The sequence below is a fragment of the Catharus ustulatus genome, chromosome 1 (genome assembly GCF_009819885.2).
Source record: "Catharus ustulatus isolate bCatUst1 chromosome 1, bCatUst1.pri.v2, whole genome shotgun sequence".
Classification (NCBI taxonomy): domain Eukaryota; kingdom Metazoa; phylum Chordata; class Aves; order Passeriformes; family Turdidae; genus Catharus; species Catharus ustulatus.
The window spans coordinates 70,427,521-70,488,336 of NC_046221.1; the positions used below are offsets into that span (position 1 = coordinate 70,427,521).

The window sequence follows — 60,816 nt, forward strand, 5'->3', positions numbered from 1 at the left end:
ACTTTACCTTCCCTATGTCTTTTGGGACAAAAACTTGATTTCAGTTGGAATAACACCAAATAGATGTTCCTGCTCCCCCTACTCTCTTTTCTCATGCTGAAGAACACCATCAAAATAACAGAATGCAACCACACTGGGATTATTTTAGGGCTGTGCTGGAGAGTGTAGGAGATGGTATATGAGAAATTTTAGCAATGGATCTTTATGGAAAGAGTAGCATCTTTCAACATAATAGAAGTAACAATATAAAGACATTTCCAATTCAGGCAATCTTGCCAGCAAGGGCTGTGAATCTGGCCCAGAATCTGACCATAGGGTTCACTTGTGCCTCATACCCCTCACTTCAAGGAGATCTGTGTAGAAATGTGCAGATCTTTGTTTTAGCAAAACCCCACCACCTTCTTGCTCAGACTACACATGCCTGGAGGATATTGCTCTCACCTGTGCACAGCTGAGCTGTGTTCAGAGCCTGGTTGTTGCCAGAGAGCCCTTACTAAGCTTTTTGAGGCTCCTTCAGAAAGATAAGTGCAGTAGCTACCACATGTACTAGAATTCAGGTGTGCTAGCATGACTATACCACAGATCTTCTGGGACAGAAAGGGATTCTTTCGCTGTGCTGGGATCAGTGAAGATGAACTCTGGTTTTGTTGCTTGACCATGCCAAAATGATGCCTGATTAGAAACAGGAATTCAAGGAAGAAACCAAGGCAATTCTTAGCTGAAGGAGTAAAGGAGTTTTTAATTTTGAGGACAGCAGAGATCTTGAGCTGTAAACCCCTGAATGATATTTAGACAGTAAATCTCCCTCTCTCTGTGGTAAGACAAACATACCTTTCTCCTGCTATGGAGAAAGGTCCAGGTTAAGAAGTGGAATGTGGTTTTAAAATGTAGTCTTGCTTTTTCAGTTTAATTCCCGTAGAAAAAGGGCAAGCAGTTTTTGTGGTAGGAAACCAAATGCTGTTCAGCTGGTGCTGGGAGTGAGGGTCTGCAATGTTCGTGTGTGAGGTGGACAGTGAAGGGTCAGAAGATCTCAAGGGCCAGAAGTCTAATTCTTTAGAGGTTGAATTCCTATTTTTTGGTCAGCTGAGTCCTTTTACAGCAGATTCTGCTACAGATTCTCTGAGGGAGCCTCTGTACTATGTGTACTATGTGGAGGCAAAGGCTGGCTTGTTTGCTATGGTGGGCCTGGGGGGGACCTTCAGATGTGCCCAAGGCTATAGGGAGCCTGGTGAATTTGGTTAAGATGATCTTGGTTATTATGGGATCAGTTTCAATACAAGTGCTTGAACTAGCACTGTGTCTGTTTTTAATCTGCTGAGTCTTTCATCAGATAACAGACCAGGAAGCTTGGTGGCAGGAATTTGGGTTTTAGTCATGCTTTTGTTGTGTGATTGCAGTGAAACAGAGCTGAGCAAGTGGATTTTTTTCTGAATGCTGCTGCTAAATGGAGTTTTGTTAGCTTCTCCTCAAGGTATGGCTCTTCTGCTATTGCATGGGAATCATGGGGGTCAGATGAATTTGAAGGGCTGCTGGTATGAGCAGAAAAAAAGTTCCCGTGTCTGTATGGCGATGCTATTTTATTGTTTGTGTGGACCTAAAATGCAGCAATGATGGTGTCTTGGATGAATTGTTTCTAAAACAGCATAATTTGAAATGTGATTTGGGGAGTGGCAGTCAAAGCTATGATGAATACCTTGACCTTCTCTCTTTTCTTCTTTTTTCCCATCTCCAAACCAGGGTGCAATAGAAATGGGCTGAAAGTGCAGTGTATTTAATGTGTTCTATCCCATCTTGTGTGCTTGCTGGTTCATGTTCAACTGTGGTAAGCCTCCCTGTGTGAGCAGGTCTCAGACTTGCTCTCTGCTGCTGGGATAGCAGGTGAGAGTTTTGCTGCATAAGAAGAAAACAAGAGACTCTCCCTTGCTGCTAGCTCTTGGCCGCTCTAAGGTGTTGGTCATCTGTGCACCAGGGATTCTCTGGCTGCTCAGGAATTTGTTTGAGCTGCAGAATGTGGGTGTGTAGGATGGAGGCCATATGTCAGAGCTCCTGGGTGGCCAGATGTGAGCCACAGCTGCCCTAGCGGTATATACTGAACCTCTCCAACATGAGGAATGCAGCCCAGGGCTTGTGACCAGCCTTTGTAAACTTACGCTCAGCTCCAGGAGCCTCCTGTGCGTCTGATTCCTGCCCATACTTTTTCAAATTGTAACTCAACCCTACCCCAGGGCAGGATCCCAAGTGGGCCTCTATTCTCTACAACCCAGGATCCTAATCCCATGTGCTGCTCTATGCTTGGTTATCTATCTACCCATCAGCTATGCCAGCTACAAAGGTTCCTGGAACAAGATGGTTTGGGGATGTGCTGCACTTGGAATATAATTTGTGTTACTTCTCCTGGGACTTCAAAGCAAGGAACAGTTTGTCTTCTGAATATAAAATGTGTAAACATGACTGATACTTCATATTTAAAATGTGCTCTTTGAGCTTGTTTCCCTCATCCACCCCTTCCCCCTCAAACTTTGGAGAGATCCTAGAATAATGACAAAAAAAAGAGAAAAAACAGATTTTCATTATGAATTTATTGAGAAGCAAGAAGAGCACATAGCCTAGGTACAGAATGATTCACACATCACTTAAAAGACATTACAGAACAAAAAATTCCAGGTAGACTCTAGAAGACTAGAATGATACGAGTCCAGTGACAGGACATCGATCACTGGAAAAAAGACATGTTCATCCTATTTGCTTTTGTTCTGCGGTTGTAACAAAAGCTGTGCTAGTGGAATCTCCAGACAGACTCCAGAGAAGATTTAAGATGTTGAGTTCTGTAACTGCATAATATGTGATATACGTGAAAGTCATCTTCTAGCCTGTGTTAGAAATGGATACCTCCATAACTTACTGCAAAAAAGTGTTTAGGCTCTCGCCTGTTCTGCCTCATGCTATTTTCATCCTAAGATGAGAGTGTTGGTATTGGATACTTTCTCCTTGCAGCTGTATCTATTAGAAGAAAAAAGTAGGCTACAGTGTGCATTTAGAGATAAAATTACCACCAGAGGATCTAGTAACTTCTTGAAAATAGCAAGTCGTAAAGAGGAACAGCATAAGAATCACCATGTGAGGACTATTTTCTTCAGAATCGTTGTAGCATGCAAGCAGCCTACTTGACTTGAATAGTTTTGGTAGTCTGTAGCTTTCATGAAATTGGTTTGTTGCTAATAATAATAATCTAAATTATTTTTCACAGTAAACTCGGCACAAGCGACAATGACGTGATCTTGATTAGTCAGCTTTGCTGAAAGTGTGTAATCTCCCTGTATGAGACAAATGCAAAGCAAGAGATTAGCCCATCAGTACTGTATAACGGCCTAAGTTTCTGACTCCTCTTTCTAGAAACAGAACAATGCTTTTCCCATCAAGTTCCTCCAAAACCTTCCTGGTCCAAATGTTTCAGAGGTGGTAAAGGACATGCCCGTATTTTCTGCCAAAATACTCTCCTCAGGGATATCAATGTGACAGCACAAATTGAAAATTAAACAGTGCAAGGGGAATGGAATCTTTTACTGCATAAAAAAAATCCCTTCATATCTTTGTAAATTCTCACGATTCTTATAAGCATGCACAATATGGCCTGTGCTGTTTAGTAACAGGAAAAAGAGGCTCTTAGTTCTCTGACACTTCTCTTACATGAAACTTGTTGTTCAGTGTTACTGATATGAATTTTTATAACAGAGCACGCTGGGGGAAGTGTGTGTATAGATGATTCACTCTATAATGAATTCCTATGTAATAAAACCAGAAGTAGTCTAATTGTGTAGTTGAACTTATGAATTCAGGCTTTAGGGAGAACTTATATCATTACAGCGCAAAAAAAATCTAAGTGTTAAAGAAGCCATGGCTATCTTGTATTGGTCAAAATGGCTCTCTCCAGACAGTGCTTGGAGAAGCACTGTACAGGGAGATGACCAAGGTGGCTTTAACAGATTTGGAAGAAGAGGTGAACTAGAGTCTATTAATTGTGTGTTGCTGGCACTGCAGTAATTATTTCTGGGTTTTTTGCTGGAGCATGGAGGGGAGCAAAATGTGGGGTAGGAGAAGTTGGCAGCAGTGACCTCCTCGCTTTGAACTGAATGCTCTTGCCCTGTTTAGAGCCCTTCTGATTGTGGAGTAGAAGGAGGCTTGACTAGAATGAGTCAGGCTTCTTGGCATTTGCCTTTTACAATATGATTTTTAAAGCAATATCTGGCTTGTGTCCTCACAGAGAGGTTCAAGTTAAGAGTAAAATCTAAATTTAGAGAGAGGCCCAATGGCAGCATGCTCTTGAGAATAGAGCCTGGTTGTAATTCCTGTGTGGAGCATGCAAACATCCCTCAGGCTTCTCAGATGAGGCTGTTCTTTGCAATGAGCAGAAGATGATTGCTGTATGGAGTCATTCCTTTTTGTCAGCATGGGAGGATGGTTTTATTTGCCTGATTGATTAATTAACAAAAGAGGCTTCCCATTCCTTTTCTTACAAGCATATTAACTCTCTAAAAGCTTATAGTTTAATTCATGGAGGAGACTTCTTAATAACTAATTTCCATTGCTTATTAGTGATTAGATTTCTTTTTTCTCCTTCAGAATAATTTTTTGCTTGTCATGCAAAATGTTATTAAAAGAGTCTTGTGATCAATCTTGGAGTTTCTGGCTCCAGAAACTAGCTGAAAATTCAGCTCATTTGCCTAGAACTGGAGTTTTACTGGTCTGTGTGCATGTTTCTATGGCTTCTTCTTGGTTTAAAGACCTGTTCTTCAGTTTGAGGCTTTACTATGTAAGTATGTTAGTAAAGCTGCTCCTGGAGCAGGATGCTGATTGATGAGAGCACAGGCATGCCTGTGTGAGATATCAAAAAGCAATGCTCAACATGGCTTCTGTAGGTATAGCCTTCAGGGAAGTAGGCTGGTTGGGGTGGGATAACAGCCTGCATAAAGGAGGTCCAGCTACCTGCATGAAAACCTTGGGAAAACAGAGGTCCTGGTTGCTGCTATGACCAAATGAAGATCAAGACATATGAGATGGTAGCGCTTACGGAGGCTCAAATCTCCCAGAAACCAGCTATCCTTGTTATCACCTCTGCAGGTCTTGGCAAGCCTGGTTCTTTCAGACTCATGTCTTTGTTCTGTATCCCTGTTCTGATCCTGTTTTCTTTTCCTGCCTGGAGCAATCCAGTGCTGAGCAGATCCCAGACCTCATCTTTGAGCCCCTGACATACGTTTTATATCTGCTGCTGAAGAACTGAGAGCTCATGCTGTGCCTCTCTGAGTCAATCTAGGGAGTATTTGACTGACCACCTGAACTCTATGCTTTTGCAGTGGTGACTGTGATCCTTTCTTTGCCAAATTCTCAACAAGATGCCTTGATAATCAAAGACTTTGCTTTCTTCCCTTCAATACAATCTCTTAGTTGTATGTCTCTAAAAAATCCTTTGTGATGTACTGATCAAATGTATCTTCATGCTGTGCTCAGTGAAGAGACTGTTGCATTCAACATTTGAGATCTATCTTTTCTTGCAGTGTGACTCAGTTGAACTTCTAGGAGGAGACTTAGCTGTGTGTGGAGAAGGCTGCCGGTAAAAAGCATCTGTAATGGATGACCAGGAAATTCAGAGCAGTGCCTAGAGTATTGCCTGTTTTCTCACCTTCCTAAGAAATTATTTTCTTATTTTAAGGCTCCATAAATCCAGAGAAAGTGTTCTTGGCCTAATAACTTCTTGGCCTAGAAGACCTTGGTCTCTACCTGACACCATGTATGTGGCGTGTTCAGTGGAACACGTTCAACTGCAATAGCTATCTAAATTGCCTTTATGGCAATGAGCTTCTCCAAATTGTTCAGTTCACTAAGGACTGAACAAAATTGCAGCCCTGGTCTCTTGGGAGTCCCCTGTAACTGCTTCTTTTCTTGCTATTTTAAGAGTAAGAGAGAGGGAGCCTACTAAAGAACTCCATGGCTCTCTGACTTAATGCTACTGGTACAGAGATCTGCTATCCTGAAAAATAACTTTGTCTCTAGTGCCTCTAACTCTTAATTTCATATTGAAAAGCATTATTCATATAAAACACTGTCAGATCCAGTGTGCCAGCTAGGGAAGCCTGGAATGTGCCGATGTGATTGCTGGTAGTCCTCTGACCACACCTCATCCAGAAAGCCCTTCTGCTTGGGAACACAGCTGTGACCAACTTACCTGAGGGATTTCTTTGAGTCCCAGTGTGACTGGTCCTTCATAATAGAGATGTTCTGGAAAGCAACAATGGTGATGGATGGTTAGGCATGCAGCAAATGAGGGAAAAAGTCAGCTGATCATAGATGCTTTTTTTGTAATGTCATTTCAAAGCCTCCAGTGACAAGTATAATGGAACTGCAAAATGCTCTATACACAGTCCTGCAGCAGGCCCTCTTGAGGAAAATATCAGGATGTGTACTGCCTTATGTGGAGAGCAAGGCAGAGCTTGGGCTCATGGAGCATCTGCAGCCCTTGTGAATGGAAAAGGGGGGCACAACCAGGTGGGCGTTCCTATGCCATCACACACCCTGAAAATGAAAGGGGAGGTGGGGACTGCCAGACCCAAGTCCTTTAGCACGGACTATTAAACACCTGTAGCTGCAATAGTCAAACTGTACTGTTTTGGTAACTTTCATAAAAACCAGTCTCAGCTGAGTGTTTGTGTAGGTGTGGACTTCTGACTGCTTACTGAATATGACTTTAAAGTAATAAGAACATGTCTGTCTCTCTGCTGAGGGAGCGTTCGTCAAGAAGTTACATGAGGTATTAAAATCACCACAACTATGTTGGTGACTGGAATAGAGACTGGGAGTTCCACCTTCCTATCCTCATCTCCCTAACGGTACGAGCATGCCTGCTCTTGGCTGTTGAAGAAAGGGCAACTTTGGCATTAATGGAGAGAATTAGCAAGCTGTTCTACAGTTCCTCCTACTTTTTCATAGCTTGCTGGGCCAAACTGTGCAGACTTGACTGAAAATAAAACTTGTAGATGTTTCAGTATTTCAGAATTTCTTGCACAACTTGCCCCACACAAGTCATGGAAAAGTCTAAGAACTCTTTAAGGATTCTTTTTGGTAGGTGTCATGAAATAGTCCTTACTTTGGCAGTGACAGAAGAGTAAGTGTTTCATCATGTTTATATGAGTATGTGCTGGCATTTTGATGCTTGTCACTTCTAGAGAGTTGTTTTAGTCTAGTCTCACTGTTGGTTTAAACTGTTTCTTGTGAAAGGTTGGATAAATCTTTGTAACATCTTTAGATTGTACGGTCCATCTCACCATACATGAACCTTGAAAACAGTCCACAAAAGCTCTTCCCACACATTATATGAAATGTTAGTCATACAACAAAATTATATGAAAGAATCCTGACAATAAGATAAACTTGGAAAAGGAGAAACCTGAGACATCACCCATGTTCTACACCTTTGCATTTATGAGAAGTTTGTATAATGTAGTGCTCTGATGATCCTGGGAGGTGGAGAAGATGCAAAACAACTCAGCGTTGCCCTGAAAAACCTAATCCCAAAATAGAGAATAGAATAAGTATGTCTTGACTTGTCGATCTCAAGCTGATCAACTATGCTACAGCAATTGTACTGTCCCTCTGCATCCCTGGCTAATTTATGTGGACAGCAAGAAGTCTTGTTGTTTTCAGGCAACAGTCACCATTGCTGCTTGCTTCTGTGCACGAAGCAAGAGCCCAGAGTCTGACACATCTCCACTGTAGAGAGCGGTGACTCAAAAATTTTAAAATACAGTACAGCCCACCTCTCGGTTCACAGCTTTAATAGACTCTACATGGGAATTAAAGGCACTGAAGCCTGCATAACTTGGGTGATGAGTGACTCCTGAGACTTGAGCTGTGTGTGTCGGTGTGATCCTAAGGCATATTGGGAGCTGCCCCCTTGGGGTAGCGTGTACCATGCAGTGGTGGGGCTCGTGCTTTGTGTGTCCTTTTGTTCAGTAGAGAGCCTTGTAGGACTACCTTCATTCAACTCACAGCCTAGCAAATCCTCGAGGACAGCAGAGGAGAGTGGAGAGGAAACTGGGCTGCAAGCAATCACACAAAGTCCTTCTGCACAGGGACATAGAAGCTTCTCTTGGATCATGTGGCTTGTTAGGATCTCATCTAGGCTCTCAGAAAGCTATCCAGAATCTAAAAACATAGATGCAGCATTCAGGCTCTGCAAAGCCTGTATTTTAAAATGAAGTAGGTGTCATCAGGCCATAAATTTGCTTCTGAAATGATGGCAATGCTAATCTCTCATCTAGTGTAGGTAGAAGCTATTTTCCCCCACACACTTCACTGTGGTAAAGTAACTAGATGAATGCAGTCTCAGGGCTCTGCCTCAGCCCACTCTGAGAAGTTCTCCCTGATTGCTCTGATGTGTTGTAGCTATGCCTTTGCTCAGTTATCAAAGAAATGACTGTCATGGGCTGTATTATCTTTTAGGGAGCCTTAAAATGTGGAGAAGCAGGTGTGTTTCATTTAAGGTCTACATTTACTGCTTTATGCTTCAGCTTTACCCTTATTTTGCCCTTCACAGCTGAATCATATGGAGCTAGTGGTAAAGGCCACTGATATAATTAAGGGACTATAGCATCTCTCCAGTGAGGAGACTGAAGGAGCTGGGACTGTTCAGCCCAGAGAACAAAAACAGCCTGTATTTACTGGTGCCTAGTGGCAGGGCAAAGAGGCAGTGGGCACAAACTCAAACACAGGAACATCAGAGAAGAATTTTTTTTACTGTGAGGGTGACTGAGCACTGGCAGGGGTTGCCCAGTGAGCATCCATCCTTGAATATGTCAAAAAACCTTACCCTGGACACAGTCCTGGGCAACTGGCTGTCAGATGGCCCTGTTTGAAGTAGGTGGAACTGGATTAAATGACCTTTAAATGCCCTTTCCAACTTCATCAATTCTATGGTTCTGTAACCAGTCCTTTGGAAAACTGTGACCTTCCTTGCTTCAATGGGGAGGGGAAAACTATGTTGCTTTGAAAGTATATCCTTATAGGAAAGCAAGGGCAGCTTTCATTTTCAGCTAGTTGAGACCTGTCAAAATACTATGGATTCATAAATCTGCTGAATTTTATCATTCATATTTGCTCTGGACCATTGAAACCTCCTCAATGGATCAGGCTTTTCAAAGACCATTCAGTGTTCCAGTTGCATGGGGATTTCTGCTATAATTCCAGAAGTGTAAACATCCTCCAAGGCTCGAAGGACTGTAGTTGATCACAGCATCCTTAATATGCATTTTTTCTCCACATATTCATACATTTTTACATTCCCCCACTGAAAGAGGATGAACACATCTGCTGCAGTAAGTGTAACTGTCACAAACACTGAGCCTCATCTCATTGAAAGAATTCTGTGGTCTTCCTAGAGAAAAGCTCAATTGTGCTTGCAAAAAATGCTCACATATTTGGAAGACCATAAACCACAAGTGCATTTTTCCAATTAAATATTTCTTCTTTTTTTTTTTTGGTCTGCTGGCAATTCATGGTACCTGTCAAGCATGCTGTCATCAGTGATGTGCTTTCAGCCCTTTTTCTTACAGATTTATCTGAAAACTATTTCTGTAGAGCTACTTAGAAAATATTTCTAATGTACCACTGCATCAAGGTGATACTACTGTATTTTTGTAGCAGCTTTTCACTGTTGTTTCTACCAAAAGTGACTTAGTCCTTTTCATTGCTAGTGAGCATGCCTTTAGTAGCTTCCAGTCTGAGGCAGAGCTTTCAAATGTGTAAGAACTTCCTGAGGATTACTTCAAATTACTAGTTATCATTTGTCATGAAGATGCCTCTCCTTCCTGACTAAACACCTATAATGAAGTTCTCACTCCTCTTTCTCAAATCTTCCTTTCACTGAAAATCTTTATGCGTTCTCACACTCTTGTACTATATAAAGGCCCTGTACTTCTGCACCCACCTCTTCCTTTTTCTATGTTTTAAATATTTTTAGAACTTCAATGCTCCATGTTGGAGTTCTTCTAGGACACAATCTTGCACCCGTGCAACTGACACATAGCTTCTGTGGGTGCTGTGGATGTAGGAACGATGTGAATAACTGCCAGCTATAGATGTAGAGTCGAGTGGGAAAAACCACATGTAAATACATGGCCAGATGAGAAAGATTCATGCTTTTTACCTTTTCCTACAAGGTGAGATGAAGGGGGTGAGCAAGAATGCACTGTGTGTCAGCCCAAAGACCTAGCTATGTGGTATAGCTGCTTTCTCAGAAACAGCTACCTACATTCTCAATGTGGTAGCCAGTCTTTTAATTCATGTTTTGTTCTCTACTTTTATTCACAAATACTATTTTAGAAACTTGCTCACTGTAACACCTACTGAAAGGCACAATAACAAAAAAGAATGGAGGTCTGAAGCAAGGTGAGGATTTCTTTGTGGTTTGGGGAGCGTGCACAAGGAATTGTGCAAGTGCTCTGATGGTGCCTCTGACAGTTGAACCTGAAAGAAAACTTGCAGAGGATGCAGCTCTCTTTTTGTCAGGTAGCTTTGCTTAAGCCTGCAAGCTGTGGTTGGCACATTGCTTAATATTACCCTCTTCCACTCTGATTTTAGTGATTGCATTGGGAAATCTGTTAAAGCTTATGTAACTGTTTTGTTGGGAGGAAATGGGGAATAACCATCACTTTCTACTGAAAAAGAGGAAGGCCTGAGATCATGTTATGCCACAAAGAATTTAGCAATTTTATTGCTATTGTTCTTAAGTAGAAAATGGAAAATTTATGTGCACACTATGAGCTAACAACTTCACAACATTCATATAGCTCAAAGAAAAAGATCTTGGAATGCTGTTTACAAGTCTGAGTGAGCAGTGCCAGACATGACCTTTGGTTAAAAAAAATAGTAAATACTATGTGATTATGATGAACATGAAATCTGCAGCTATACTGAGTCTTTCAACACAGAGAGTATGTCCAGTCATGAAAAAATTGTAGCATTATAGGAGAGCAAATATAAATAAAGAAAAAAAGAAGACTTCCTTCAAATAACTAAGACTTTGCCACATCCGGCTCTTAAAAGTCTCTTTTTCTTGTAACTTCAGCTCTGCTTTTCCCCACACGTAAGTGGATCAACAAAACCTGTAGAGGTTCTGTCTAATTTTGGGAGAGGGAGGAGCAAGCAATTTTTGGCCTGCTTATGAAAGACAAGCAAATTCTGTGTGAAACTATATTTAAACTCAGGTCAGGTCTGGCCAGATGTTGGAAATGTTGCCCATGCAACAGGGAAAAAGAGGCTCTCCATGAAAAGCCTTAGCTGAAAGGGTCTTCGTACTTGGCTATCCACAAGTTGTCCTTCCTGCCCAGGCATTAGGACAGATTTACAGCTGTGCTAATATGGTAAATTATGCCTGAACTGCCTTAAACTGGTCTTCAGCTCAATTCTCTGTCCTAAAACATGGGGTAGATTCAACTGTCAACGAATTAAGAAATACCCCATTTTCAGTTTGAACCTGTCTGAGAAAGTTCACTTCTTTCCCACTTTAACTTAATTACTATGTAAAAACAGCTATTGAATGAGAGAGTGTGAATTAAAAAGTGCATGGCAGATGTCTTTGCACTAAAGTAGGGATACTTCTAAATGAAGATATCTAGCATTATTTAAACAACCAACTATGTGTTTTTATCATAATGTACTTCAATTAGCAGAAACAATCACCTGTCAGTTTAAGATTAAGACCCCAGGAGGTTTTGGCTTTGTAGCTTAATGTATGAATAGCAGTTTATGCTCAGCTCATAGCTGACTCTACTTCTCCTTAATGTATTCACTAAAGGATGGTATTGAGTACTTCATCAGAATAAGATAGTTTTTCAGTAGGTCTGTGGGTGGGTTTTCTACTCTTGTAATTCAATACACAATTGAAGAAACTTCTGAATTTAATTTTTTTGTCTATCTGGCTTACAGGATTTACATAATTGGTTGCTCATGCAGCATTTCTCTATTATTCTTTGTGATAGTTTTGTGCAGTGTGAAATGTCTTAGTAATTTTCCAGGGGCTGTCTTAGCAGTAGTGCTGTGAATGGTCTTTAAACTCATGGCCCTTGCACATGAGTTATTGCAGCGTTATCAGCTTGCAGACACGAGTGAATGAAAGGAAAGCAGAGCTTCTGTAACTAACTGGTGTTCTGACAACTCAAACTTCTCTGTGGCTCTACCTGTTTTTTGCAAAATCAGCCTAAATAGATAATGATGATGTAAGAGGGATTTAAAAATTACTGGATGAGTGGCTACTGCAGTCCAGAAGCATGACCATAGCTCTTCCAGACATGGCACAGCTAACTTGGCACTACCTGGCCTGGGTTGTGGCAGAAGGGGCCTTGAGGTGCTCAGGCTCACCTGGGCCCAAGATGCCTATTTTCTGGGGGCAAGTAATAGCACTCTAAACTAGAGCAAGTCTTCACCAGTTGGCAGTGTGACTGCCATGAGCTGAATTCATCTGACTGCTGCATAGGTACATGTTGAACAGAAACAAAATGCAAATCATAGATGGTAGCAAATAGTATCTTGTTCCAAACAACCCTATTCAAGCATATTTCCTCATAAAGTGATTAAAGAATTGCCTTTAAGGACAGGAGGTGTGACTTGCATAATAGTGAAGAACATTTTCAGAATTGTTTGTTTGCTCAGCCATTTCTTTTGCAGAAGTAGCCTTTATATTTGTCATACTTCTTGCTCACATGACAAGCACGTGCCTCTAAATAGGGCTTATGAGCCTCTCTGCTCATGGATGGGGTCCCAAAACCACAGTTATTTTTAATGGACTTGAAATCCCATGTGTGTGCAATATTCTGTGATTAAAAGTAAAGCAAACAAACAGGTTGGGGGGGAAAGCAGGCCCTTAAATTAAAATGTCTCTGTCCTACTGTGTCCCTGTCACCCATTAACATGCTGGTGAAGTAAACAGAACATTACGATGTATTGGTGCAGTCAACAGCACAGCGGGTGCATCCTGCTTGGAGTATTCAGTAGCCATCAAACACTTAGAGTGCTACCTAAATTACCTCCTTTCTTCTTTCCACAGAAAATAAGCTTGTTATGTCCCGGCTTGCAAAGTGTCTCTGAGTAGGTTAAGATAGTCTTTCCATTTATGATCATGTCCAGCTTGACATAGAGTTCCTCAATGCTGTGTCCTACACACAAAGCAGAAAGAGAGCTCAGAGAAAGTGCAAGGATAAACAGGTTTATTACTTTATTTAAAAAAATATTCTACTTTTTCCTCCCTGCAGTTTGAGCCATGAGATGCTTTCTCTTCTCAGAGGATTGCTGATACATGGAAATCTGTGCTTCAGGAACAGGTTTCTACACCCTTCAAGGTATATGACAGTTATTGATTGTTAAATAAACTATGCCCTTTACTGTTTTCTGACTATGAGGTCAAATGATGTAGCAATGTCCTGATGTCCTTGCATCTAAACTTTTCCTGTGTTCTTAGCAGAGGGATCATATCCAATGGGCTCCTGGGAGTAACCTGTGACCTGCAACTGCTGCCTGGGAAAACAGCAACTGGCCTGAGCCAAACACATGCCAGGGACCAGCACAGCACCTTGGCAGTGCCTGCTTATGCCTGGCTTGCAGAGCCAGTGAGGCTACTGGATTTAGGCAGAGGTCCTGTACTCTGACTTGTGGGAAAAATATTTGCAAATGTCTGTAGTGTGATTTTTTCAGGCTTGTTTACCTTTGCAGCCACCTGAAAACTGGTACTCCCTGGACAAATAGGCTGCATGTCTCACAGGAAGGGAGACCTTTTGAATGCAAGGGAGCATTCCCAGGTGCCAAAAGACACTTGGCACACATATTTATTTTTAGCACCAAGAGCATACAGCTGCACTTTCACATTTATGCTCTGGCATTACAGGATCTAGATGCGGTTCAGGTTTGCAAGAGGTGGCTTTCCTGTGAAAGAATCACAAAGCAAGCTATGGCTGATATGAAATTTTGCACCCATTTTTTACCTTTTATTGCTGATCAGTCAAGTGCTGAAGAATGTGATTTCTAGTGCATGTGGCAAACTGATGGCATGGCTGTTGCCTCAGGCCAGCACTTTCCCAGCACGCTTCTCTCTGTGCCCAGGAGGGACAGAGGAGTGTCCCCACATTGCTCTGTGGGAGCCCATTCAGTCCCCTACCTGCAAGGGTCACAGCCTTGGAAATCTGGTGAGGTACTGACACAAGAGTGTGGGTGCTGTAGCTAGCTCATTCAACAAGACTCTCTCCAGAAGACTCAGCTGTGAAAACGATGAGCTCTAGAGCAACACTCCCCTCCTGGCTCTCCATGTGTACAAATGAAGAGTAGGAGCAGAATAGGGGCTGAAGGCTGATATGACCTGTTTAGGGTGCCATATGTAGTCTGAGGCTGAGCTGATAATAGAATTGACATTTTTGTAGCCCTGCACAGGTTTTGAGATTTCTAAGAAATGAAGCCCATTCATATTTTATAGGAACTTGTCACCCTTGCTTACTTCTTAATATCAGAACTCACACATGAATTACCTGTGTACAGCATGAGAAAATAGCAATTCACTTACTTAGGACCATTGCAGCCCTGATGTCAAAGGTATGGGTTACAATATCAGAACAATGGTCAATGCTGAGAGCAAAATCTTGCTGGGGATCTGTTTGAAGACAAAAAGCAGTGGGTTAGAAGTTGTATCTTCAATGAGATACTGATTGTGTAGAAGAAAATAAAATACAGACATAAAAACAAAACAAAACAAAAAACAAATTGCATATTCTTTAAAAGTTCTCCAAGAGGCCCTCAAAGCTCCCATACCTTGTCCTTCCTGCCCCTTCCATCTGAACCCCACTCAGATGATAACCTGTGTGAGGCTACAATCTACTGTGTAGGAAAATTAGCCAAGTTCAAAGGAAGCAAGTTCCCCACAATGGTGGGTAGCCAATACTTATTCAGTGGTGAAGTCTCAGCACAACTGCTTTTCCCAGAGAACTCTGCACATTGCCATTCCTTCCTCAGCACTGATGAGCAATTGGTTATGAAGATGTTTGTATTAATTTGTATCACAAGATGGCTTGGTGAAGCTGATTAGGAAACTGAATTCTGGAGTGGGATGGAAAGTCCAAAACTGAAAAAAAAAAACCTGAGATACTGCAGCACTTTTTTCTGGGTCCACCATCCTGTGATATTTCTAAGCAAATATAAGGAAATTGTGTACATTTCTCCTTTTCTGGGAGACTTTAGCAGAATTTAGCAGACTTTAGCAGACTTTAGCAGACTTTAGCAGATCTGTGGGGCTGAAGGGAGCCCTTTGATTGATAATTGCCATGAACATGATTCTTTCCAATTCCTACAGTATCCCTTTCTCTGCGAAATGTTCTAAAACTCTTGTAAAATCATAACTGTTTTTCCTACCACTTCCACCTTTTTCCTTGCTAGCCTCCACGAGACGTGATGCTGTGCCTCAAGGCTTGCCGACATGTCACTCTCTGGCGACAAGCAGCAGCAACCACTGACAGCTCCGCTGCCACAGCCAATAAAATGTGCAATTCAAGAACGTGTTTTCCAAAGCTGTGGCAGGAGGGGAAAGATTTGGCCAATTTGGAAAAATACCTTGATCCACAAACTTGCTTTAGGCATAGTTTTGTCCCTCATTATGGCTTTCCAGCCAGCCTGTACATCTAACATCGTTCTCTGTGGAAAAAAGAGAAGCAACTGTGGCATGTGCAGAAGCAGCCACAGGCTCCTTGGTTTACACAGATCTGGTAGTGACAAATATAGATTTGGGAACTGAGTTCTGTTTCTAAGTTATTGTTGCTTGAGCTAATCTTCTGAGTTGAAAATAACAGGTTGGGAGAATTTTTCTTTGATGCTGTGGTGAAACTTGAGTCACAAGTGTCCTCTGTGAGGCTGAGCCAGCATCCCCATAGTCTAACCCTGTTTTTGCAGCAGTGCCCCACAGCTGTAGCAGCTGGCAATAAGCAAGCCTGTGTGACAAGCCCTGATTCTGAGTGGGGATCACAGAATGAACCAAGGTGTTAAGAGGACCTGGAAGACTTTAACTAAGCCAGGCTTTGTGAGCCCACAGATTATCTGTGTGGTCTAACAGGAGTACCCAAGCCCTAAATTCTGGTAAATTAAAATGATTCCTCAAAGGAGGGAAATAAAAAGCACTGGTATTTCCAAAGCTCTGTGTCCTTGTGCTGGATTTTGTCCTCCATACCACTAAAGAGGTCTCTGAAGTTGCATAATCTGCTTGGGACAAAAAGTTAGTGCCTGGAGTTGTTTATCAAGTGTGACCACAGTCAGAGGGTTGTCCTTCCTCTTTTTTTTTTATTCCTGTCAGTTCCAGCTTTGTTTTTTGCAGCTTCAGAAGCTGTTGGAATCAGTTAGGAGAGCAGTTTCGTGCTCCAGCTGGAAAGCGTGTCAAACTTCTCTTTTCTCCAGGACCGTTACTCCTGCTTCCCCTCTGGTTTCTACCATCTCTCAGGGCTTGGTTTCCTCTTTCCTCTGGACTTCTGTTAGACTCCCTCTTGTTTCTGTTTTGTGTATGGTGTGCTGATCAGGTTCAGGAAGCAGCTGCTCAGATTCAGTGCAATTTGGGCATTGATGCCTACAAATAGTGCTGGTTGTCAAGTTACTAAAATTGTTAGTTCTGCAATTTTAAGAGGGAGTTATGGTCAAACATGGCAATAGAACATATATGATGCTCTTCTCTTTTAAAAGAGAATAGACTGTACTTTAATGAATGAATTAAATTGTGGTGTTCGGGCTAGAATTTGAACTTTTAATTTAAAATTTCTCATCAGTAACTGAGTAGAAGCGGTATGTTCATGAAACCAAGCTTTTTTGGAAATTTTGGGCTTCTTACAGTGACCCTGATCTCAGGGTTATTTTAGTTTGGATGTCTGTATATTTCTCTGGGTTGAGCTCCTTTGACAGATGACACATTTCATAATGCATTGTAGCCATGGATATCTTTTACTGCACTGCTAGTGATGCAGCATAGGATCCTGACATATCCAGGAGGTATTGTCTGGGCCTCAGAGAAGAAGAGAGTGTGGAAGCACTCACATGAAAAATTCCAGAAAAAAATGTGGATTGGAGCACTTGGATTTTGTGTTGTTGCTCTGTTACTGAGAAATGTGAAATTTTCCACTGCCAAAAGCACTCCTATTAATTATCTGACCATCCCTATGGAAATTCCTACTCAGATTTAGCAATCCAACTTTGCAGTCTTAGATACTGTGGAATACATGGGGACCTCCTGCTGAAATCAATAGAAAGAATGGCTGTGTTGCTAAAGCTATGGTACCCGGGAGTCTAGATTCCCAAACATGTAGGGAGAAATATTGCTACTATAACAAAATTAATGAAACTAATGGGATTTAGCCACATGGTAAGTGAAGGAGTCTGTAAATTCAACTGGGCTTTATGCACTAAGGGATTGTGCCATACCCCTCTTTCCTTAAATTGTGAGGAGTCCCTCCTGTGGCCAAGGCAACTCAAGGCAATTGCCATTTTTGTTTTTCATCTCAGATGTACAACTGTGAGTCACTGTGTATCTCCTATGGAGGTTTAATACTTATTCTTCCTCAATCTGAAGTGAGCTGGTTAGACTGAAAAAAATACATGTTATGTCTTTCACATGTGCAGAGCAATAACATTTACTGTTAGATCTCTAAAATACGTGGGGCTGCCCTTCAGCCTTCCACTTCCCTGCAGCATTTCATAGTGCACAGTACTGTATGTTCCCAGACTTCCCTCCACCTACTCCCTTCAATCTGCTCCCTCTCCCATAATTAAAGCTAGAAACTCTTTAACTGGTTGCAGAATTTTGCTTTTCCAGTTCAGCTTTGATATATCACCAACACTCATAATGTTGTTGGAAATTTTGCAAACACATTGAAGTTTATCAGTGAAAATCTGCTTACTGAGGGGGAAAAGGGCATTTTTTGTGTATCTAGTGAGAAGGACTTGGGCTGCAACATATTTACAGCTAGCATGAAAGGTGTCTGGAAGCAGAATTTTGACTGAAGTTTCTCTCCAGGCAGTACTAAATTTTGGGCAACTGCTCTGGGAAACAGGAAAGTCTTTGGCTTTTGTAAATAATCAGTGCACTCCAAGAACTTTCAGACTTGTTATTTGAACCTGATGCTGTGGCTGATGCTGAGCTCCCGACTGCATCTAGCACTGCATGTCCAATCACCCCTTGCACGGCTTAGTGTCAGCTGAGCCCATGCATCCCACCACCCATTTCACATAACCCAAGTACCCCTGTGGAGATTTGTTCCTGTATTGACTTGGGATGTGGTTTTCCATATGCACTAGCACTACAGTGTGAGATTTCAGCCTGACTTAGTATTTTGAGGGGTTCACAGTGATGGGTTTGGCTGGATTTTTCTTGGAAGACTGAGCAGGTGTGTGTAGTACATCCTAGAAGCTCAGATAAGTTCCTGAACTTTTCTTTCTAGAGTTTTTTCCCCCTGCTTTTGTTCTTGGCAGAAGGGTCATAGGTAAATGAGCTCAGACATATTTAGGGCTGTGTAGCCTCAGTGACAAGGACAACAGATGGGAACTCCCTTTTGTATACCCTGCTTACTGCAGTGGCTCCTGCCCCTGCTGAACATGGGTGTACACAAAGGCACAGGGCTGCGAGCTGGGGCTGCCTTTACAGCCTCCTGGGAGGGGATCTCCAGAGCACAGGATGAAGTGGACAGCTGGGAATGATAATGTGCTAACCCACTGTGGCAATTTCCCTGAGCCTGAGCAGCTAGATGACTAAGCGGGCATTACAGAAACTGTATGGCCAAGATGGGAAGCACCTGTTCCAGGAATTTTGCTGTGCTGGTGTACAACACCCTCTGTCTTTTATTCTTCCCTCTCCCTTCCTCCCTCCCTCTCCCTCCAATCTTTCTAACTATCCTGTACTGGCTTCCTTCTCTTCTGTATCTGCTCTAAAATCACATTGTTTCCATATGAGCATGAAAATCAGTGGCATGGGTGAATAGCAGCAGCAAGCAGATGAGCTTTGCTTGTAAAAGTCCACGTCTGTAAGCCTTGGAGTGGTAAGACCCTCCAAACTGGTAAGTTTTGGGTGTTTCAAAATAATACTTTAAGGAGCAGATATGCCACAGAATGGAATGAAATGGCACAACTGCACTTGGCTAGGGTCATATAAGGACAAGCTGGTGCTAGAGGAGATGGAAATTAGTACAGGGAAGAAACATTTTAGCAATTACCCAATACTCCTCACCTTCAAAGCTCTTAATAAAATTAAATCATTAGTCTTTACAACATTCAAGGTGATGAAAGGAGAGGGAAAGAATGAGGAACTGTTTGGGATTTCAGACTTTATGTGTTCGTTCAACAATTTCCCTTTAATGTCTATTTAAATAAATTAACCTGAATGCTCAAGGTTATATTTGACACTGGAATCTACTTATAAGCTACTGAGGAAGAAGCATCAGGTGAATTAGCAGCTCTCCCGTTATGCATCTGCATTTCCCTGAGTACCTTCAGTTTAACAAACTTCCCTTTGGGCCTGCCTTCATTGCGTGCCACTGCCACATCCAGACGTGTCTGGGAGGGGCAGAGTGACCCTCTGTTCAGAAGAGAGCAGAATAAATTGTGGGACTCACACTGGCTGTGTCTACTTTATCATGAGCATGCTTCATCCTGAGACATTTGCCTTAGCCATGACCATCTCCAGGCTTTTGCCTAATTCAGACTGGAACTCCGGCTTAGCAATTCAGTCACTCTGGCCTCATTTACAGAATGTTTGCACTGTATGTTTTATCACCTGAACTTTTCTGGCTTCCTTAGGCAATGTAGAGAAGGAATAGGGAAGATGAGAATTCATAGATCCTTAATGTCTTGGGGTTAGAGACTGTGGGAGTTCCCTTTTGCAAAGAGTGCTATCAACTTGTGGTCTCTGAGGCTGCTTAAACCCAAACCTCCAAAGTTTTTGGAGATGTCCATTGGAGTGAATAACTCTGCATCCTTTCTGATAAAACTTACATGGCTGTAGAAGAAAGCCTGAAGATTTGGTTTCAGTATAATCCATAAATTAAAAAAGCCCAGGACACTAGCAAAAGAAAGTTAAAATGTGACTTTAAAAAAAAATGTTTATGCAAGTTAAATAATTCCAGCCCAGGCACAGGTATTACTGGCTGGTGCTTATGGCCTTAGTTTTGGAGCAAGGTGATTTCAGTGTCTTACAAAATTAATTTAAATAAAAGACAAATATTTTTTCTCTTGCTATTTCAAATAAAACTTATTGTGGAGTATAACTGATGTGCAAATGTGCAAATATTAAGAAACAGTAACTCAGAAGGCTTCCCGAAATGTTAGGTGGAGAAGAGAGGAAGAGATTTTCTGGGACCAGGCTGATGTGATGAGGGAAGTCCCTGTGAAGACAGGAGGTGTGAGGGGCTCTGCAGCTGCAGGGCTATATTTGGGGATGGGGGTGTCACTAGCATGCATAAAGCAGTCTTGTCAAAGACAAGCCTTGAATCTCTCTGCTTTTTCCTGCCTGAACCACCTTTCCTGAGAGCAGGTTTGTTAGAGCTGTTTGGCATCTTTCCTTGCTTTTGCCAGAGATGGTATTTGGAAAGGGAGGTTTCTGGGCTCTGTGTGGTATGACAAAGCTTTATTCAAGCCTGTTTGAGAGGATAAAATTGAAAGATGCATGTTTTGAGAGATAGCACATATAGATTTGTACTTGATAATCCTGATTTTTTCTAGTTAGCTTGAGAGAGAAAGGCAAATAGGGCAGGCTTCAACTACAGCAGTGTAACAAGAAAATACTGCATTAATTTGGGCCCAGCAGGGACTGTATTAGAGAGAGAAAGTCTTTGTTCTTCTTTTGGTAAGAAAACACCATGCACTGGATGAATAATATGCTTACAGTAACTGCCTGTATTCCTAATCAGAGCAGTCTCTTCCCTCTTCAACTCTTCAATTCTTCAATGTGTTTTTTAAAGTTTTTGTTTTGTTTTGTTTTTGGTTTTGGGGTTTTTTTGGTTTTTTTTCTTTTTAAAATAATTTTTTCATAGTGCCCTACTTGAGACTGAGATGTCTGGACATCAGTGCTTGCCAGAATGACTGGGGATTCACAACAGACTTTCAGACTTGATTCAGAAATAGAACCAAATGTTGCTGGAAACTGCCCTGCTGTCAGACACATGCCATGCTCTGGGATAGCAGCTATACTGCTGGTTATACAGAATAGTAATCAGCAGCATATAAATGGGCTAAATGTTCCCATTTTCCTATGATGGGTTTAAATCCACTACAGGAGCATGGCAGTAAGCTACAGCTGGAATGGCATGCTCCCTCTTGCTGAGGAAACTAGCTGGGTTCCCACCTGCCTGATCACTGCCGGATCATTTAACAGGAGCTATCCATCTTCAGGTGAAAAGGAAACCAGCATTGAATTAAATTCTGGTAGATTTCAAAATGCTAGCTTTTGGCAACTGGAAGCTCTCCTGAGTCTAAAAAAGCAGCATCTGGAGCAGATCAAAGGGTTTTGATTTGGTATGTGGTGAATCTGTAAAGGGCATTTGGACACCTTGTTCCTGATGGCCACTGTTTTTCCTTAGGTTTAGGTTGCCTCTTTAAAGTTGGTTTAGTGACACCAACACACAATGATGCTGTAGTTTTTCATTTTGAGGTGTTAATTTTTCTTAGAATACTTTGCTTGTTTTCCCTGATGGATTTTAAACTGCTGTTAGCATCTGATCTCTTGCCTCTATTTTCTTTGATAAACTGTAAGCATAGAAGTGTCCAGAGATATTTTGAGGCCTTGATGACAGCTTGAGATGAGATGAGGTGAGATGAGATGAGATGATGTGGCAATGTCAAGAAAGTGCAGTAATGCTTTATTGCTTAGAAGCTTACAGAGAAAGTTTTGCATAGGAGCACTTATCCTCAACTGGGGCTTGTCCTTGCTCCTGACTTCATGCACTTAATGTGCCTTTTGATAATTTCTGCTTTATGTAATACAGGACCAAATCTCAAATTTTTTATTGAATTGTTAAAATGGCTGTGACTCACCTGTTTAGTATATTAGAGTGCTCCCTCCATAGGCTCAGATTCAGTATCCAAGAGCAAATGACCGTATTGCCTGCCTGCAGTATTTCTTGACTGAAATGTAATATATCATTTTTAAGGTATGTCTCTCCTATATGTTTCCAAAGGGGAGAACATATTTTTCTATGGTTTGCCTGCTGAACTGTTACCACTCATCCTTATGTTCACCTTAGCGACTCAGTGGCTACAGCAACCAAAGACATGGCAAAAGTGAGTAGGTGAAAAACATGCCAAACAGTTTAGATTTATCAGCTGGAGATAAGCAGGAGAGGCTGTCACACATAAACAACCCTCTTTTGCAGTCCACGGTGCAGGACCTTAATTGATTTGGTGAAGAATTTGGCTCTGTGAGGAAACCACTGAGAACTAAATTAGATGGGAAAATTTAAAGCCTGGTGGGAGAAGTTCAGCTGAGGTTAATTCTCTCCACTACTAGTCTCACTGAAAGCATTAATATTGATTTTACTGAAAGATTTAAAGTCAAGATACCAAATCTAATGTTTTTGCCAGAGTACCTTGGAGGTATGAAATTGTCTCCTGCTCCTCTATGTCATTTACATTTTAAAACTTACTAAGCACTCTCCCCCCACTGAAAGAAGGGTAAAATGACGTTCAGAATCACCTCAAGAGTTTATATAGAAAAAAAGAAAGTTTAAATCCCTAAGGAGATGTGAAGAATGAAAAGGATGGGATAGTTTTAATTCACAGAGGGAGCAAATTTTAAAAGAAAATTTGCATGTGCGCTCATAACTACTCTACCTTGATTCTGATGATAGTTTAAGTTTATTAGGATCTGGTGCCAGAAAAATACATGTACACATCTGGTCTTCCCCTTGGAATAAGTAAGTTATACCAGATAAGTACAACAGCAAAGCTATGACAGTAAGATGGTTTGGACAGAGTAAACAAACAAAAAATTGTTTTCAAGTGGAATTCTTAAGTTCTTTGATTGTTTGCCTATTAGCAATCTATGCAACAAAAGATCAGAGGGGAGTTGGTGTCATGTGGCTTTAAATAATTTAGAAGCAGAAGCAGTTGCTGGAGACTGTTTGAGGGAAATAAATAAATAAGTCCAAGAGAAGCATCTGGCTCAACCTGTCTGCCAAAAACCCAAAGAATAATGGAAAAAGAAGCTCTTTCTACCAAGTGTCTAGAAGAATTTTTGCCCTGAAGAGGCATGAGTGAGAACTTTTCTGCAGACCTTTCTCTCCCAGCTGAAGCTATCAGATTAATTATATTCTTTAAGTAAAGAATATCAGTGTGTGGTCAGGGAGGGAAAAAGACTAGTTACATTGGTTGACATATAGAGCAGAAGGGGATGTGCTGTAAAATTAGTGCTGCAGTGATGCCAATTTAAGAGCACTGTTTACAGGCTGGTATTGCTGATTGACTAGGGCTGCATGCTGCAGGTGTATTTTTACCAAAGGATCAAGTGGAATTTAAGAAAAATAGTATCTTTGATCTCTCAGTATGTAGGAGAAAGTATAATGAGTGTGTGAGGGGGACCCTACTAAACCTGAAACTCTTCAGAAAGGACAGACAAACCATAAGGAAATTGTGAGCCAATTGGTTTCTCTCTCCACTTGTTTTATTTTAAGCACTAAAAAGTTCCCTCAATACAGAGTTTAACAGGAGCATGTCTATAGTGCACTGTCTGACCAGAGTGGGTTCCATACCTTATGGAGTTCCAGGGGCCATTTTAAGAGAGATCCAAATCTGAGCTCACATATTTAAAGAAAAGCCATACAAATGAGAGTTTCTCTATCTACAAATGCAATTTAATACAAGTGTGTACTGAAGTGGGCAGTGCTACTCTCTCCTATTTTGCCACTGGAGGCCAGGAAAAAGGTTTATAGAAATGACACTGCTTCATGTGTGACATAGAACTATGCAAGCAAGCATGGAGCTCATTGGACATAAGTTCAGCATGACTTCCCTCTGTTTTGGAAGAGGCATTGTCAATTAAAAATAATTTTCTAGATGACCAGATTGCCCTGGTTGTCTAGCAGAAGACATGAATTATAGCAAATGTTTGCCCATAGTTCTATATATGTTTTTATTATTTTAAAATTTGTAGATATACAGATATAAAACTTATGAAGGGTGCAGTCAATTTCATATTTAATTCAGGAAGTTGAAATGAATACTGATTGTTTGCTCCTTCTCCTGAAACTTTAATGGCTATTAACCTTGCTTCAGATGAAAAACAGAAGAAAAAGAAAACAAAATCAGATATGAATTGGGAAAATATGTTTGTCTATATTTAAAAATCTCATGTGCTCTGGGCAGTGTTGTATATAGTCTTGGGAGTATTTCTGAAGATGTCATCTTTCAATACTACTACTTTGACTCTTCTGAAGATCTACCTGAAATTCCCATTATTTACACCAGTGCACAGATAACAATGTCGTTAATGGTTGATGGTGTCCAAACCCTTTTTTAGAACCTTCTGCCTTATCAGTGTTTGTTTCTGCGCTGTGAAGAAACCTACACAGGCAGTGGGGAGCTCTGAAATATCACAGGCCCTAATCTAAATAATTTAATTAAATAATCAGCAAGCTTGCTGGTGGAAACAAAAGCAGGCATTCTGAAGCACTAAAGTGTTAATACAGGCCCACCTAACATTTCAAGAAAGAGCTGTAAAAATAGTTGGACAATATTTTTCATGTGTCTGCAGGAGCAATCACCTGCTTTCCCCTATGAAGGGAGTCGCATTTGAACACTACATACAAAGAATGTTTTCAAGGCTAATTAAGACAATTAGGCTTTACATGAATGATCTAGAAGCAGGTGCTGGTAGATGTGTTTGGGAATTATGTTCTCTAGTCTCTGACTGCATTGCACTTTGCACTTTCAAGTGGATGCCTATTACTCAAATAACACTGGAATCTGCCCAGGGCACTTTGTTACCATTGCCTACCTGCCCTTCCCTTCCCAGACAATTGCCTTTTAAAATGTAGCTGGAAAGATCAAAAGCATTATTACAGTGAAATTAAAAGGGGTAGAGATTGACCATTTATGTAGCAGGTTCTTTTCATGTCTGTGCATAGACTTGCCAATTACGGTTCTCTTTTCTCAGTCAGAGATGTTAACCTGTGCTGCTTTTATCTCAGGATCTCTGCCCAGGTTTCTAAAGTGATTTGTGGTCATTTGAGATCTTTCTTCATTTTTGTCACTTGTTTCTGGGAGGAAGAGTGGCCCTAATAGGAAATGTCTTGCTATTTATAGATTGTCTCGATGTTATGTCTCCTGCGGTTACATAAAGGAGGCAGCACACTGTCTATTTACTCTACTTTTAGACCACCTGTCTCTCAGCTTTATTTTCTTATCACGGGCTTGCTGCTGACAATTTTTGTCTGATTTCTTTTAAATGACTTTTTTACAGTTGCATTCTACTGATCACTAGGATCTTGTCTAGCCCTTTCTTTTGATGCATGGCTTGGAGTCCTGGCTGCAGAACATTTAGTCTGATGCAGCTGAGTGGGAATGGGGATGCTTTCTATAGGATCCAGAACTTGGGCCGAGGCTGGGGGCCTGATGCAAGTCTTTATCTTACGTGCTATAGGAGCAGGATGCAGCTAGGACAATTGCTTGTGACCAGAAATTGCAACTTACTCCTGGGTACAGGAGATGGCTACACTTTCTCAGTTATCCACCTAAATTTCTCTGATGCATTAATCACAGTTATATTAGCCCATATTTTTGACTTTAGTCAGATTTTTACTGCATTATAGGAGAGGATCTGATAAACAGCAAAGCAAAAATGGGTACTTGCCTCCTCTTCAAATGCTCAAACTGGATTCTAATAATTTGTTGAGAGAGGACATTAAGCTCCAGAAACAAGTTGTGAAGTACTTGGTTAAAATTCTTTTAACATCCTTATATTTTACTTGATTCAATCCTAATTCACTGATAACATCCTAGAGTCTATGGTAACAACATTAGATGTGAAATCCTCACCCTCTTGGAGCCAACAGGCAATCCTTTACCCAAGGTCTTGTACTTGTTTCCTCACTGTGGCTCCTGTTATCTCCCAAATGGAATATCCTGTGATATCTTCAGTGGAGCAGGAAATACCAAAGGGATTTCTCAGACTGGAGGGATATATGTGTCCTCTGAAATAGCTAGAGAGTATGGGCAGTTGCCTAATATCAACTCTGTATTTGCTGCCATTATAAACTTGTAATGAGAAGGTTTGGTGGGAAGGGGTCTTGTCAAACACTAACAAGTTTGTGTCCTTCTGGGTGAGAACAGTTGGCAGGACACAGATGAAAAATGGAGTTATGTAGTTATGGTTTACAGTGAAATGAATTAGGGACAAAGCTCCTATTCTCCTGAAAAGGTGATCAGCACCTTGGGCACCACCGTGAGCCTGCAAGTTAGCTCTGTAAGGACAGTGTCTTCTCTGAAGCAAATGTGGACTAGTGTACTTGGATTGATCCTCCTGACCCTATAGATTTTGGGACTCGACCCCAAACACCTTGAATTCTTCTCCTTTTTGCAAACTGCTGATTATGAAGTGCATCAGCAGCAATGCAGATGGTGTATCCTGTGCTGATGCTACACGTGTGGTAAAAAGGCAAGGCAGGACATTGGGGTGGCAATTGTGAGTTGCCTCAACTGAAATCTGACAGAGCAGTAAGGGAGAAAGGAACATGACTTTAAACAAAGAATCTTATTTAATTGTTGCATTGTTTCCACATCTGTGTAATCTTTTCATCTCCCATAGCTGTGTCCAGGAGAACAGAAGAACACTCTAAGTGGTGGGACCTGACCTTTATGATCTCTGGCGCGTGCTTCTCAAGCTGTGAATTCCTCCTGAATGAATATACCTCTGATCTTTCTCTTCATGGCAAACAAAAGGAAGTGACAGAAACAAATGACTCTAAACAATTGCATATTGTTAGTGAGGCCAGTGATGTGCACAGTAAGAAGCAACATTTAACTGGCACATGCCAGCAGACAAATTCATCATACTTTGAATTCACTCAGACTGTAGCCTGTGCCTCTGTGTCAAGGCATCTCATGCTGACTGAGACCTGTTGAGGGAACAGAATTCACTTATGCAATAAATTCTTACTAAAATGAAGGCAATATCAAAGTCTAATATCAATATCTAATTAAATATTTTCTTAATGCGTTGTTCCCATTTAAAGAATGTGAGGTCTGCCTGACTTTAGTCCCCTGGAAGCAGGCCAGTAAAGAATAGCATTACAAATATTTATTTACTTCTCTTGTCCCTCACTGGCTTTATTTTAATGGGTGTGCAAAAACGCATGAAAGCTACAGGCGAGGAAAAGCCCCCAGGAAAACCCTTTGTAATGGATGAATTGGAAAAACAAACTCTAGGGTGCTCATTTGCCATGAATCCCTTTTCAAATCACGTGCGGAAAATGAATGAGGCGTCTGTGAATCTAATTCCCTTTGTCCCGGTTGTAAAGCAGACCAGCACAATAGGCGAGGCACACGGCCAGCAAAGCAAGAGGTGGAAAGCAGGCACCATTCAGTGAATTCATTTTCAGTCAATTCCAGTGTCGCTTGCTCCTTTTCTTCTCTACAGATTTAAAGAACAAACAAAACCCTGTGATCCCTGGGAAATGCCTCTGGTAAGGGCTGCTGCTGAAGTCTCGCTAACCACAGTGGCAATGGCAGAGAACACGAATCCTTCCCACTGTCACACTGGGTCTCTTGTCATTCCAAGTGGGAGGACAGAAAGCACATCACCACAGCCGAACCGCACATTAGGAAAGCGGCAGATCAGTGCATTGAAGAGCCTGTTTCATCCCAGAGGTAAAAAAGTGAAAGACCTAGGGTCTTCCTATGTTTTTTAACCTAACTTCAAGATAAAAATCTTAGCAATCTCTTTCGTGCTAAACTGAGTTTTTCACAGCAGTTTATTATTCTGGATTAAGTGATATTATTTCCCCTTTATTATCTTCTAAATACAGTTAGATTTGTGTGTGTGTGAACCAAAACCAGCTGTACTTGAAACACAAAAAATACTTTAGATGTGAAACCCAGTGCAGGTAGTGTAACTCTTCTATTCACTGCCTGGCTTACAAGCATCACTCACTGCATAAGAGCAACTCTATTGAGCAGCTAAAAGGAAAATGGAAATGTAAAAAATCTCACCACAGCTTTTGTAATATATTTCCAAGTTGTCCTCTTTGCAGACTGTGTGCGTAGGCCATTCTGTGCTGGCATTGATGTAAAGCAGGACTAAGATGAAAAGAAGAGCATTTGATGTCTTCATGGTGGTGGTGGTAGTTTGCAGGATCACTTCTGTCTCTTGCTAACACTCTGGAGGGAGGCGCTCCTTCCTTTCTCCAAGGGACACAGGACTTAAAACATTCGTGCCTGCAGAAGGGTTAAGTGAGCCAGTGCAGCCTCAGCTTCCCACAGTATGGTATAAACAAGAGGCTAATCGGAATTGGAGGGTGTTATTTCCGTGTACGTACACTTCTGCTTTCTGCTTGGTGTTAAACTAATGACAAATGAGCTAATCACACCTACTCACTGCCCGGCATAGTCCTGCCTTGGTGCCTGCTGGAACAATGCAGCAATGTGTTTATTTCTCCTCTTGCTGCCAGTTTCTTCTCTTGAAGTCAAAGCATTTGGGACAAGACTTCAGACAGGCTTATTTTGCAGCCTTCTGGCTGAAAAAAAGTTGCAATCCAAATTGCCCCATCTTAATCACACAAAGTCAGCCCAAATTTTGGAAGATGAACAGTTTGGTCTCTGTGTTTTTCCTAGTAACAAATCTGTCGTCTGGAGGGAAAGGAGGTGTGTCTGATAAAGCTGACACCACATAAGCAAGTCTTGAAACTTTTGGGAATGAATTCTTTCTGCTTGACTATGCTAAATCCTTCATTTACATTGATTTTGTTCAGTGGTTTTTGGGAATATACAATTTAGTAGAATACCCAGTCGGGTAAACCTAGACTTAATTTTTTCCTCCTGTCTTCCTGGTTACTTAATGGGCCTCTAGTGAAAATGTGCATTTGTTATTTGCACTAGCTCTTTTATAGCTGTGCTTTATGCAGAAATTAGTGGCTGGTGCAGATGGCAGGGATTGATCAGCAAGGGAAGGAGGGAGAGTTCCTTCATCTCCAGTAAAATTCTCTGATTCAGTTTAAGATCCAGGGCTGGAATAGAATTTTGAACTATAGCTGCCAGAAAGGTTTTTTTCTGGACAAAGCAACAACTGGAAAAATGCTACAAGCTGAATTTAACCCTAAAGCAAATGTCTGCAATAGACTTTTCTGAGCTCAAGACCAGGAGAAATTGGCTCTGTAGCATAACAGAGTTGTGTAAAAAATCACTTTGGCCATCTCAGTCCTTCCTGCTCTGAAGGCTGAAAGTATCATTTGCTGTGCCACTGAGTAAAGCTGAACAGAGGAAAACTTATGTTGTTCAGTAAGCAGGAAAACACCAAACAAGATAATTATGAAATAATTCTAAATGGTAGAGCTATTCTTCAGGCAAAATCCTGACCTCAATGAAGGTAATAAAAGTAATCCCACAGGTTAAAGAGGCAGCCAAAATTTCAACCCCGATGTATTAAATTTAAAAGCCAATTCAGTGCAATCCAAGAGACCTTGCTTGAAATAATGAGGATCAGGCTTGATCATATTTTTGGATGCTATCATAATGGTAAATTTTATGTCCAGGGCTAGAGTGAGAATCCAGGCAACTGTCCTTAGGCATGGAACATATATGAGTCACATAATGAGATCTGAATTACAGATCTGGTTTGACTGGGCTTGGGTTGTACCCTGCAGATAGTTGACAAAAGTAAGACCAATTGAAAAGGGAATAGTAGGGAGAGATAATGTCTAGGATTACTGTAATACATTTAAACTAAAATCACATAAAATAAAAGTCTCTTTCCACAAAACTCTAGGAAGATAGTGAAAATTGTATATAGTGATATATTACAAAACACAAAGTACTTCAGATCAGGACCTTGAGAGTGTAACTTCCAGGTTTTTTTGGCTTTTTTTATTTAGGAAAGACATCATCATGGTCTTTAAAATGTTAGGCTAATGCTTAATAGCAATGAACAAAGCAAATGAAAAGATAGAATAAATGCTTCAAAGAGAGACCCACTGGGGATCATTCAATAAACAAACCAAATCAGGATCAGGACTTTTCTTGAGATGAAAAACCATTGGAAGTTACAAAAATACATGGGAGAAAGCAAAACTATTTGGCCTGCTTTTACTCTTCTCTGCATGCCTGCTTGTCCATACTGCTGGGAAAAAGTTAATGGGTTAAATGGAACTTTGACCTGGATAAGAATGGTTTTCCTGGACTATGGGCTTTTCTTTACCAGCCTTCCCTCTCCCTGCCCCATCCAATTGGATCAGTGTTGCCATTGCTTGTGGCTTTCGAAGCCTGACTCCAAGCAGTCCCCTTGGCAAAAGGCTGCTTCTCTGCAGATGTCTCAGTGCCTTGCCTTTTAGAGATTTTGGTCTAAGAACAAGTAGACAGACTGGGAACATGGAACAACACTGGACTTGTGTGATACAAGTCTTCCTGCTTCACTGGAAGTAGGATGCTGGGGTAGATCTAGCAGAAACCAAATATGACTTTGTAGCTGAGCTTGGGAGCTCTGATATACACAGGCACTGCTTTCCCGTCTGGTGCATAGACTCTCTCTTGCTCTTTTAAGACAGCTTTTTCATTCCTTTTTTTTGGCAGTGCTCCTGACACTGACTCAAAATGACAAGTCACAAGATTTTTTTTGTGAGTGTGAGGTTGGAATGTGTGTCTCAAGCAGGTTTTGGGTAGCCAATGTTCTGAGGGGAAACAGCCATGGTGTGGCTGATGTTTTGGAAAGCCATGCTGTCACTTCCACTTTGTCCCACCATGTTGTTCTTTCTCAGTGGGAAGGTTCAACTTTTACAGCGTGTACTGCAGACACTGTTTCACCATTTCATTCCCTGTGTAATCCTTGTATCTCCTAGAAAGAGCTTTATTACCAACTCCATATGTTCCGAGAACTACTTTCCCTTCAAACAGCCGAAGCCTGTGGGATGAGAAACTACATGTAAATGAAGTGGTATCAATTCTGGCAGAGGGAATTCTGTTTTGGCACATTGCTTATCTGACCAACAAGCGTGTTTCTTTATCTGCCTCACTGAAGGTTTTGACCACAGAGATAAACAGCTCAAAAATGTCTGCAGTGAAAGGTTTTTACCTAGAGGGGCGGTGGCTTCGTATATCTAGAGGACCCTTGACCTTGATCTGATGTTTTTGACATATTAAAGAGTGGAAAAAAATCTCTATCAAGAAGATTATATAATCTTAAATGTAATTACAAGAGTAAAGAGATACAAGGCCCACTGGTAAACAGATAATGTTATATTAATGTCTGTAACTTCCTGGATTGTCTGAAACAAGACTGCTGATACAGCAAATCAAGCCCCCACCACCACCTCCAAAAGGATGGTTTGTGCTCACACAACATCCTTGCCCTTGAATTGTTTAATTCCTCACTGGTTTCCCACAGAGGCTTAGCTAGTCATGGGGCTTGGTGGTCTAGAGGGGCCTCTTGCTTGCCCTCATACAGCTGCACCTACACTGTGACTTTTGCCAAGATAGTTATTAGTATGTTGTTTTTCCTCTCCTCACAGCCAAGTACTTGTGTTTGCAAAACTTTTTCAAATGTAGACCTGGATAGTGCTTCACACCTCAGAAATGGGGTTTCCACTAAAGGACCGTGTTTATTTAAGGTTTTTTTCTTCCTCTATTGAGCAAGTCCAGTATCAGGTGAGTCCTAATCAAAGTTTAAGTTATTTCTTTCATGCTAAAATCTTTTTTTCTGTCCTTTGGCATCTTTGCATGCCTGTGTCATACAATGAAATATTGCCAGAGGGAAAACTTCATATTAAAAGCTTCGCTGATTTATCTTCCTTTCTCTTGCAATTCGCTCTGAACAAAAGCTTTCTGCCTTATATTTCTCAGCATGGATCTCCTTCTAGTCAAAGACAATGAGTGAAAATTTCTCTGGAAACAGACAAGGCCTTCCAAAGGTGATACCTTTTCTCTCCATAAAAGTAAAATTGTCCTACTGTGCTTGTAATAGTGTATTTAATATTTTAGTTCAAAAAGAACAGGACCCAGAAGGGCAATACAAGCTAATGTGCCACCCCCTCACCCCCTTTCCAGCTGTACCTGAGAGAAGATGAGTTTTGTTTTCCAGTGCTGAGAATGTTTGAAGTCTCTAACCCCTCAGCAGCATGGCTGATGGGGGCTCATGCACCTTGTGAGCCCTGGCAGGAGCAGGGACCAGTGGAGCCTGAGGCCCTAAAGGCTTCCTCCTTCCATAGGGCATGAAAGTTTCTGGGATCCACCAGCCCTTAGCTGCCAACCCAGCACCTGGGGTAGGAACCCAGCTACTCCAGTCACCCCTTGTTTTTTTAAGTGCTCCAAGACCAAACCAAGGGGCTGAGAGTGTTGCAAAGTGACAAAATCTGATGCAAGCAGGACTTGCAGATGGGGCTGATGTTCTGTGTTTTTTGTAACCACTGTAAAGTTGAGTTTAGCTGAGTCCTGTCAAGCTTTCAGCGTGAGCTCTTAGTGGCTACCTAGGGCTGAACTGCTTTTTAGAACTGTCTGCTCTTCATGGAACACTGGTGCTATTTGGAATATATAGTGTAAGACTGCGTGATTTAATACAGGCCAGGTTTTAATTTCACGTTGACACCTTATATAGTAGTAGACTACTCTGTTAGCTACCATTTTAATTTTAACAGCTCATTTTTAAATTAAAGCTTTAAGGAAAATAGAGTAGTAAGTAGTATGGAGAAAAGGAAAGAACTTTATTCTCTTCATCCTTTATATTAAATGTTCAGAAAACTAAGTTTGTGTGTTGTTACAACTTTTCAGGACTCCATCTGGAGTCTACAGCCTGTGTGACAGACTAAAGTTTCTTGGCTCATCTGTTGCCAAATGCAGAGGGTGTGTGCTTGCACCAACATACACACCTTAGGCTGTGCAGCTGTAATAGATGTGTGCAGTGTAAAGCCTTTCCTGTTAAAAACTAGTCTTTCCTGGAGTAAATTGGTGGGCAGTCATGGAAAAATGATGAAATTAGGTGGCTGTCATGAATCAGCTATGTTCCTTGTGTTCAGAGGAGGGCCACAGAAATTATCAGAGGGATAGAACACCTCTCCTGTGAGGAAAGGCTGACAGAGCTGGGATTGTTCAGCCTGGAGAGAATAAAGTTCCAGGAACATCTTATTACAGCCTTTCAATAGTTAAAGAGGGCTTACAAGAAATATGGGGGCAGGGTTTTTAATTATGTCTGTAGAAATAAGAGGAGAGTTATTGCTTTGAAACTATAGAGTAGATTTGGATTAAGTACAAGGAAGAAGCTTTTTTCTGATGAGGTTGGTGAAACACTGGAGCCTGGAAACATTCAAGGCCAGGTTAGATCTGGCTCTGAGCAACCTGATCCTGTTGAAAATGTACCTGCTTATTGCTAGGGGTTGTACTTGATGACTTCAAACTTTCCCCGAACCATTCTGTGATCGTAGAGCAGGGAGGGGAATCTTATCTATGATCCCTCTGCCATTTGTTTGCATGCAAGGAAAAAATGTAGGATAAATTTGTTCTGGTGCTGTCTGGAGAGGACAGCCATGCTTGTGATGCACCTAAGGTGATACATGTCCATGAAAAGTGAGATTGACTGAGAGCTTGGGATGTTATTCTTAGACTAGTGTTGTCATGTTTGTCAGCTTGTCCTTTGTGTGCACCTTTGCATAAGGAAATGGGAAGGAGGAAGGAAGACTTAGTAACACAGAACAGAGACAATGACACATGCATACATTTATTTGGGGTTTACATCGCATGGTCATGATGAAAATGTATGTGGTCTAAGGCTGAAAAGGAATTCTGGCCTTGGAGTCATGTGGGCTCTAAAATCATAGTCAGGATAAAAGTGGCAAAAACAGCTTTGGTGCAAAGAAAAAAGTATTCATTTACTTCTGCCTCTCCTCTCCTCTCAGTTCCACCAACCAGTCTCAGTAGCTGTGCAGAATTATTGCTGCGGCAATAGGTTTTGATGTGGGTGGGAATTTTCTAGTGGATACTGTTCTCCTTAGAAAAAACCACTTCACTGAATTAAAAGCTTCTTATGAAAGTGGTAGTACAATATTGTGGAAATGTGCCTTACCAGAAGAGGAATTTTCTCAGCACCAGGACCAAGCGCTGCAATTAGAAAAAAGCTCCCCTTACAGAATAGCCTGTATAGGTTAAGGGACTTTTTTACTTCTTGAGAGCTGGAGCACAAAACATGGGGACTTCTCCTGGGCTAAGAGCTCTGACCTGCTTTGGAGGTGGCATCTTGTTCACATGAAGCTCAGAATGGGAGAAGCTTTGAAACCTCAACTTCAAAGGAGTGAGAAAAGGTGTTTCACACTGCTATATTGTCCCTTCCATGAACTGCCTCTCAGGGCATGGCTTTGGTGAGGCACCTTCAATTAGGTATGGAAACAGCCTTTGATTTAGCATGAACTTGGCAGGTGTCATGTCAGAAGTCAGTCTCTCATGTGTTACCTGATGACAGTGCTCGTGAGCAGGTCTTCAGCCATGCAATATGTTTAAATTGGCATTGAATTAGGATCACAGTGGATCAATGGCCTCTGTCAAAACCCAGTGGCCCTCCTGGACAGACGGAATTTGTTTGCCGGCACTGAGGTGCTGGGGTGTAATTTTGGATCAGTGGAGATCAGTGCACCTTAGGCAGTAAGGGACAGCGCATCAGGACAGTGGCTTTCAGTCATGTGTAATCCATCCATTTTTGCAACCCTGGAGGAAATGTTTTGCAAATGGAGGAAATGTTTCTCCATTCCTGGTGTAAATGTTTCTCCATCTTGGCTAGTGCAGTTTCCTTTGTGTTCATGGGGAAGTGACTCTGTACAATAAGCACAGTTTCCTGAGTAGGAAATGCTCAGCAGTTCCCAGACACTCCTTCCATAATATGCTATGGGACCTTGTGACAGAGCAGACTTAGCCAAGGACTAGTTAATGTTTGATCTAAGGAGCAGAGTTCCTGGCCCTACAGACAAATCTGTTTGCAGGTGACTCAGCAGGGCAGGAAGCGGTATCTATGAGTATCAAGTATCTACAACCAATGCACACATTGCAGTGGTATGGAATTTTGTAGCTGCACAAGTATTATGTTGGGGAACTTGGTAACTCAGCAGGGTTTTGGTTTGAACAGCCATCTGCAAGCAGGGATAAGTGTCCAAAATAGCTGCCCTTGTGCTTCTGGATCACCTGGCATTGATAGTCTTCCTTCCCTAAAATGATCCAATTGATTTCCACAGAGGCCTGCCGTGAAATCTTTAAAAATGGTCTGATGATCATGTTCTGGGAGATATGTAAAGAAGTGTTGGTTCAGAGAGAGAACCGTAAGAAAGGAAAGCAATTGAAAATGGAATTCTCTTACCAGCAACAGACACTGTGAACAAGCAGCTTGGCCCTTCCAGGCAAGAAAGCAGGGCTTAAATTAGGCAATAATTTGGGATTTCATTGACCTACTATGCCATTTGTTCCCTTTTGGTACCTGAGTGTTCCCTAACTGGTGTTTCTCCTCTGCTTTCTGACTGATGGGTGGGGATGTTGTATTTGTTTGGACACACGTTAGAAAAGGAGGCAGAGGAACTACAGCTGAAGAAAGACTAAGTTGAAAATGGATTCTCATGGATTTAAGGAGTAAATTTCAGACTGGTCAGCCTACTGCCGGAAAGTTGTGAGTCTGATGCAAATGAATTTCATAGCTTCTGCTGACATTCTCCCAGCTACATTCCTCCAGAAGTATGCTAAGAGAGTTTGCAGTTGCCCTCAGCAAAGCTATTCCTGAGCTTATCCTGCTGTTCTCTGACTGTACAAACACAGGTTTTCTGAATGTCCCCTAGCCATCAGCACAATGACAACAGGGAGGTTGCTTTCTCAGCGACTTGTGCTGTTTCAAATGCTGCTTCAATGGAAGACATCACTCCCTCCATGTTGAGCATTTTTGTAATTGTGCACAGAGAGCTTGCCTGCTGTGACTGCATTGAAGGCAGACAGAAAGGAGTGGAGGATTGGGAGAGGGTGGAGGAGAAGGACATGCTGCATCCATCCCTTCCTTGGGCCCTCAGGACACAGAGGTGACACAGGGGTGGCTTCAGCTGAGGTGCAGGGTTCAGACTTGCCAAAGTCTGAGTTCTCTGTCTCCCAAGACTGCCAGTGCAGTAAGCTATTCTCTATCCTGCTACCTCAGCCAGGCGCTCCAGCAGGCACAGGTTGCTGTGGATTGCATCTGATGTGAGGGTGGGATAGAACTGAGTGCAATCTGTGACGGGAATTTGCCAACAAGGCAGCAATTATAGATATGGGATTATATGTGTGATGGACCATTGCCACTTCTGTAATGTTTCTAGAGTGAATGACAGGAGCCATTTTAGGATGAGGCTGCAACTGCCTGCTCTGTGTCGGGGATCCTTCCGAGGCTGTACAAGAAGATTAAGAAGTCCAGAAGCAGACAGCTGTAATCTGTGCATTACTCCTGGTTCCTGCTGAGACAAAACAGTGAGAAAAGCATCTTCTCTCAGTGGTGCCAAGCAGTAGGACAGAGGCAATGGGCAGAAACTGGTGTATAGGAAGTTTCACCTGAACATGAGTAAGAACTTCTTTACTTTTTGAGTGACTGGGCACTAGAAGAGATTGCCCAGAGAATCTGAGGAGTCTCTTTCTCTGTAGACACTCAAAAGCCATCTGGACGGAATCCTGAGTAATGTAGGGAGTCGTGCTTGGCAGATTGGACTAGATAACCTCCAGTGGTGCCTTCTAGCCTTAACCATTCTGTGACTATGATATTTGGTCCAGATCCTGGTCTGATATCCCATTACAATTGTAACACTGCTATCGTGCCTCTTCAGGGAGCCAAACTTATTTTCTTTAATGAGAGTTTTTTAGGGATGGGGCAAGCTGCTTTTTCTCAATGGATATTCGAGATCATCATCTGGGAGAGTTTCCAGCTCATTCTAGCTTTTGTTTCTTTAATAGAAGTCAGTATGGATCCAAGCCATAGGGTATTTTTAGTATGCAGATTTCCAGACATCTAAAATTAATATATGGACCTTCTTGTCCCAGGATATCAATGAACCTATGGATAGCTTTCTTCAGAAAGCTTTTGCCTTTGTGTGATAGCTTGCCCCTCCAAATAGGCAAATATAGGCTTTCTGAGTTAGCAAGGACACAGGCAGTTTGGACTAGGTAAACCAGATTTGGATGCTGCCGAGATGAAAAAGTGGGATTTTTTTTTTTAGAGTTTCCTCTGGCAGAGAAAAGTTTCACTTGGTCAAAGCCTGTCTGAATCTGTTTCCTAGCAGAAAACGTGCTCATCTTTCCTCCCACTTCTGTCACAGTCTTTTCCAGAGGATTATGGTGGTGGGAAGGAGCAATTGCATTGGTTTTGAGGACTCAGTTTGCTGTAAGCACACCAGCCCGAACTCCATGCTGTCTGGAAAGAATGACACGAGGCAATAGGATCTCAGAGCCTGGGGAGAAGCTTTGCAGACCACCTGGCTTTCAAATTCCTGGCACTGCTCAAACTTGTCTCTGTAGGAAATCCATGTTCTAAGTCAAGCTCAGGTCACATGAGAAAATGAATTTGGCAGGAATATTATGATTCCCTACTGATCTGCCAACAAATCCACCCCAAGCATCTTGCTCCATGGCTCTACAAGAATAGAGCAGCACAACTGACAGCCCAGTGTAAAAAAGAGGTACTTATGGAAGTGCCTGGAGGTGGCTTGTGCTGGCTCTCTCATGATCCAGTGCTGCTGCAAGCTGACTTCCCCTATGTACCACTGCAGTCTCCTTTTACAGAAAAATAAAAGTCAAGGGCTGAGGAAGGGCTTGAAAGCAAAGAGAATTAAGGTGGCAGGAAAACAGATATTCCTGTGTCTTTGTATTCTATGTTCCTACTGTCCTAGGAAGACCTCTGTTCTCCTGGGTGCTATTTAGCCACTCAAAAAGTGTACAAATGTAGGGACAATTCGTACTTCTGTGCCCACCTGACCTCCTCTGACATCATGAGTAGCAACTGGTGAGATGTTGCCGTTGCATTTAAGTACTGTCTTGTGCATTGTTTTTCCCAAAATATCTCAGCTTCAGAGCAAGGTGCATAAAGAAAATGAAATTCAAAATGACTTTGGCACAATTATAGTAGAAATAAGCAGCTATTGAGCTTAATGCAGATGCCATGATGGGAAATACAATCTCATTTCCTCTTCTTTTTTTGTCTTTTGTGATAGGTGCTCTATTATCAACTTTATATGGGATGTTCAAAAATTTTATTGCATTGAGCATATTTGGGAATTGGGAGGTCTCTTTATTACAGAAGGCAGAGGTTTTTGAGATGGGCTGTCAACAACTTGCAATCCTTTGACATCCCTTCAAGGTGACTGGATGATGTGCTTTGTACAGAAGTGCCCCTGGGGGCAGTATAACTGGAAACACTGGATTGTCTCTTCAGGCCACAAATTTTTGAAAATTAGACGCCTGAAATTAAATATGTAAATCAGTTCTTCTGTATGCATAAGCACAAACATAATAATGTAAGGTCCTGATTTTCAGAGCTGTTGCTGTAAGGTCTAACTGTGGGCACTCAAGGCTGAAACTGTGAACTGAGGTGTTTCCTAGAGGAACTGAGTAACCACACTTTTGAATAATTTTCCTTTAGGTTTGTGAATGTGACTGTGCATGTGTTTATGTGCCTATTGATTTCTGTATCTTATATAAATGTAAGGCATACATATATTTTCTTACAGAAGACATGTATGTATAAGTAAATACATATACAAACAACATATTATTTACATGCATTTATATTTAAATTACCTTAGTTCTGCTAGGGGACATTTAGAAATATCTAATTATTCACTGAAGTGGAGAACAAACTAAAGAAAAATCTTTCAAAATCCAGGTATGATAAAAGCAGCTGAGACTGATGGCATAGGTCCCTCCCCTGGTAATCATGGAAATAGAGTGGGTATGGCTGTCACTGCAGCACTGTGGGTGCAACAGCATTTTGCATTCTTTCAGATTGTCTTATCTCGTGCTCTCCTCTCTTTAGGGCTATAGGTAATGGTGACAAGCAGGAGCCTGAGAGCAGAGTTTGTGAAATGGCTGAGGTCTGGATTCTAGAAGCTGAACATGTTGTCTTTATGTGTGTTATATCTGCTCTGTGACTCTCAGGGGGTTGAAGCTGCTCTGATTAGTTAGTGGGAAAGGCTTCTGCTCCCACTTTGCACTGACCAAATATGTGAACAGATAGGCTGAAGGAGCCAAGTTATTTCAAAGGCAGTCGTTGGTGAAAGGGCACCTGCCTGAGGCTGAATGAGGCATCCTCCTCCTTCCCTATGCCAGCAGTGCCCCAAAGGGCGGTTGTACACCAGGAACAATATTCAAGGTGAAAACATCGATTTGCCAGTGCCCTCAAAAACTGAATTTATTAGGCTAAGGGAGGGAATTAAGCCTTGTGCCGTGCTCAAACGGGTGCTCTGGATGCCTGGTGGCCTGTTAAGGAGTAAATTTAACCATGTATTAGAGCTGGGATACACACAGCTGACAGCAATGGAAAGGACAGGATGTAAAAGACTTGCGTGCCAGGGGGGAAGGAAGCAGATCGAAAGTTTTCCCTTAACGCTTTTTCTGAATGTGTCTTGTTGCCATTCTAGATTTCTCTAACAATTTTGGACTTGGATTTTGCCAGGAGGGGCTGTGAGCCTTCACACCTGGGAGGGTTGGAAGCGGAGAGCGCAGGGATGGCCAGGTCTGCCCGGAGATGTCCTGGGTGCTTCCACACATCTATTTCCCGGAGAGCCACCTGATGGTGCTGTTTGTTCAAGTTCCCGGCCGCCGAGACCCCTCCGAGCCTGCAGAGCTGTGTGCGGACCTGCATGTAGATCTGCCTTATCACAGGGCGTTTAATTAATAAATAAATGATTTTAAAAGGGCTACATCGCCCACCTGGCTCTGGCAGTGGGAGCTCACCTCTCTGTGAGGCCCTGGGGCAACAACAGATGGGTTTTTAAGCTTAATTTCAAGAAAGTACCTTGGAAAAGATCTGGGGGAGGCCAGACGTGGGTGTCTCTGCATTTTGTAAAGGCTGACGATGGCTTGCTAGGTTTTCCTAATTTATTTTGCATTCTCCTCACAGTTTCCATTGTGGAGCTTTCCCGTACAAGGATTAACCATCACAAGCGGTGCAGTGCAGCTCTGGCAACCTCCCTGGAAAACACGCATCCTGAATAATGATGAGTGCTGAAAGCAGGACAGAAAATCCACCCTTCTGCTTCTTAATTCAGCACTGGCTAGCAGCACCCCAGGCAAAGAGCAGTGCTGGGTGGCACCCCCATTCCCACAGCCTGCCCCCCTTGCAAACCTGGCTCTCTCTCTATAGGGGCTCCCATCAAAGCACACAGGCAAGGCAAAAAATTCTAACTGTGGGATGCTCCTGCCCAGCATCACTTATCTGTTTGCGGGGGGACAGGCTCCCCAGGTCCTTTGGAGGATATAGGCTTGTGTTCTCCATTTTAGGGACCAAGACCTGCAGTTAAGGACTAGCAGTGCTTGAGGTGATGAACAAGCAGGGCCAGCATGTGGGGATAACAAGCAGCTCAACCTCCTGCCTTGCCTGGTTCACTTTCTGCTTGTGACAGAGGGCAGGAATTTATACTTAGCCCAGGTTGCCCTACTCATTCCTGCCACAGGCAGCACCACCAGTGAGTCTTGCTGAAGCTAACAGGCCCTCTTCTCATTTGTTTCTTGCTGTCAGATGATGATGAGTCCAACCAGATTTCTTTCTGTTTGTTTTTGCTGCTTGTTTGTGCTGACAAAATACATGCATAGTTTGTAGTTCCCTCATTTCAGCTGGTTGCTGTTCCATTTTAATGTGAGGCACTTCGTCGGAGGTCATTTACTCAGTATGTTGCTGGGCCATTTACAAATATGAACTGATGAATATTTCATCATTGTTCACCAGGAATTCTGTTGAAGTGCAGAGCTTCATGGCAGTGAGTCAGTATGTGATGCACTCAACCTGAAGTCGTTTCTTTGCAGCATTTCTCATCAGGCATGCTAACTGCTGACGTTTGGAAGAGGGAGGAATATATATATATATATATGTATTAATACAATACGCTTTATCTCACCTTGATTCTACTTAAATATCCGTGGAATCAGTGTTGCTCAGGGAAGGGGCTCTTTTAATGGAATAGCAAGAGCAGCCATCTAATCCCATTCATTCTAAGTGCAATACCCAGTCTTCCTTTCCTTCCCGCAGTGCCACACCTCCAGGAAGGAGGCTCTGCTGGAATTAGAGACTCCCTCTTTAAAATAGGCACTTGCAGCAGAGGAGGTGGTGAGACCAATTTATCTTGCTGCAAAACATTCTAATGGAAGCAGGGCACGGTGTGCAGGGGGCACATGCTCATGTTAATGCCTGCTTGAGACTGCAAAGAGCCTGGAGCAATCGTTCTGCAGAGGGATACTCAAGCTATTTGTCTCAGAGACCGATGATGATTCAGGCACCAGCATCATTAGGTGTTTTATTGCTGAATCAACTGAAAAAATCAGAGTCTGGGATAGAGTACCAAGGTTGACAGCAGGGTCTGTAAAGGCAGCTTACCCTGCAGCTGAGGGGAAGGATGTTGCTCTGTTGATGGTGGAATGGCAGCAGAATGTCCCAGCTGCATGATACAGATGTGCTGGTGGCAGTGCCTCCCTCCTCACCCACTGACTGAGGAAAAAACAGTGGGAAATCGTCCTTTGTAATGGTGGTGTTTACACCAGTGTAAAACAGTATTGCACTCCTGGATTTTCTGGACTATGTAGCTTTCAGGGTGATTGAAGTCTCGCACAGAAAACAGGGCTGTGGAGCACTGTGTTTCACTGGTGAGAAAATGATCCAGCCATTAGGGCCCTATAAACATCCATGCTTCTTTAGCCCTCTCCTTTGGTGCTATTGGTGGGGACTCTGGGGGCCTGAAGGAGCAAAGGTTACTATGACCGTGTCAGATATAGCAGGGGATGGGAGGCCAGGTGTACCTAGGAGCTGTCTCCATCCCTGTACACTCAGAAACCTCTCTATGGTGCCCAGACCCCAGGGATGGGCTGCAAAATCTGCCTGCTCTTTATTTAATGCTGGATAGTTTTCTGATGCTTCTGAGCTAGAGTGAAGGGGGGAAATTGTGAATAGACAAAATTTGATAGCTGTGTGGGAAGTAGGGGATCATCTTGACATATGCAGAGGAGAAAAGCTGGTAGTTTGGAACCAAGGTCCACAATTCCTCTGACTGAAAAATGAGATAAGACTCCTCATCTTTTCACTCTTTCATCTCAACTTGTCAATCTTAACATATCAATATTGCTGTTAACATGTCAATATTGCAGTTTGCCCAGCACAGGGTGTGCCTGTGCAACAGGCCACCCAATGCTGCACTGCAGCAGCCAGGTCCTGCAAACCTGAATGCTCTGCTTTGGGAGAAGCTCTTGCCATACATTGTGCAGAACAGAGTGGGAAATTTTTGAGACTGAACAAGTTTTGTGCTGGTGACACTGTCTAGACTCTGCTATTCAAAGAGGTCTACTATGTACTCTTGATATATAAACTAGCCCACAGCACCAAACTACCTGGATCTAACTTTAATTTTAATGATCTGTAGGGTTTTTGATTTAGGGTTTATTTTTTGTTCTTTTCTTTTTAGGATTTTGTGAAGTCTGTAGAGCGTGGACAGCCCACCACTGTGCTATTCATATCTGCTTGTGTATGTATAGATGTACAGTATACATTCTTTTTTTGCATGTTTTGGAAGACCCCCCCAGAGAAATCTAGTTCTCCTAGGTGCAGTGTCATAGCTGCCCTTTGGTTCCTTCCCCTCAAAAGGGCCCAAACACAGTGAAGGCATTTGCTGAAAAAATAGGGTTGAGTGGGATGTACTTTTTGTGACTGCAAACTTTAATCACCATTCTGCCAGACGCTTCACTAATATGTCTGGGAAAATAAATCTTTTTGACTCCTTTAAACCCCTCTGTGCTCCATCTCTACTTTTTATGAGTATGTTTTGGAAGGCTTTTGTTTGTGTTCTATTCTCTTTAAACTTGACTTATCTCTTCACATTTTTTTCAGTCTCATACCTTACAATACAAAGTGCTCAGTGAAAGCCAGCTTGTAAAAGGAGGATAATGTCTGGAAGTTAGATGTATGGGAACTTGATGCCAATATTCATGATATGCAATGAAAGCAGTCAGTGTGGAAAAGAATGTGAGGGTGTCCTAGACTCCACCATAATCTTTATTGGGTTTTCTAGTTGATTTTTTAAAAATATACTTGGATTTTTAATTTGACAAAATGTAATGACAGAATGAAATGGATTCTGTAGTCAGTTTTTCCAAAACAGCTCAATTAACCTGTCAAGCTTTAAAACACAATTAATAACTTTTTGTAGAGCGAGACTTCTTTTCTGTGGGGGTGCACACGTGTGGGTGGTTACTGAGCATGCATGGTACTCTAATCTCTTCACTGTCTCTCTTCCATTCTCTATTTTTGAGGCATACAGATATTATGGGCCAGAATTTGCCACTTCTGTCAACACAGAAATAAACATGACTAGTCATAGGGCAAAACATGACTTGCTACAAATGCAAGTGACAGAAATTGTACCTGAATGGTCATTTTTAGTAACACTTGATTAGTTTCCAAAGCAGAGAACAAATTAATGAACTTGTATTAGGATCCAGGAGAACAAGAAGAATGATTGCAATTCTAGAGCAACTTGGTGAAGGGAGGGCAATTACAATGGAAATTGCTATTTACGGCAGTGTCTAAATTTTGGTTCAGGGTAGGTTTTCTCAGCAGCATAGCTGACATTTCCCAGTATTTCACACTATGATTTTACAGTACTTCAGCCATGAGTTAAGTAAGTTCAGACTTTGCATGAAAGAGTAAATATAGCAGATTTAACTTTTTTACTTAAAAAGTAGATGCTGCACCTTTCTGTGTCACCCATTAGTCACTTTAGTCACCAGACATGGTTACTGTATGTTCTGCCAGCTGATTTCTTTGCTTGTCCATCTCTTAAGGAAGCTTGTACTGTCAGAACCATCAAATATAGTTTAGATTTCAGTGTAGCAGAGGAAGGACAAGAGGCAGCAGACACAAGCTGCAGCATGAAAAATTACAGCTGGATGTAAGGAAAAAAATTTCACAGGTAAGATGGCCAAACACTGGAAGAAGTTTTTCAGAAACACTGTGCTATCTCTTCTTTGGAAGTGGGACTAGATGACCTCCAGAGGTTCTTTTGTGCTTGTTATGCTGTGGTTCCATGATTTTGTGCAAGAGTTTGACAAGTGTCTTACACAGTCCGTACTGCCTCTGTAAGGCACCAGAAAGACTCCCAAGCAAGTGTCTTTGTACCCCTTTCAGAAACAAAACTCCCTCGAGACTCTTCATACTGTGATCAATTTTCCACAGCTTTGCAGGCTGCCACCCCTCACCCCATGCCAATTAACTTTACTTTTGCCTTAATCTTCCTGTATGTGTAAGTGGCTTTTAGACTCATCTCTGTCTGAAAACATCTGCTTTAATGAAGAAATGGAAATGTAAATGAAAACACACAAAAAAAATTAAGGCTTACTTCAGCCAAAGAGCTTTCCAAGTATCTCCCTGTGCTCCTTAACAGATTCCCCTGGAAAGCTTCTTCCTCTGGCAAGTGTTGCTAAAGGGGATTTGACAGAAAGGGCTCTTTTCTTTTCAGCAATGATGTAATTGATGAGCTCTCTCTTCTCTTTATCGCCCCTAAAATTTCAGGCCACCAGGCCTAAACAGGCTGCAGATAAGCACTATATCAACATTCAAAATGGAATAGAGAAATTAGCTTAAGTTTCATGAGACTGAAATGAGGATCAATGCTTTGAGATCAGCCAAATGTTGTTTGGTCCATACCAGCAATTCTGAGTCAGACATGTGGCAAACAGGAATTTCTTTCTAGAAGTTAAGTTTTGAAAAAAAATTCATCTCTTACTCTATGTGAGAAAAAAATTGCAGAATACTCTTTATCCTCATGTTTACTACATTTTTTCAGGATTATAGGACATTTCAGATTGAATTGAATTTGGGAAATCTGTAGTCCCACCTCTTGCTAAAAGTAGGATAGGCAGTGAGGTTAGATCAGGTTACTAAGGATTTTAGTCAGGTCCTAAAATCCTCAAGGACGAAAACTTCACAACCCCCTTGGGCTGTGACTCTTCTAAAGAGGTCAGTTGTTCCAGATTTTCTGGGAAAACATTGGTAAGCTGAAGCCCTGGTTCAAAGGAGTATGTTGCATTGTCAGCAGAGAACAACCTGACTACAGCCTGAATAAGACATTAAGATGTCCTCCAGCCTTCCCTTAGTAAAGTGGATCTGGTAGCACTGGAGGTGCCAGAAAGACTGTATCCTAGTTCGAGTTGCAGCTGAGCTTCAATGCCATCCCTGGTGCTGGCACCTTCCTTGCCTTCAGCCCTGGAGCTCATCCAGTTCTGGACAAAGTCACACCGGCCTTAAAATCCAGTGCTGAACTCTGGAAAAAAGATGGGGGGGTTTGTTAGTTTGGTGTGAATAAGAAAAACAATTGCTGAAGGGTACTATTTTATTAAGTGTTAGTGAAAACAGTTCAGGATTTCTGACTGAGATCTGATGCAAATATATGTTACTTTTGAGTTCTCTTTGCAACCTGGGTAATGGCAGTGTATGCCAGCTGAGTGGAAAGATGGCACAGGTTACTGAATATGATCAAGGAGTTCCTGGTTGAGAGGTTATGGCCAGAACTCTGTGCAAAGACAGACAGCTGGAAGGTGTAGGATCAGCAAAGTTCCTGAGAACTTGCAATGTCCCTTCTGCCTGATTTTGTGGTCTCAATATTCAGACCACTTTCATAAGTTCTCATGACTGATCTATGAGGAAAAGTTTCTTGCTTCATTGTCCTGTTTCCTTTTCCATAGACTTGAACTTGATGAAGCACCTTTTCTAGGTCAGCTTCAACAGGACAGATGAATTTCTGGCGTTTATCTTGATACCCAATGCCAGGAAAAAAAAAAATCAATATTTAATAATTCCTTCTTAATAGACTTCCTGTGTCCCTGCTCAGAATATCCAAGGTCACCAAGAGCTGCACAAAGGCATGGGAGCAATAAAAGCACTGCTCTGAATGCTATCACATGCCGTCTGTTAGGTTCATAGGTTGCTTTCAAGGACTTCCCATGGCAGTGTGTAATAGTAATCTTAACCTGACATACTCAAATGGCTTCTTTGTTAACTAAGCAAGGACAAGAAACAGCTTGCTTGAAGTGACGCATGTTTCCTTTTGATAATAATGCCCTCCATCAGCCTATTCATGGCAGAAGCAGTGCCTAATTAACAGCTTTCCTATGGTCCCTTGTCCCCCTCTGAGGCTCAGAGTGCAGTCATGGTGGCTTTCTCACATTTGTACACTGCCAGAGAAGCCTCTCTCTTTGTCCTGCTAGGGAAGGATGGCAAGCTATGGCTTGTATTTTGGGATCATTACAGAGAGAAACATGTAAGACAGGGCCTGACATGCTGAGCTTTCTTCACTCAAAGGGAGCGAAAGAGTAAAAATCATCTGAAGTGTGCAAGTAACACAAGCCTCAAACTTAAGGAGGTTAGGGCATCCAGAAGCCCAAATTTTACTCATAGTTAATTGAATCTACACTTCCAGGTTTTCTTCAGGATGTTGTACCCAAATATACGCATTTCCTTCACACTTTAGTCACAGGACAATTCAGATAAGTTGAGACTTGTTTTCCACAAGGCAGAAAGTGCTTTTCAGCAGTCTTTTAATTTTGTAGTGTATGCTAGATATTCTGTGGGGTTTTTCTGCTTTTCCCCTTTCAGACTGTGATGCTATATGTCCTTTACAACTCAGTATGGTGTTCGGTGTAGGGACTGAATCCTTATGAGAGGAACCCATCTGCAGTCCTTGGGTAGCTCCCTGCAAGACTGACACAACTTAGTGCATACATGGTCATATTTTACCACCTGTTCTATTCAACTTTCCTGCTTTTTCCTTTCTGTGTTGTGCTTCAAGTTTCAGGGATGTTTGTATTTGTGCTGGCCCTACTTTTAAACAAAAAAGCAATAGGAAATTAGGTTGTCTTTTGCAACTGACCTGCTAGCCATGCTGTGCTTGGTAATGAACAGGTAAACTCTCTATTCTACTCAGTGGCCATAGTGGCCACTATTAATGGTTTCATGTACAGAGAGCTGTTTTAGAACCAGCAGTTTCCAGGACAAGCAGCTTTTTCCTTGTTGACACTGCAAGCAATGACCACAAAAGTTTGGAGGCCTCGTCTTTGCCATAAATACACCAAATGAATCTTTCTTGGCCTGTTATAAGATCTTGTAACTTAAACTATGTGGTAAAATCCAACCACTGAGGATTTATGAAGCTTGGGTAATGACAATTTATTGACCTCTGTGTTCTTGCTCATTTACAAAGAGAGTCAGCTGAAGGAAAGGCATTCATACTTTATTACTCTTCCTTGAACAATGACATTTTTATTCCTCAAGGGTTGTTTTTCTTTTTAATTTAGAGGCAAAACAAAATTCCCCTTAATTTGACACATAACAGCATATTGGCCTGAGATGCTTTGAATTCCTATTCTAATAAATTAAAATTTCACTGTCCAATCTTACTTTCTAGTAACTGCAAGATTGAAGTTGAACAACAGACTGTTCAAGAGGAATACAAGTGATTTCTGAGGTGTTGTAATTGCATTTTTTTTCCTACAATAAAATAGACATTTTTGACTGCTCCTTCACAAATCATCCTAATTTCAGTTGATGCTCTGCTATTACAAATACCTCAACAAAATTATAGAAACTGTTATGACAATATTAGAAATAATTGAGCATGGAGACGCAAGAGTTTGTGTCCTAAACCATATACTATTGCAAAACTACCAGCTCTGGCAAGAGCAAATGCCAGCAATGCTACTCTGCCACCAAACATGTATGGGTTTGTTGGCTGCCTCAGGCTTGCTAGAATATAGTGGCTGAATTTTGCCTGCTTTCCCTTAATAGAAAGCACTAACTTTGGTCTTAATTCTCTCTCCAGCTGTCAGATCCCTGAAACTTATAAAATTATAATTATCTATGATAGTCCAGCCCTTCTTTCAAATCTGGTTAAAATTAGCTAAGGAGAAAATTCACTAAAGGGTGCTGGCAGACAGGAATCAGGCCAAAAATACATCATCCATCATGTCAGTTGCATGTTTCACGGGTAGCTGCTAATTTAGAGCTGCATTTCTCCCAGACCAGCCCTTGGAGACAGCTACTGTGGTGTCCAGGAGTTGAGATTCTTTAGTGCCTTTTTCAGGGAAGAGCCTCTTGAAAATGTTTGGGTCTGTCCCCTCTAAGCACCACTGAGTGCTGAGTGCTGCTGCATGCTGTCAGAGGGGGCTTGGCAGCCTGAGGATGTTTTGTTCCCTGTGGATTTGGGGTCACACCAGATATCTGTACACAAGGCAGTGGGGCTGCCCCTAGGGGCTTGTGTGTGGCTAAGGGCTGTAGGTAAAAGCAGCAACGAGGCTGTAACAGCATGTGACTCATCTCTGGAAAAAGCCCTTGGCCCTCAGTGAGTACCAGCCTCTGCACAACTTCATGTTGCTGTGTTGTTGTGGGCAGAAAAAGCTTTAACTCTGTAACAGAGTTAAAGCAGTAGGTCTCCCTGTTCCAGGAGTGTTTTTGACTGGGCAAGACACAGTCCAGCTGTTCTGAGCCTGTGTAGAGTAAGGTGCATTTAAGTGTGTGGTAAATGCTGTACCAAGGTAAAACACCCATTTGTGTGTGGCACTGTCACCTCAATAGCACAGTGTCTTCTACAGGCTCTGCTGAAGGGCTGATTGCCATTGAGTAGGGTGGGGCTTACAGGTCTTGGGCCCTACTGCTGCAGAAGACCCATATGCCTGGATTTCACTTTGTGCCTGAGAGCATTTCTGTTGAAATTTGTAATCATGTTGATCTAGGCACATTTAAGCTATGTGGGCTGTCCTGGCTGCAAAGTATGTTTAATATGCTAAATCTGCAAGGGTAGCACAACCCCTATTCTACTTGTGTAAAGGACACAGTACTGTGACACCTGGCTTTTCAAGGTGCCCTGCAGTGGTGAAGAGTAAAAGGAGTATTTCTTCATTGCACAGTGCAATTTGGTGAGAGATTTCACAGAGAGCCCTAAACTATTTAGCTGTAAGTACAGTAAGCAATATTGCTGCATTAGCACAGAGCTCAGCTAGGTAAATTAGCGTTGTGCAGCATAGACATATCCTAAATTTCTGGTATGGTTTCCTCAGTGATGTTTTTTCAAACCATGGCTTGAAAGTAAAATATGGGTTTTTTTCACCCTTCCAAAACACTGTGCTAGGAAAGCTTGCATACATTTTCCTTTTTTATTATCTCACTATTATATCTTTTAAAATAAATTCTAACCTACCTAATTTTATTTAATTTTCTTTCTTTTTTTTTCTTTTATTGGTGACATTCTCTCATTCATCAGAGCCTGGATCTGCTGTAACCAAAAGCTGTTTCAGCTAGGGTACTGAAGATACTGCCTCTGTATTATAAAACCTATCATTGCAGTTCCCTCATGACTTCATGATAGAAGGCTAGACATGATCAGAAAAGGAATAAAGATCTAACATTATTATGTCCCTACATAAATCTACACAGTTCTGATCACACTATCTCAAATAGGATGCAATAGGACTGGAAAATGCTCAGGAAAGGGCAAGGATGATAGATGTTGTGGATTATATAGCAGGAGAGTAAGTTACATTCTCCAGTCTGTGGGGAGACAGTGGAGGGCTACCATGGAGATCTACTCTGAATAGCATGGAGAAGGGGAGTAAGGAACTGCTAAGGGCTGCTACAATCTTAGAATTCCCTGAAGAAATAGGTTTGGAAGTCTTCAAGGAAGAAGTCTCCTCTCAGTGACTGACAAGCAGTGGAATTCACTGCCACAGTGTATGGGCAACTCCAAACATTTTAAAAGAGTTAGAATAAGGACATGGATTACTTTGATGGTTGTTCATCAACGATTAAGGGAAATCAGGAAATTAGGCTTGATTGTTCCTCTCAAAGCAAGAGTAGCAGATTATTATCCTTTGTGCTTCTAGGAGTGGTTGGGACATCACTGGATGACCCACTAGATTATTATAGGTACTAAGATGTCTCTACCTGTGACTGCAAATCTACCATTCTACACAGTGTAAATTCTTAAAATAAGCTTTGAAGATCAAGGGAGGAAGACCCAATATGCTACTGGCTGGAGGTATATTTTATCAGAGAGCACACCATCATAACTCTACCTGTTTGAAAAGAGTGAGAAAACACTGCCATGATGCATCAGAGGTTGATGCCTACCTTGACACACTTCCCCTGCATTCTTTAAGTCAGGTGCTTTGGGAATTCCTAAGATGAAAGTTACACAAGTGTTGCTCTACTTAGTCAAGTACAGTGGCTATTTTAGAGCCCTGTAAATTGGAAATAAAAGCAGGGGAAAGATGAGATAAAGACAAAATGGTAAGAATATATATGAGGACTCAGTTCTGCAACTATTTAAATATCCTGTATATGGCTCACTTTCAAGCAACATACTAAGAAGAAGGTGGTTTTGCAAGGAGACTCTTTGTTCGGTAAAGAATAAACTACATTTAATATCTGCTGAAATCTCATATAGCTAACTTTTCTTAACAGGTTTTAGCTTTCCGTGGCATTTGTTTAATGTCTGTATGGTGATTTTCTTCCTCCTGGCTCCACCATCCCAAGAATTTGATGAATGAATGGAATGAAGTCATGGACCATTGGCATTTTTCCATCCTCCAAAGTGATAAGATACAAAAATTTAAGCTTGTATGGATTTTGGAATTGGTTTGATGTTTGGGAGAATAGATACAAAGTTTCAAATTACCTCTGGCCATCTGGAGATTCATTCTAGGTCAGCAGCATTACCAGAAATTGGACTGCAGGCAGAATAACACAGGTATAACACAGAATATGCTGGGTCTAGAGTTGGCTAAGATATCATGATTGGTCTCTGATCTTGGTTATGTGAGATAAGTCAAAAATAGTGATATTTTTGCTAGTAGAGTTTGTTCTGTCTCTGCCTTTATACCTGGCAGAGAGGCAGTAATTCCAAGGCACAAATCAGAAACTCCCACACACAGCCCTTGATTGCTTCTTTTTCAACTCACCATGCAATTGCCATATGTGAATTTAGCAAGTGACACTTCCTAATCCGAAGCACTATCACTTTCCTAAAAGTACAAGCTTAAATAAACTGTGTGATAGGGAAAATTAAATCAATACGAAGTCTAGAAAGTGAAGAAGGATGGACTTCAAATGGGACAAGTTCTCCCTGTTCATACTGGTGGCAAAATGTCTAGAAGTTTGATGTCTCAAAAATCTGTGTTCCTGTGAGCACATGAAATAAACCCTAGTGAATGCAGAGTATACTGAATCTCTGCCACAGTGGTCAAGTTGTCCCCATCCTTTTTTATTTTCCTCCTCTACCTGTTCTTCTACTGAAACCATCAACAAATACAGTAGGGCAACACAACAGATAATCACACCTCACACTTCACTTAACTTATCTTTTCCAGTATTTAAAGACCTATCTTTTGCAAATATTCTGAGCATCCCAGAAAAATGCATAAAACCCACAGAAGCTGTTTGCAGAGAATAGAGGAAAAAAAGCGAGGCAATCTGGGAAATGCCTGACTTAGTCTCCTTCATGCTGAAACAAAAGTGCTTCTGTAGAAAAAATCTAGAGGCAGCACATTCAGGCACTGCAGGAGTAAAATGGATTTGAGTGTGGATCTCCAAAGCACTGACAGGTAAATTACAAAGGGCAGAATCTTCATTGCCGGTGATTTAGGAGGCATGAAGAGATGCAGCTTGATTTGTGGATCCCAAGTGGAGTTTTCAAGGCTGACAATTAATAATAGGAAATTGACTTGTAAACTGAATGAACCTGACACAGGGTCATGAGAGCAAATTACATTTGGAAGCTATAGTGCCATTTTTCTAGTTACTTGTAAGAACAGTGAGCAGTGTGGAATTTTGTTTGCAGATACTTTTTGACTTTTCTCCTTCTGTACTTTTCTTCTGCCATCCCCATCCCAAAAATCCAAGTCTTTCTTTGGGGATTTACGTATTTAACTACTTAATCTTGTAATTTGAAGTAACAAGACAGTTTGGTGACATTTTACAAGACAAAAGCTGTTGAGTCCACCTCTCATAACTACACAACTGTTAAAATCCTCATATGACTAATCTCTACTTCCCAGCAGTCTACTGCAAATGAAATCATACTTTGAACTGTGCTACTTTAGTATACCAGATAAAGCTCCCACACGACTTCCAGATCAGCTCAGAGTTTGGTTAGCCTAAAACCATGGTGATGTTTATAGAGGTCACAGACTGTATTAAATGAAACTCTCCCTATAAACGTTTGTGGGAGATTATATTAAGCTCAACAGTCTATGAAATCTCCTTAAAAAATTCAAGGTACTTGGCCTCCTTTGAAATGGTATTCAGGAAAATTAAGTCACAAAAGTGTATCCCTGTCCTCCACAACTGAAGGACTATTCTGACAAAAAAATTACTTTGCCTATGCTGATTTTCAGCCCCATCCTCTCAAACTTGCATGCAAAGGCCCCTTTGGGAAACAGCTTGCTTGGACACAGATTCCCGCAACCAGAAGATCTCTTTTACTCATATTCCTTTCCAACTGGCTGCTCATATGTGATGCTAGGGGTTGTATGATATTTTCACTCTTTCACTGTTTCTCCATTAGCTTTCAAAGTAATGGGATTACAGTAATTTCACGACCATAAGGCGCACCGGACTATAAGGCGCACCCCCCGGGAGTCGGCAAAATTCGCAACTTTGTAGATCATATAAGGCGCACCGGACTATAAGACGCACTTTTTTTTTGCAGCGAGGCTCCGCCCCCAGCTCCCCCCGCATGGCTGTTGGCCGAGGCTCCACCTCAACCCGGCAACCATGGGCCCCTGGGACTGTCTGGACCCGGGAGGGGCGGTGCTGTGGGCCCCTGGCCCGCCCCCAGCCGGCTGCCACGGCACTGCCGGCTCCCCCCATGGCTCATGGCTCACACTTCCAGGGTGGCAAATGTCGCAACTTTGTACATCATATAAGGCACACCGGACTAAAAGGCACACTTCCAGGTTCGGGGGAAAATTTTAATCAAAAGGGTGCACCTTACAGTTGTGAAATTACTGTATTTTTTAATTGGAAGCAAATGAAAAGATGGCAAGACTCAAACCTGTGCATTTATTAAAAAGAAGACAGTCTGTGCCTATTGTTAATGCTATCCAATCCCCACACAGGCAAGAAGTTACCTCTGCACTTCCAGGGAATTCAAATCATTGAAATGGAGCTCTTCTGCCCAGCACGGAGCTGTCTTCTGTGAGGGAGAGCAAAATGTGACTGCTGTCTGCTTTCAGAAGGGCAGGCAGTTCCCTGGGTGAGACCTGTGGCAGGACTGGGGTCCTCCAGGCCCTTGGGTGCAGAGGGGTTTGGGGATGGATCCAGGCTTTCAGACATGGAGGTGTCTGAGGATGAGGTCCTGGCTGAGGGAGGCAGATCAAGCAATAGGCAATTGGTACATGATGAATGAAGATTTCACTATATGGCTACATCTGGAAGTCTGACCCTTTCCTTTACCCACCCTTCAAAGAAGGGCAGGGGTACAGTGGTGGTATATTCTAGATCTGTAATATATCCTGGGTTTTCAAAAATGGCTTCTATCTTTGCTAGCAAATGTGTTTAACTTCAGCTGCAGTTTCAATACTTTGTAAAAGAACTTGAGTGTTACCAATTACTGTACTGAGGAAGCTTCCAACATGCAGTCAGATGACACAACCTTAGGCCTTGCCTATTTCTCTTCACTTAGCAAATACTGTAACCTGGAGGATGACCTGTGCCACTGTGGATTTTAATAGTATTTTTATTGTGAAACACACATAAGGAGATTTCAGAACTGCTGTGTGATGTACAGTCTGTGTGATTGCCATCAGCGATTTGTTCCTAGTACCCAACGTCCGAAAGGGAAATGCAAATGAATCATTTGTCTCCTTGGAAAAAAGGCTCTGAACTACTTGAATTGGAGGGACAGGCAGAGGCTGCTTTGCAGATCAGAGCTGTCCTCTACTCATGCAGCGGAGAGCAGAATCTGCCTTTGCCCTCCTTGACTGTTGGTACAAATTCGCAGTGCCTGCTCACCAGCTGGTGACATGAGGTGGTGACTCCTGCCCCTCCCCAGGTGGGAGACCCTGAATAAAATTAATTGATGACTGTAGAACTTGGCATCTTTCAGCAGAGAAGCTAAAGCACTGGCTTTAAGTCTGACTCCCCCCTGCTGTGGTCCCTTTGCATCAGGCTGGTGCAGAGGGGACGCACAGCACTGCCCACTGTGCCACAGCTGCTCCAACCTACAGCAGTGTGCTGCTTCAGGGTTGTTGGTCCAGAAGCTGTCACGATCCCTGCATGAATGCAGACTTTTAAAGGAGCTGCAAAATGTCAGGGATTTTATTTGTGTGACCTGCCCCCACTGTGCAGACCAGAGTTGATGCACAGCACAGGAATGTGGTTAAGATTATGGAAATAAGCCCACAGACATGCACGAAAACTTCTGCTTTGTTTCATCATGACAGGGGATTCATTCTTAGGATATATGTTCATTTCTGATATCTGTGCACATGCCTGCACGCAGTGGGCTTCCTTCCACATCCTTCCGACACAAAAGGGCCCCTGATCTACCCAGGGTAACAGTACAGTTTCCATTCCCTCCTCTACTCTGTGCTGCTGTTTTGTTGTAGCATCCTGCCTGGTTACAGTGCCCAGCTGGAATCACATTGGTTTTTTGGAGCTGTCTTGCCACCACTGTTCTGTCGATGAACAAGGTAGGCAGCAGGACTACAGCCTGGTGCCCATTAAACCTAGAGAATAGCACCTCTTGTCCCATCAGATGCAAAATTGTTAGGAATCATTTTTGCCATGACACCATTCTCCCACAGAACAGAACCCACCTTCATGGCAATTGCAGTAAAATGCTGAGAAAATTGAGATTCACCCATAGAAAGAAAGCCAAAAACTTCAAAGGCTGAAGCAACATAAGCGTTTTGATTCTAGTCCTCTGTGTCTTTTCAGGTTTTTAATTTGTTTTTCTCATTCACATATTTTCCTGAGATCATTTATGCTCCTAGTGAAAATCTAACTTGATCTTTTCCTTGGAAGTACGTACAGCCTATTTTGAGCTGGTCAAGTTTCTAGTTAGAAGAGGAAAGGAAAAGGAAAACTTCTCTGTTTTATAAAACAAGTTTTGGTCTCCCCTGCCCTTTGGCTTTCCAGCAGCCAAAATAGTTTAGAGCAGGAATAAATGACTTGGCATAAATATATTCTTGGAAGAATTACTACCCTGAGGTTTCCCCTGAAGTTAGTTTTATATAGTAGAGTTTTACTATGTGTGCATCTGCTGTGCTTTTTGAGACATCGAGACTTAGGCCTGTGTGCATATTTCTACTTGGACTCAAAGAAGACAATCAAAATTTTGTCCCTCACTTAGTGGCTTCTGGTTCTCGCTTTTAGTTTCATTGCAATTGAAATTTAGGGACCGTGTGTATTGTTTATTTGCCTCATGCCACTGCTGCAAAAGGTGCAGCTCATCCTCCATGGGCTGCTCAGGTGAAGTCACATTTCTGCTCTTACCTGCTGGTTTCCCTAATCCTGAGGGCAGCAATCTCTCACCCCACTGCTACCTCTCATCCCTCCAATAAACAAGGACTGTCTTTGCCTAGTCCGGACTCTTTTCTCTAGATTGTGTACAAATTTTATGAAACTAACAAATAAAAAATTAATTTTGATTATATAGCATGGATTTCTAGAATCATTTTACATGACCTTCAAGTGTCTGTTTTAAAAAAAGTGAGATAATGATATTGGTGATCACATAGAAAAGTTTGAGAAGCAAAAATCATCAACATCAAAAATCTGAAGACAAATAAATAGAATTCATCCTTGGAATTTATAATTGTTAAAAAAACCCTACTTTATTTCTACAGCAGTCTGATGAGAATCTGAGCCATTAATTTTGAATGCTAAGAGCAAGGGAGTACTGGTGAGAAGGCTGGGTATGTGCTTCAGTGAACCAGGCATGGGTGAGTTTAATACTGATAAGAGGATCTCGAAATGTTAAAGAAAGCATCTGCACATTTGGGTTTTACTGTAGAAACCCCTGCCATTGCACTATTGAGAAGCTTTTGAGATAAAAAAAGTGCACAGGACATCTTCATGGCATCTAGCCAAGCATGTAAAATATGAAAGAGAAAGGTAAAGATAGATAAAGACTGAAAAGTTGTTAGTTTTGTATCTACATTTCCTAGACCAGCTAAAAGGCAGGTGGGAGATTTTTGTCCTTTTGTTCTGACCTGTGACTAGGCATGTGTCTAAACATGTCTCAGTTTCTGGTGTTTTTGAGCATTGCTTTTAAAAATTATTTTTACAGTTTGTATGTGTTTTTACCTGATTCTTTGCAAACAGAATGGGGCCTCAAAGAGATGTAAACTAAATAGAAACTAATGTAAACTAAAGCAACTTCAAGTTGTTTATGTCTTTCATTATTTTTTCCTTTGAAACAACAAATAAAATACCACAAGAAAATTGCATCTTGTAAAGTCTCCTTTAACTCATGTGCCGATTTTTAACTCGTTTGGTGAAGAACTACTGTGAAGGATCTGGTCACACCAAAGTGTGTTTCCCAGCAATGTTCATGCAAAGGATCCCGAGCAGAGCTGTGTGTGCCTGATTTTCTGTGCCAAGATTAACAGTGTGGAAAAACAGCCAATGCACAGTAAAAGATTCTTTTTGCATTTTTCCCACATTATCCCACATGACTGAAATGTAGAAAGTCATACTTTTGAACATGTTGAGAGCCAATAGATGTTGTAACTGAGATGTCTGAGGTAATTGCTTTTAGAAGCAGTAAGCTACCTGGGTGTGAATGCAGGACTTGAGGTACACAGGTGCACAGAAGGCAATTTACCCTAAATTTTAGGATACATTTTGTAATATTGATGTAATATGTAGAACACATTATTCCATCTGATGCACTTAATACTATCTTTATCTTGCTCTCTGGACTAAGGTTTCAAATGTCCAAAACCTTTCAGCATGCAAACACTAGGCTAAGCACAGAGCAGAAACATGGAAACCCTGGAGGGAGATTCACTGTAGTAGGTCTGACAGAATAAAAGCAGGAAAAAAGAAGGTTTTTTTGAAATTGGGTGCTCCTAAGGAGTGCTGAACATTGTATAGATATTATCTCCTACCCAAGTTCCCAGGCAGAAAGCTGAGCATGTGGTACTTTTTGTAATCTGCTCCTCTGCTTGAGGATGGTCTTGGCAGAGAAGCCACATGCACAGCATTGTATTAAAAGTAGGTTTGATTATTTCCCCTGGTAATAGTAGAGCAGTAGATGTGGCACGAGGAAGAGAAACATTAAAATGAGTGCAAATGGAAGCTCATTTCAGTGGTTGTTCACATTTCACTGCAAGAAAGGTGTCTGGGAGATAACACCGACAGTGCAGCAGCCTGACAGCTACCTTTCTTCATTAACTTAGACTGCTATAAAGCACAGCCTTTTTGAAACAAAGTTCAAGTAGCCAGAGCCTCTTGCTGGAAATTAATTTCCTCTGGAAGCTAGTTCCACTCAACTCATCACCTACTTCACTGAACATTAGTCAGCCCTGTCGCTGGTGACAGAAGTGCTTGGCAGAGCTGCTGGAAAGTGGGTCATGTGGTGGATAAAACATAGCCTGCTTCCCTGGGCTGCTTTTAGTGTGGACCTCCTGAGACTGCAGTAAATAATAAATACCTGCAGGCCACTGTGGGCACTCTGAATGCTGCTGCATAGCTCGTTTTTGATCCACAAGAGGAGCAAACCATGATGTAGTAGGTACACAGAAAGAAACTTTTGGCTACCAATCTCTGTTTCTGACCTGCTATTGTGATGATTTTTTTCCTGAGAGTGGGGAGCCATATACTGTTGGATGATGCAATTTCTACCCTCATAGGCCTGCTTCCCAGGCTGGAGGGCTCAGGACTTCACTGCTGTGGTGGTGGCAGCTGTTTGTTGTCGATGCCTCACCAGTGGCACTGGTGGGAGGAGGCCTGGGGCACTGCTCCTGGGCAAACATCCAGCTGTGCCTGGTTACAGGGGGAGATTTTTGGCTGTGAGAGCAGTGTTCACTGACACAACAGCCATTTCATGTTTCCCCCATAGGAAAAGGCTGTGGGCCACATAGAATTTAATGTCTTTTAGAAGTCTTTATGAGAAGTACAAAGCTGTGCTGTTTCAGGCTTTTTAAAAGTCACATCTTTTATTTGAAAAGGAACCCACAAAGAACTAAAAGAGAATGAGGTTTGTGATCTATTTTTGTGCTGTATAATGATCTATTCCTTTCTCTTCCTTTTCCCTCTCCCTTTCCCTTTCTCTTTTCTGTTCCTCACTAGAAAGGTTAGGAGTTTTCCTAGCTACTGTTCGACAGTTTGTTACCCAGACTGTAAACACTGAATTTCAGTACTTCCCATCTCTAGAAGAATCAAGGCACTGAATCATTAACAAGGCAATACTTTGTGCCAAATGTTTGTTTATGATTAATGGTAAACAGATTTTTTAAAAAGGAAAAAAAAGGATTAAAATATCCTCTTTACTAAAATACTTGCCCTTCAATTTTCTTCCACAAAAATGTTTGGACAACCCTATTCATACACATTTCTCTTTTTCTGTCAGAGTACTCCAAAGAATTTTTACCCCTCCTTCATCACCGCTCTGCTTGGATGCCTTTGTAGTGATGGGAGAAAACATCTATATGATGCCAAAGGTGAAGTTCCATGTCTTTTCCAAGTCTTACAAACAACTTACAGCTACTGAGTGGGACAGATCCTCCTCCTCCTTGTTTTCCCTACTCCTGCTCTTGGTTTTGGCTATGCAGTTTTATGCTGAATCTGCAGCTGTAAAACTTTTTACTGAAGCAACTTTGTCTCTATCCTGGAAAAAACCAAGATTGCTTTTTTTCTGAGTTTATTTGCTGCTGGATTTCTGGATGGTATCAATTCCCAGGAACTCCCAGCAAGCATCAGAACTGGTGGTAGGCATGCAAGGCAGTGTGTCTAGGAGTGATGTAGGGGCTGTGGGACTTCCATGTTTCAGCAGTGGCAGAGAAATGTTGGACCTGCTCAGTTGTCCTGTGCTGGTTTTCCACCAAGATGGAGTCACTCATCACTTGAGCCACAGTAAATCACCATGTGTGACCTCTCAGCCTGCCTCTAGGATGAAAGGTGGCATGCTCACATAGAAATCCTCTCCTGAATGTTCTGCTAGTAGGAGTGTTCCCACTGTCTCTCAAGCCACATTCACTTACTGCAACTACTCTCTAGCAACACTGTATTCCCTTGCTGTGGATTGTATTCCTTCAGGGGGTTCTCAGAGTAAAAAGAGGTGTGGATTTTGTCCTTCCAGAAGTTTCTTTATAGTGGTTGGTCCATGGCTAGCCTAGAAGTGATGCTAATCAGAGGAAAATTTGAAGAAGAGAGCTGCCCACACTGGAAGTGGAAAGTTGGGCTGGTATATGCAAATTACAAAGGACTGAAGAGTTATGAAATACAACGCCAGTGGATCAGCTCCTATTACTTTTGCTAGGCTGTCAACACTTCATCCCCATGGCCTAGCAGTTACATTTGTGTGTCTCCCAGTTCCCTTGGTACAGGCAAGCAAGGAAACTGAGGTATCTCCGAGGAAACAGCACCTTTGCTAGTTTTCTCAATTGCTGCTACACAAAAAGAAAAAAGCAGAAAGGACTTTAATAGGAAAATAGAGAGGCACAACAGTCTGAGCAGTGTGAACATGACATTGTTAGATGGGCACTCTTGCCTTTAATAGGTTATCTTTTTCCATTAGAGGACTGTTTAAATTTTTAAGTGGTGCACAAGCTCATAAGGGCTTTTACTGCGTGGGATCCCATTTTCATGTGGGTTTTGAATGTGTGGGAAAGGCTGATGCATTAAGATCTATTTCCAGTCTTCCCCTTGGGAACTATTGGTGGTCATTTCATCTTTCTTATGACTTTAAAGATCCTAAATGCCGACCCTCGCTCAAAAAAAACCCAAACCACCCCCCCAAAACCAAACCAAACCAAAACAAAAAAACCAAACCCCAACCAACCAACCAACAAAAAAACCCCCAAAACCCCCACAAAAAACAAAAGACAAACAAAAACAAACAAAGAAACAAAGAAACAAAGAGACAAAAGGCAAAAAAATGGAAATGGTTTTCTGTTTTTTCTGGTTAGCTGCCCATGGCAAATCTTATAGAGGAATACCAGAGCTAAAAACAAGAAGCAGAACATAAATTCCAAACAACTTGGCTTCAACTAAACTAACAATCTGCAAAATTTATTTTGACATAAGTTTCAAATAAAGTTAAAGCTCTTGTAGGGTAAAAGAAAAAAAACCCCAGAAATAAATTATGATTTTTTGATCATGATTTGAATAAAGAATACTTAAAT

The 60,816-nt window shown here is 41.8% G+C and overlaps 1 protein-coding gene across 1 annotated transcript; it reads right to left on the reverse strand.

The window, feature by feature from the left end:
- Positions 1-2,560: 2,560 nt before the first annotated feature.
- LY86 (lymphocyte antigen 86) lies at positions 2,561-28,646 on the reverse strand. The gene is made up of 5 exons (XM_033068080.2): positions 28,249-28,646; positions 14,597-14,683; positions 13,074-13,202; positions 6,221-6,273; positions 2,561-3,314 (listed from the first exon to the last, which is right to left on the reverse strand). The coding sequence occupies exons 1-5, from the start codon at positions 28,367-28,369 to the stop codon at positions 3,216-3,218; spliced, it is 489 nt and encodes a 162-aa protein (XP_032923971.1). The 5' UTR covers positions 28,370-28,646; the 3' UTR covers positions 2,561-3,215.
- Between the last annotated feature and the right edge of the window lie 32,170 nt (positions 28,647-60,816).

Bases quoted from the DNA above. Each gene is read 5' to 3' on its own strand.
- LY86 (XM_033068080.2), bottom strand. From the start codon at position 28,369: ATGAAGACATCAAATGCTCTTCTTTTCATCTTAGTCCTGCTTTACATC. The intron at 14,684-28,248 runs GTGAGATTTTTT...GTCTTCAAACAG, and splicing joins AATATATTACAAAAGCTGTG to ATCCCCAGCAAGATTTTGCT. The intron at 6,274-13,073 runs GTAATTTAGGTA...GTTGCTTTCCAG, and splicing joins CTGTGGAAAGAAGAAAGGAG to AACATCTCTATTATGAAGGA.